At 45.1% G+C, this 72089-nt stretch overlaps 1 long non-coding RNA gene across 6 annotated transcripts; it reads right to left on the bottom strand.

The window, feature by feature from the left end:
• Positions 1–48712: 48712 nt before the first annotated feature.
• On the bottom strand, positions 48713–65735 carry LOC139361662 (uncharacterized). Of its 6 annotated transcripts, none has more exons than XR_011619243.1 (5): positions 63507–65735; positions 58470–59306; positions 54732–54826; positions 53722–53960; positions 48713–52735 (listed from the first exon to the last, which is right to left on the bottom strand). It is a non-coding gene; the product is annotated as an uncharacterized lncRNA (long non-coding RNA). The 6 variants fall into 6 exon arrangements; XR_011619246.1 differs by having other exon boundaries at positions 53722–54826; positions 58470–58826; positions 59087–59306; XR_011619241.1 differs by having other exon boundaries at positions 53722–54826.
• Between the last annotated feature and the right edge of the window lie 6354 nt (positions 65736–72089).

Below are 72089 nucleotides of genomic sequence, written 5' to 3'. Positions count from 1 at the left end.
CCCCATCATATTTGAGATGAACTGTGCTCTGTGAGTGGCCCTGCTCTGGGTCATGACCACACGCTGGACTTGAGCTGTGGGAGCCACATGGACAGTTGGAGGCCTCAGACCCCAGGGCTACACACACCGAGATTTCCCGGCTGCGTCTCCCCAGCACTCGTGCTGATCTCTCTTGCTGCTGCTGTCCCAACCCCTGACATGGCACAGCTTCCCTCTCAGAAGATGTCATGGAGCTTGTCTGCTGTTCGTAAATCTTACGCACATTTGGAGGCGTTAGCTTCATGCAGAAGTGCTGCAAGCAGGAGATAATGGAGTCTCGGTTCCAACTGGTGGTCTCCAGGAGTCTCTCTCCACCTGCAACCTAGCAAGTGAAGGTTACCTGAATGTGTTGTCCGAAGGTAACAAGCATGGGAAACATGTCAATGCCATGCAGTGCGAGGTGGTTCTGGGAATACCAGTACACTCTCGTGCTGCCAAATGTCATGTCGTGTGGATGTCACAGGATCCTTTTCTTTGTCACTTGTGTTGCTAATCCCCTGGATTTCTCAAATCTCTGGATTTCTCAGGTTCTTTACTTCTCCAGGAAAAAAACCTGCCCCATTGTCCTGTTACCTCTGAAAGGGGGATTTTACAGCAGGAGGTGATGCAGCAGCTGTCAGTATAGGCACATGCTGCAGGATCCTACTAGTCTCAGGTGCACCCAGAGGGAATATAGCTGGGCAGGTGGTCCCCATCTCCTGTGTCGTCAGGGGCACCCACAGGAAGCACAGCAGGGCAGATGGCTCCATCTCCACTGGTGCCAGGTGCACACAGGAATCACAGTTGGGCAGGTTGTTTATTGCCAGGAAGTACAGCTGGGGTTCAGCCCAGAGCCTCAGGCAGGGGGTTAATAGATTGGAAAGGTTGAGAACCTTGGCTTGATCACTGAGACACAAATTGTGGCAGTAGAAGGTGGACGTTCCCCCACCGTTCCTCAAAAGTTTTGCTTTCTCCTGTTACCCTGAACAGCGTCTTTTTAACTTCTAAGATAGCTCCTGCATATATATCTGTATATCCTTGTAGAGGGACTAGAGACACTGCTGGAAAGTTAGTAACTCTGTATTGATGAGGTGCCAGTTATCAGTCTGTTGCCTTAAAACATCAGCGGTTGAAATTGCTCCTCCGAACATGACTGGACGTGTTGCCGTTCTCTGTACAGTTTTCTTTTGGGGAGGTGTGCACGGTTCCGGGAAGGGTGCTGGGCTGCAGTAATGTGGGTGTGGACACAGGTCCCAGGAGAACAGTATCCCTCGGAGGGCAGGGTGGGAATCCCGGGGGTTCACGGCAGTTTTGCTAAATGAATGAATGAATGAATGAATGAACCTAGCACTGAGAGTCACATGAGCTCATACAGAAAAGGCTTTGAGTGTTGAGAAATGGAGATTGAAGAGCTCACCTGTTCTCTTTGAGTCCAATTTGGAGTCAGTGCCGCTTGGAGCTGAGGGTTTGACATGCAATAAAAGCTGTGATGTAGCCATAAAGTGTGATGTTCTAGTGATTTGGTTTATGCAGCTGTTGCCTTCTGTTGAGGCTGAAAAGAACCAGATTAGTGGTCACTTGTTACTCAGGCCTTGTGCTTTCTTAGGAAAAAGGAAGGGGCACTAAATTTTTAGTGATAAAGTGACACAACATGGGAACACAGGAAGCGTCTCATCTTTTTACTTGTGACTTGGTCACGGAGCCCGTGGGTACTTCTCAACATGGTCACCCTGCAGCTTCTGAGTCCCGTCCTCACTCTCCCAGGCTAATGTGGCCATGCCAGGGATCCTACTCACAGGTCTGATGGCAACATTGCATGCTGGCTTTGTCCCCCAGGACTTGCAGGTGGTTCGTGCCTGGAATAGTTCCGTGGTAGCCAGGGTATCAGCGGGTGGCCGGCCTCAGCTTCCAGCATGGCCTTTATTCTCCATGGGACATTGGAACTGATTTTTGCGCAATAGTGATTTGACAGTGATTGATATGCTGTGGGTCTCCGGCCCAAGGAGATGGGGATAAATATTCTTTGCTGCTCTTTCATGCTCTGGGTGGCAGGGAGTTGGATTGAAGACTGCAAGTGACACCTGCACGTGTCGTGAGATGAAAAGAGAGTATTTCCATGAAATCCTCTGTTTACAGAATTAGATCAGTTGTATTTCTAACCCAGAAGTTGAAAGCAGTTGATTTTAAGTGTGACGAGGAAGCTGGAATTTAATTTCTGAGTACAATAATTACTGTGGAAATGAGTCTTTGGACTTGGAATTGAAATGAACGGTTGTAAATTTAGGATAAATCACAGTAACGTGTTTAGACAAAACATCTGATGTAGGTGGCAGAGTTTTTCAGGTATGTATAGAAACGTGATGAAAACGGTAGGGGATAAAGGAGGATTGTCCTGTCCTGAAAGATTTAAAAAGTGGATTATAAATGCGGACCTCGGTGTTCGTATAGAGGCCATCAAACTTAACTCGGTAGTTCGCACAGCAGAATGGTAAAAGCCGAAGGAATGTTTTTGGATGTTCTTCAAATGACTCCTTCCTCTCAGTGTGGAAGCTGTGGTTAGTGTCCACCGGTTCTGGGTCTGCCAGCGATGTCTCCTGGGTGGTCAGGTGGCGCTCTCAGAGAAAGACGCAAGGAACGCCTCCATGGTTTTCTGCCAACTATAAGATAATCTTTGTAGCCCTTGGTTCCATTTGTTTCTCCCTTGCAGTTTTATTTTGTTTTTTAAATTTATGTATAGTAGCACTGCCACTCTTTTGTGGGCAATTCTGTTAGTTTCCTAGTGCTTACGTCCATCCACTTCGTTGAAGTGTCTGTCTGACCTTTGCCAATTTTTTTAATTGGAATGTTTATTGTCCTCTGTTTCTTTCCCTTTCATGTAACTTTTAGCTTGTCTTATCTACAGAAAGTCCTGGCGGGATTTATGTTGGAATTGTAAGTCTGCAGGTCAGTGTCCTGCTGGGATTTATGCAGGAATTATGTTAAGTCTATTGGTCAATGTGGAGAGAATTGGCGTCTTGACCCTGTTGCCAATTCTCCTTGGACTTGTGGCTCAGCTGATGTAGCTCTTTCCTTTCTTCAGCGTTTTGTAATTTTCTTCATACACATCCTCTGTGTGCTTTGTTAGATTTATACCTACGTGATTTTTATATAGCTACTGTGAGTGTGTGGTTTTTAAAATTTAGGTCCCAAATACTGATTTGCCCCTATGTAGAGTAAGATTTGATTGTGTGCTGTGACTTGGCTAAACTCAGTTATTGGATCTAGGACTGACTGTTGTAGATTCCTTGGGAATTTTTATATGTAGGCTTTTGGTGTGACTAGAGTTTTCTCCTTTCTGTTTTCAGTTTCTTTTATTTGTGCTTATTGTGATATGTTTTTACTGGCTTTGAGTTGAAGATGGCAGCTTAGATTATGGACCTGAGACCTTACTTTTTTCAAATATGAGCCTTTCGTGCCATAAGCTTAGTTCCCATCATGATTTTGGCTGCAATTCATAAATTTTAATTTTTGTTTCAGTTCAGTTGACAATTCTTTTCCTTTGAACACTCATTGTGGTTTTATTTAGTTCACTCAAATCTCATTTTAGCAAAAGATAAAAATTCATGCGGGTTTAGTTCCTGCGTGTGCCTCATAATATCTTCAAATTCTATGCCTCGACCAGTAAATAATTGAGCTTATCAGGGAGATGGTTGCATGGTATATTGGTGTTGTAAAAATTATGTGGGAATTTGAATGTTTCTGAGACAGGCTCTCTATCGCGCAGGCTGGAGTATAGTGGTAGAATCAGAGCTCAGTGCAACCTCGAACTCCCAGGCTCAAACAATCCTCCCACCTCAGCCTCCTGAGTCGCTGAGACTACAGGTGCATGCTGTCACACCCAGTTAATTAATTTTGTTTTTTGTAGAAATGGAGTTTCACTCTGTTCTCCAGGCTGGTCTTAAACTCCTGGCCTCAAGTGGTCCTCCCACCTCCACCTCCCAAAGTGCTGGGATTACAGGCGTGAGCCAGCGTACCTGGCTGGGAATTGAAGTGCCACAAGGGTACAGAGGTTTTATGTTTTGTGTTCTGATATTGCCACATACCTGACAGTGCCTGGCCCGCAGTCGGTGCGTAACGCATATTGCTGAGTGAAAGGATACTGCGGTGCCTATGTATTGAATTAAATTTAATTTCACTCACTCGTGTTTCTCTTTGTCAGTCCTTTTGCCTCTCTGGACTGCTTTGTTCTACAAGTTACCTTGTAATAGGATCACGTTCTTCAAGTAGTTTTGCACTTTGATTATTGACCTTTTTTTTTTCGTTTTAAATGAAAGAAGTCCCCCTCCCCCCATTCTCTCTAAGATATTCTCATCTTCCCTCGGTCATTGGGATGTATGGTACCAACACATGTCTCTTCATAAACATGTTATAATAAAAATCCTTGAATACGCACGTGCTTACATAGACAGGCGTTTCTTTTATTAAGAGTTGGTGTTGCAAAGCAGAGATCTTGACAAGTTCTACTTCTTGTAATGTATCAGTGAGTATAGGATTGCATACATTCTACTTTATTTGCCTTCTAAATAAAGAATATTCTTAATCATTGCCACTTAATAAACGTTGGGCAAGATCTTTTAGAAAAGATGTTTCCACAAATCAAAGTTTGTACTATCAGCATTGTTATTTAAATAGCTAGTGAAACCATCAAAATCTTATCACATTTACATGTTGCACTAGGAATCATCTCTGCTTTCCTCCCTGCAACTCGGTATTTTTGACGCGATCTGAGTTAGTGCACAGGAAGCCTCAGTGTTTCCTGGAGGGATGCCCGCAGCTCACTGGCCTCAGAGAAAGTCGTAACGTGTGCTCTAACTTCTCTGGAATAACTTAAGCTTATTACATACATCTTCTGGTAGGTCGTTTGTCCCCTCCACTCTCCAAAAGAAAACCTCAGACGTCTTAAATTAACCGCAAGTCTTTTCGGGACTGAGCCATTATTTCAGAAAGCAAGATTGTCAGAGAAAAAATATAGCTTTAAGGATGATAGAAAGATCTTAGCATCTTCTGAAGCCTGAAACCTGTGGCAGGAGACAGCGCAATCATTCCTGTCCTGAAGGTACCTGGCCTGTCCCGTTTTGTTTTCCTTTGCTTACCCAGATGTGGTGATTTAAGAAAATCACTGGAGTCATTGAATTAAGCATCCCTTTATTTGTAGCTTTTAAAAGATTTTAAGTTAAAATATAACTTTGTAAATCTTTTATGCAGCACACATTTGGCGATGTTATGTCCGTGTTCTGTGTGCGCTTTCTCTGTTTTGTGTAGGATTTCTGTTTTATGTACTCTGCGTTGCATGGCACACAGTAGGTATTAAATATTTGGGGGATGAATGAATGAACTGGGAAACAAAGTTCAGGATAATTTCTACGGCATTTGGAGATTCTCACGTACAGCCTAGGCACATACAGTGTTAGCAAACAAGGCCCAAGTGAAAGCTACAGTATTTATGTGATTAATTGCTAAGCAGCAGTCACTTTCTCTTCATGCATCCTGGATTTGTGGGGTCACAGGACCTGCTGAAGTAGTACCGTATAATGTCTGATGGAGCAGCCAAGGGCTGGTGGCCACAGGTCTCAGGATGAGAACACAGAAGCAGCCATGGGCCCTGCTCCTGAGACAGGCAGGGGCTGGCTGTGAGCCCACCTTTGCCGCAGATGTTCATGAGCAGGGAGGTGGTTGTCAGGGAAGCAGGTGCATGTTGCCTGCAGGGGACCCCGGCATGTACAGATGGAGGGAGTGCCTTTCTGAACCCACATCTCCTGTTAAGGCTAGCAGGAGTCTGCGCTTGCTTGAAGGGTCTCTAGTTTTATTCCCTGAGTTTGAGCTTGCTCTCAATGGCCCTGTCTGCCCTCGAAATCCACCTGAGTGAGAGCTGGGTGGCTTAGGGTTGGGGCTACTTCCCCGGTCCCAGTGTGGCAGGGCCAGGTTACTGGAGATAAGTCCTAGTCAGTACCTCGACTACTAACAGGTTCGAAGGGCTTAGTATATCCATGCTCGCTCTATGATAAAGTCAGCAATTTGGCAGATGATAACTGCACATTTAAGAGTTTCTTTAAAAGGTGTCAGTAAAGCCCATGATATGGTTTGGCTCTGTGTCCCCACCACAATCTCATCTCGAATTGTAATTTCCATAACCCCACATGCCAAGGGCAAACCCTTGGGAGGTGATTGAATCCTGGGAGCGGATTCCCCTTTGCCATCCTCGTGATTGTGAGGAGTTCTCACGAGATCTGGTTTTTCGTTAAGTGTAGGACTCCTCCCCCTTGCACGCTTCCCTCTCTCCTGCCACTGTGTAAGACGTGCCTTTGCTTCACCTTCACCTTCTGCCATGATCATAAGTTTCCTGAGGTCTCCCCAGCCATGTGGAACTGTGACTGAAACCTCTGCCTTTATAAATTACAGAGTCTTGGGCAGTTCTTTATATCAGCGTGAAAACACTGATGCAGCTCAGCAATCCACAGAGAGAGGAGGTGACAGTGTGAATGCTGCTGTCAGGCCTGCGATACCAACATGCGCCACATGTGGTGAACCTCAGCCATGCGGCCATCGAGGGGTCGTGCCTGCGATGCTGACAGGGAGTCAATCAGCATCGTGTGTGGTGAATCTCAGCCGTGTGGCCGTCGAGGGGTTTAGCCGTGCTGTTCTCATTAAGCAGCCCATTTTCAAAGTCTGAAAAAGGGTAAAAAATATTAACAGGGCTGAAGTTTTCAGAGTCAGTGCCTTGCATGAAAACTGGTGGTTGAGAATTCCTCAAGGAAAGCAGAAGTTGTTCTCAGAAGTCAGCAGTGCTCTGCGGCACAGAGGGACATCGGTGAGAAATGCCAGCATTGCAGATAAGTAACATTCACAGCCATCAAAAAGCGTGTTTTATCTGTAATTAGCTGGCAGGACTCAACAAACGCACGTTGCCTCCTTAATTTGCCCACACTGCAGATGCTTTTTTCAGGCCGGGAGTGTTACTGGGGAGCGGTGAGCGGGGTCCTGGCTCTTCCCAAGGTGCCCTGGAGGTGAGAGGAGATTTTGTACTCAGGGATGGAGGTCGGGACACGCTTGAGCCCAGAGTCTTGGGGTGAGCTGACTTCTTCATTGAAAAATTGTATTTGCTGAGAAGGAAAGGGCAGAAACTTCCTTTCAAACAAATGAAAGGGAAGTCAGTCATCCCTTGACAGAGGTGCATCTCTGACGCGCCCTCCGAGAGAGACCCTCGGGCAGCAGGGAGAAAGAAGAAAGCGTGACTCTCCACTGTTCTACACGTCCTGGTGTGGGGTCTCTGGGCTGGGATCCCCGAGGAGAGGCAAGCGTCTCTACTGCTTCTGTGGCACGAACTGCTGACTGTGAGTGAGATCGGTTCTCTCAGGTGTGGAGATTCGAGGGGCTCTGAGGACTTCATTTAGCTGAGGCATCTCCTGTTAGAGCCGAGTCGTTCCCTGGGTACGGTGTGTGCCTGTCATCTGCTGCCCCGCCCTTCATGAAGAGAGAACAGCAGTAGCAACACCCTCGCCACAGCCGGGGAAGCTGGCTGGATAGCAAGAGGTTGGAAAAAATTCAAGTACTGTGTTTATAACACTCATGACAGAGGCTGGATTTGGTGGCTCATGCCTGTAATCCCAGCACTTTGGGCAGCCCGGGAGGGAGGATCACTTGGGCCCAGGAGGTTGAGGCCAGCCTGGGAAACACAGCAAGACCCCATGTCTGCAAAAACTACATAGTCAGCCGGGTGCAGTAGTGCCTGCCTGTGTTCCCAGCTACCTAGAAGGCTGAGGTGGGAGGATCACTTGGCCCCGGGGAGGTCAAGGCTGCGGTGAGCCGTGATCACACCACTGCACTCCAGCACAGGTGACAGAGGCAGGCTTGTCTCAAGAAAAATTTGTTTTCAATCTCATGACAGATGTTTTCCCTGTCCCAACCTATTCCAAAATAGCTAATGTTTTTGGCGCTTGCGTTTCAACTCCAAACGTATGAATGTTGCCTCAAGAAATTCTTGCTCTGCGTCCCATCTTTATGGTGGAACCAGCCAGGTGCCGTAACGTTACCAGACGTTTCTCCACGTGGTCTCGTGTGCGTCAGAGGAGCCCTGGCCACTTGTTCAGCTTCTCTGCATCCAAGAGATTGCTGTGTGTGGCAGGACTGATCCTCACTACATATGGTTCGGATTCCTCGGGTGAGTGTCTGGAAGAAGACACCGTCTTGAGCTCATTGCCAGGGCAAACACAGTTTGCAAGTGAAGGATGTCTGCTTCTCCGTGTCCAGAGCTGCCCCGTTGCTGATGAAGATTGTGAAGTTGGTCAAAAGAGAAGCAGCTGACACAGCAGAATGACCAGGAAGTACTGAGGGATGTGGGAGGGGAGAGCCTGTATTCGTTCCCCCGCCTGCTGAATGTTAAAAATTTCCGAGACGCAGAGTTGGCCTTCCATGTTCATGGATTCTATAGCTCTGGATTCAGCCAAACTGAAAGTGAAAATATTCAGAAGGAAAAGAATGGCCTAACCTGTTCTGAACATACGTAGAGTTTGCCATTTTCATTATTTTCTAAACAAGATAGTACAACACAGCACTCACGTTGTTTGCGTTATTACGAGTAATGTAGAGATTGTAAGTACACGGGAGAGCACACGTGGGTTCTACGCAAACGATGCGCCATTTTCTATCACGGACTTGAGCATCGCAGACTTTGGGATTCTGACCCTTGGAACCCGCTCCCACAGACACTGAGGGTGACTGTACTTTAACATGCTTTATTTATTTATTTTTCTGTAAGAGACTCACTGGAAGAAAAACAGAATTTTTTCCACACAGATCAATGTTCAAAATCTACAAATAGCTTTTAGGAGGAAGGAAAGGGTTTCAGGGTTTTTTTTCATCTCCGAGTTCAAGCTATTGATAACACATTCCCTCACCTTGTAGTTAATTTGTGTGTGTGGTGAGAATACGGAAGATCCATTCTCTTACCCAGTTTCAGGCAGATGATACATTGTTAACTGAATTTCAGGCAGATGATACGTTGTTACTAATTGTAGTTACCACGCTGTACATTCGGTCTCCAGAATTGACCAGCATTTCCCCATTTCCCCAATCCCAGTCCCTGCTAATCCCTATTCCACTCTTTCTACAAATGTTACTTTTTAAAGAAAAAGTTTGGCACATATAAGTGGATCATGCAGTATTGTTTATTTCACTTAGCAAAATATCTTCCAGGTTGATCCATGTTTTTGCAAATGACAGAATTTCATTCTTTAAGGTGAATTGTACGCCTTGTGTCCATACACCACAATGTCTCTATCTGTTCATCCACTGACAGGTGTGTAGGTCAATTTCACATCTAAGTGACTGTCAATAGCGCTGTGGTGGACGTGAGCATACAGGCCTCTCTCCATTAATGGTTCAATATTCGTTTGGATATTTACCCAGACGTGGGATTGCTGGATCACAGAGTCCTGTTTCTAGTTTTGGAAGATGCTCCATACTATTTCACAGCTGTGCTGCTTTGCACTCCCACCAACGGCGTGCAAGGGTTTCTTTTGCTCCACATCTGCCAACACTGCAGAATTTACATTCCTATATCCCTTGGGTTTCCTGGCGTGGGCACAGGTGGCCTGACCGCTCACTGCCACCTCTGAGTTTTGCTTTCTCACGCTGCAGACAGACTGGCTGAGGAGCCTCTTGGATTGCTTTGGCTCTTGGGAGTTTTGACTTAAAAAGGCAACTGAGCAGAAAGCCATAGCTACTACGCAGCTGCTTAAATAATTCTGCAAAGACTTAAAGTCAGACTCTGGGTGAGGGAGTGTGTGCTTCTAAAACAGGAAGACAATGCTTGATGTGTTGTGGAAAGTCGAAGCTCTCTTGGCCCCCATTCACTGCACGCCTCTGGCTCTGGCATGAACACGCAGTGACCGTGAAGCTCTGATTACAGAGATGGGCTCCTCCTGGGGTTTAGGACTCTGGACTGCATGAGCTTTTGTGTTGACTGAGATTAGCCCACTTCTTTCTGCTGTCAAAGCGATTCCATCTTCAATGCCTTAGCAGTTTTGTTTCCTCAAAAGCACTTTCTGATGCCGAAGGGCATGTGGCTCATGGTACGTGGTTGTAACCACTCCCTGTGGCCTGGCATCCGAGATTGACCGTCCACTTCTCACCTGGGGGTGGTCCAGTGTGACTGTTCAGATCCTGGAAGTGATGTGGACGTTTGTTTCTTCTAGTTGTCATCCTCCCCCTTCAGCAGGGCTGTGACATTCTCTCTGCTGGGGCATCTGAAGCGTCTCCTGCAGTCAGGGGTGGGCTGGCGCCACTGGGCCAGGTGGTTATGCATTATGACTTTGTTGCCACCAGTCTGGCCCTTTGGCAGGCGTCTGGGACTTGCTGAGACTGTCATCTGTGAAACGAGGATGATAGTGCTTGTGGAATGCTTAAATGACATGGTTGTCTATAAAGTTTGCAGTAAGACCCCGACTTTGTAGGTGGATGATCGTCCTCCATCCTTTCCCCTGTCCCCCTGTCCTCATGCTCATGTTCCCTCCCAATCCGAAGAAAAATCTCCAAGGGGATCTCTCCCTCTGTCTGTCAGGGAGTAGGGGGTGGAGAGCGAGAGGCTTGCTCTCAAGCCATGAGGCCCACTGCGGCCATCTGAGAAGAGCCCACAGTAGGCGCCAGGCCATACCAGGTCCTCTTCTACATGTCAGTCTCAATGTCTAGCTGGGAATAACAGAAGCTGGGTTTCATTGTCCCTACCTTGCCCCTTCTCCCTCCCCACAACACCAAAAAATGTAAATACAGCATCCAGTAAAACCAACTTACTGCTGGGGCCTGAGATCTGCAACATTGAGAATGTCATGGGAAAGGGAAGTAGCTGTGTTTAATATGACATAGTCTTCTCAGAGCTGTCTTTTTACAGGGTGGGACTTCTTTCCTTTTTGTGTGAAGGAGGGATTTCTAGCTCCCAGGACATACTGGAGAAATTATGCTTGCCCAAAGAGATTTTAGCAAGTTATGACAGCAGTTTTGTGTGAAATGGGTGTGTTTAAATCCCAGGCGGCTGCAGGACATGTGTGCTCCATGGTCCTGCCGCTCTAGGAATCCGTGTCGTCCGCACCGGAGCAAGGTGGGAAGGAATCCACGTCATCCGCGCCGGAGGATGAGGTGGGATGTGTCAACAGTCTAATCCTTTCGGGCTTTTTAGGTTTGGAAATTGGCAACAAATCCGTTGCTTCAAGGTATTTATAAAAGCAGCCATCACTGCGTGTGGCCGTGTGCCCAGGACCTAGTAGTTTGCTTTGTATATTTCATCTTATGTGACTCTCACAGCAGCTCTCCAGTATTGCTCCCATTTTACGGATGATGCAAGGGAGGCTTCGAGCAATTTGAGAACTTACTCAGTGTGAGTAAGTGGCAGAGCTGGGATTCTGATGCCAAAGCCTGGACTCTTAATCCAGTTATTCTTCTGTTTCCCTGGAACGCAGGAACGTGGGGTGTTGCCAGTCCCTCGAAGCCTCCTGTCAGCGAGACGGAATCGCAGCTTGCTGAATTAAACGGAAAGAAAAACGAATGTTTCATTTTCATTATTTTAGGAAGGGGTGCTTGCAGAAGATGGAGACATACGGAATGGCTACGTAATGTGTGTACTGTGATGTTGAACTTTTAATAAACTCTTGCCAGAGAAGGTATTTTTTATTTCTCCAACATCATGTGACATACTACGTAGTTTATTGCCATTTTTAGTACTTTAAGAAATGTCGTTAAATAAATGTATTTTAGTTAACCAATTTACCTAATGCTATAAATGTAAGAAGTACCAACAAATTATTTACTCACAATAGTGATCTATTCAATGCTGCATGAAGCTGATCCTGAATAATCCCTTCTCTTAATAGATGGATGCTTTTGGGTTCTTAAAGGCCTAAAGGGAATGAACCATAAACAGCCTCAGCAGAGAGAAAAGATGAGAAAGATCTGCCTCTTTTGGGGTCACCAAATGCACCTCTATCAACTTATTGCCTCTCAGCTCCACATTCACCCTTTATTACCTTCTTCAGAAACCATGGATCTGACCCCTGCAAATTCTGTTCAGTTGTGTTGGTGAAGTTTGGCAGAGGCATATCGGGACAGTGGTTTCACTTCTTAGTCCCAGGGCCGTGCACACGGGGTCTAGCAGGTCCTGCTCCTGCTGGAGTTTCTGGCCCCTGTGTTGCATGGCAGCAGCAGCTCACCCCCAGCCCCGACAGCTTTGTAGGAGCTTCTCCAGCAAGAGCCCTCCCTGCCTGAGAGGGCTGCAGGCCACTGGTCTCCATGGAGCCCCTGTGCTGTGTCTGCCCCAACAGCCCCGAGTCCAGCAGTACCCATTTCATTCCCTCATCCCCTTCTCACTCAGTATTTATGCACCTGCTTTTTGTCTCTGTTGTGATAACACATTAATCCGGCTTTAGGATCCCAAGCTAAAATCATGATTTTTTTTTTTTTTTTTTTTTTTTTGAGGTGGAGTCTGGCTCTGTCGCCTAGGCTGGAGTGCAGTGGCCTGATCTCGGCTCACTGCAAGCTCTGCCTCCTGGGTTCATGCCATTCTCCTGCCTCAGCCTCCCAACTAGCTGAGACTACAGGCACCCACCACCACGCCTGACTAATTTTTTGCATTTTTAGTAGAGACCGGGTTTCACTATGTTAGCCAGGTTGGTCTCGATCTCCTGACCTTGTGATCCACCTCCCTCATCCTCCCAAAGTGCTGGGATTACAGGCTTGAGCCACCGCACCAGGGCTAAAATCATTTTCTCTTTACATGAAATTGCAAGCCTTTACTTCTCAGCCTCTCCGTAGGTAGAAACATCCTTGACCATTTTTGATGCTTATCCTCAAGGATACTTAGAAATACTAGAAAGTCACTGCTCTCTGTCTTAACTGCTGAGCTTCCAGATGATTTTCTCCTATCTTTTTAAGGATTTGCATTTCAGGCATTTGTTGGAGTCCGTGACACTCTGTGTGTCCAGCATGACCAGCGAATCTTGTCACTCTCGTGCCGTCCGCGCACACGTCTGTTGACTCCTCTGCAATCCTGCTTGGTACCTTTACCCAGGATGTTTCCGTTTCTCATGGTTTCCAGTCCATGACCTCTCATCTAATGTCTCGTAGACGTGGCTGGGTAAAACTGTATTTAGGGCATTTGTAATTAAGGCTTTGGAGGGCACTTGGTCAGATGTTTTCATGGATTTCTGATGCTGCACGGGTGCTGGATTTCATCTATCGGCTCATTTTGTGAAAAGGATGTTGTGTTTTCAAGGGAATATTTGTTTTGTAGCAACCTGTTTACCCATGTTATATTTTCCTAAAAGTTCTTCATCTTCTGAGCGCTTCTCAGAATGATCTGGATTTTATGCAGAGCTTTGTAAACGTCTTTGTTCTCAGCTCATGCCCTTTCCAGCACTGTGTGTTCATCCAACACTGCCCCCTTCCTCGCACCCAGGCCTCAGACTGGCCAGGACTCCCTGTGACCCGCTGGCATTGGCTCTCCTGGGAGATGGGTCCATCCTGCTCCCTGTGTCCGGTGTTCAGATCTCTCCCCTCACGTGTGGGATTTGGGCCACTGGCCAGTGGACATGCCGCCTTTTAAGCTGGATGACATAAGAGAAGCCTCCCCAGTAGCTGCATGGGGGTGTTTCCTCTGCAGCAGGGCACTAGCAAAGCATCTGGCTGTGCTGAGGATGCAGGAGGAGCAGCGAGTGGAACCGGGGGGCCATCGTGGCATGCGTTGCCTCCTTGTCCCCTCTAGGTGTCACGTTGGGAAAAGTCTGTCCACAAAGTGCTGTCCACTTAATTGCTATTTTAGGTGTTCATGGTTGGATGCTGCTTTCTGCCTTGGATATTTTGAGTTGGATGGGAATTATTAAACACAGCAACAACTTAGCACATGGAGGTAGATTCTGACTCAAACGTTTCACTCAGTGTCGCAGGAAATGCTTTCAGCCATAATTACACTGCATGCTTCAGAAGCTGATCTTCACGCCTGGACAGGTTGTCCTTTCTCCACGTGTTCGCTGTGTTTTGATGATGGGGTTAGCATGCTCTATAAGGGTCTGTGCTGAGAAGACTCCACCACACAATGTGGGGAGGCTATCCTGTTATTGTTCCTCGTCTTAACCTTGTTCAGTGTAGAGTCTGACAGAATCTTCAGGGGTGCTGTTTATAGATGTTTTGAAGTGTCACCGTGCCACCGATTTCAGGTTAAAATAGAATGTGGACATCTTTTCACAATAGTTTTTAATTACTCCGCTAGTTTGTGTTGCTGTCTTTTGCTGTACAGTCCACAGTCTGACGTCTTTGTGGTCCCCACGTTTCCCTCCTGCTCGTATTACCTGATCCTATGGGTCAGCTGTGAGGAAACCACTCTCCGTCCTCATCTGGAGTGGCTTCGAGCTGGGTGTGCTGGTCTCCTTGTGGGCTAAAGTGTTCTTCTGTTACTGTTTTCTCTGTTTTTTGACTGAATTTAGCAGACTTGTGTATGGTGCAAAGACTTTTAAAAATGTCTTTTGCCTTTATGAAAAAAACCACCTGCATTGCTTTAAAATGAACCTTTCCTGTGTCTCCATCCTTCCCCATAGATCGCTCTGTGTTAGAAACTCGGTGGTGTGTGTGCTTCATGGCCTCATTCCATCAAGCACTGTAATCTCTGCTTGCAAAAGTGACTACATTCAAGGCAAAAAACTTTGCAAATGTTGAAAAGAATGAATAAAAACAATATATTGTTCTCTTGTCACCCTGAAATGGCTACTCCTAATATTTTGATGTAGTTCTTTCAATTCTTTTTAAGTAAAGTTACTTCTAACACAAGCACTTTAATTGTATTGATCAAATTATATTCAGGAAATAAGGAGAAATTAAAAAGAATATCCAGTTTGGGGCAAAAAGGAAGACGACATAGAAAGAGGCTGTAAAACTCCCTGCAACTTGAAAAGCTGGGTTGTGGTGGATGTGGTTTTGTTTTTACTGTGAGAGACCACAGGATTCTTCTTGGCACTGAAGGGCAATAAGATAATACCCTGTGTGTGTGCTGGTGGCCGTATAAACCGAGCCACATGTCCTCTTTCGAAGCAGAGAAAGCATGAGGTTTGAGGTAGTGATTTGGTAACTTTTGGAAAGTCTGTTTGTAGGACTGCACTGCAGAGATTAGGTCAGTCTGAATTAGAATCGAATGATCTGTTCAGGCCTTGGGAGCTTTCTACACCGGGTGTACGCCTGTTCTGGATGTGGTGCAGAAGGAACAGGACTGGGAGGGTTTCTTGCTTCCCAGTCATAGAAATGCCTGCAATTATCACTGTTTGTTGTCGCTCAGGAAGCTATTTCGGGAAGGAAGTGTCCGTTCGAAGGATGCTGGTTGGCCTGTCGTCACCCTGGGGGTCTTTGTGTGGGTCACGGGAGCCGTGACTGCTCACGCGTGGAGCTCTCTCTCGCTGCTGCGCCGGTGGACAGCTGATCAGCAACAAAGTGTGTGTCCCAGTGGCCTTTGAGAAGAATTCTTTGCATTATTTTTATACAAGGTCCTTTTTCCTTTCAATGTCAACATCGTGTCTTCTAGCCAAGCGATATGTTCTTGCAGAAACAGGAAGTGTGGCCCAAGTGAGAAATGAGGGAATTCATCCATTACTGCTATCAGTTTTCCTATAGTTGAGCCATTGTAATTTATACATAAACATGTTAAATCTGTAGAAGTGAGTCACGGTGCCAGATCCCCACAAATGCCGAATGTCTGTGTGGGACCTTATACCAGTATAAGCTGGAGGCTCCTGACAGATGTAGACAGGGACAGAAGTGCCTGTGGATGGGTGTGGGTGCACATGCGTGTACATGCGTGTTGTGTGTTCTGCTTGCCGGCAATGCCCAGCGGCACCGGGTGCCCGGTCTTAGCTTCCAAACACCGTTCTTCACTAGAAGGAGCCCTGGTCCAAGGGCTGGGGAAGCAGGTATCAGATCTGGAACCAGTTGAGCAACAAAACAAACCATTGTAACTGTGAATCATAACCTACCAAGCCAGACTCCATGAGTACATATGAACATATATAAATGAATGCTGAAAGATGAAATAATTATTTTTCAGTGAATATGGAAGATCTAATGATTTAGAAGGAATGACAGGAAATCAGTGGATGATAAAACTAGTAGTGAAGAATTCATGGAAAACAGAATATGCACATAATGTCATGGTGCCTCCTCCCAAATCTTAATTTCAACATGAGAAGTAGCGTCTTTGCTTTGAAGGAACTTAAGCACCACCTTCACTGAGTTGCTGATGTTAACATTGTCACACAGGACAGACTTGCGGTGTCCCTGCTAAAATGCATACCCTTGAGTCTAGTCTGGAAGATACCAAAATAAAGGACAAGCTGTAAAATAACTGACCTGTATTCTTTCACGTTTCCAATTTCAAGAAACACAAAACCTGAGAAACTTGGATGCTGGACTGGTAAAAATCACATGACAAATCAATTCATGATCCTGGATTGGATCGTAAAAGAGGAAGACAAAGTAAGAAAATTATGGAGAGAGTTGACAGCATTTGAAAGTGAACTTTGTATATGACATTTAAATTTCCCGATCTTGAGGAAAATGAATGTGAGAGCATATCCTTGTGTTTAGGAAATACATCGTAACATTTAGGTATGGAGGGACATGGTATCTGAAATTTATTTTCATTTGACTTAGAAAATTCATGGGGGAGGGAGGAAAGCAGTGTGATGTAAGATAGGAACAGTTGGGCCTAAGTTGAGCCTGGTAAGTTATGTGGGAATTCACTACACTGGTCTTGCAGATTTTCTGTGTCTTTGAAATTACATTCAAAAAGTTTAAAACGGAGAATATGCAAAACAAAAAGCGATTTGTGCAAGTGAGTGGACTGTCACTTCATTGATCCCTTCAGTTTTTGGCCATGAGCCAAGTCAGTCACACAGTGGTTTATGACCTGGGAATTAGAAATAGTGGCCAGATGACCAGGCTCTTTATCTAGTTAGGGAGAGTAGTGTTGACAAAGGCTGACCAAGACCAAGCAGTGCGATGAGCTGCCTGTGGGTGTGATGTTGCGGGTCTGGGTCCTGTCTCAGGTGGCAGCTTGGGGGGTTTAAGCCAGAAAGCCACGTCCGATTCCCTTTCAGTGGGATCATTCTCACAGCTTCAGAGAAAACTGCCCCAACCCGTCTTCACTCACGCTGTCCATTTTTGGTGGTGATGGTGTTTTTATTCTGCTAACACCGTTCTCACTGACAGTTTAGGGCCTTTGAGCGGGCTTTTCCCTGTGTCTCAAAGATTCTCGCCTTGACAGCCAGTATGGTTCATTCCTGTTGTTCTGATTTTGTGTTAAGAAGGTTCTTCCCTAGCTTCACAGTTTGGAGTTGCCACTGCATCTGTCTCTGCTTTAATTCCCTACCCCATCTATCACCTGTCTCCTCCATTAAGAAGTGGCCAGCGTGAGATGCCATGAGACTGTCTGCCTTATCACCGCTGCGACCCCAGCCCATAGGGACTAACAGAGAAGGCATTCAGTGAATGTGTGGAATTAATGTAATGGGTTAATAGCCACAAAATGTGTTAATGGTTGTTTTAGTCCAATTCCATGCTGCTGATAAAGACATACCCGAAACTGGGAAGAAAAAGATTTAGTTGGCCTTGCAGTTCTGCATGGCTGGGGAGGCCTCAGAATCATGGTAGGAGGCGAAAGGCACTTCTTACATGTCAGCAGCAAGAGAAAATGAGGTAGAAGCAAAAGCGGAAACCCCTGATAAACCATGAGATCTCATGAGACTTATTCACTATCACGAGAAGAGCACAGGAAAGACGGGCCCCAATGATTCAGTTACCTCTCCCTAAGTCCCTCCCACAACACATAGGGATTCTGGGATGTAGAATTCAAGTTGAGATTTGGGTGGGGACACAGCCAAACCATATCCATAGCCAACACAGTCCTGGCCCATGGCCGGTGTTGAGCTGAGCTGCGACCGTGGCTGTGTGAGTTGGGGTGCGAGGCGTGCACACGCCTCTCAGCGGTACAGTGAAAGGATTTGGAGGCTCAAACGTGTGACCTAAAAGAATCTCCAAAGATCAAGGTCCATTCACCCTAAAAAGAAAAATCTCAGCGCAGTTTAGAGCCAGTGTTTGCTTTTGGATATGGATTCTACAGTCATAAAATGAATAAATAAAAGTCTGTAAATAAATTTTAATGTCTTTACTGGAATTGTAACCACTGATTTTCTTTCCTCACCCACCCATCTGTTGGTGAGTTTCAGAAGGTGGATGAACCGTACTGCGGGGACAGAGAGTAGGGTGCAGCTTGGCCTCTGGGACCTCAGCTGAGCACTGAGTGAGCTGTCTCCGTTTCAGACGTCCACACGGAAGTTGTCCAGGCGGCTCTGGCCAAACCCAAAGAGCAGAAGATGGCCGGTGCCTATGCCTTCCAAACGCAGGTCCCTGGTCGTGCAGACCTCCGTGGACGCCTACACCCCTCCAGGTAAGGGACACGCTCCCCGACGCTGCCTCCTGAACATGCTGGGTGCCTCAGAATTGACCACTAGCCCAGTATTCGGGTTTTTGCCATCAAAATCATGGTGCAGAAATGCAGATTTTGTGAACCAGAAGTCCGAAAACAGTGTATGAGTTAAACGTGGAAGGAAAAGTAACATTATGTATCTATATAAATACACATTTTTAACTTTTCATCAAGACTCATACATATGATACATACCAGTAAAATCTCACACAGTTTTATTCATTTAATTCTTTGTAGGGAAAAGGGAAGAGTTCGTAACCCTCTGGGTAGAATTAGACTTTTCTTCTGATTAGGCTGGTGCATGCGTGTTCTCAAATCTTCAGACAAGTGTGCTATATTGTTGGATTGTTTTAGAACAAGCGAATTGGACAGTTTAGGCAGTTACTTGAATCAGGTCATAAGCTTTGCCTGCAAGGTGCCAGCTACTAGTGTTTTAGTTCCTGCAGGCCATAAGGTCTCTCACAACCACTCATCTCTGCCCTCTGCCATGGGCGATAGCAAGTGTGTATGGCTGTGTACCAATAAAACTTTATTTACAAGAAAAACGGACCAGATTTGGTGCACAAACCTGCCAACCCCTGATCTAAATTACCGAAGGTAATAGCCAAGTTTTATTTCTGCTATATAATACTGCTTTTATTTAATCTTGAATTTTACATAACTACCCAAATTCTCTTTTCTCTGCCCAAATAATTGTAAACTACATTTCATGATGTTCACACCCAAGTAAAGCAGAAAGTTTAGTTATCCAGATACTTGTTAGAGACACGGATTGAACCTACGCTATTTGGTGTTTAGTTTCTGTGATTTTGATTCCAGCATTATTCATGCCGTTGTTGCAAGCTTGTCTTCTCAAAGGACCTGAATCACCTTACATCCCACGTTGAAGTTACGTATTACTTTAAATGACACCGTGTTTTTCCTCCAATACAAGAGAAACTTAAGGTACAATATGAATAGTTGAAAATGTACATTTTGGGGAATATTTTTACTTTTGAAGTTTAGCTTAGTCTTGGCAAGCAGTGAGACAGAAGGACGTGCTTCAGATTAGAGCTGAGGTCAAGCGTATGTCCACATTACTCCAAGCATCTCCTGAGTTTCACCTTTACGTACCTTTACAAATGAAGGCAGTGGAATTTATAGGACAGAACTTACAGTGCATCATTTTGGGTTTTCGTTGCTTTTTGTTTTGAGACAAGGTCTTGCTCTGTTACCAAGGTTGGAATTCAGCATCATGATGGCAGCTCTTGGCTCACTGCAGTTGTGACCACCTAGGCTCAAGCGGCCCTCCCATTTCAGCCTCAAGCAGCTGGGACCACAGGTGCTTGCCACCACCACACCCAGCTAAGTTTTAAGTTTTTGTAGAGACAGGGTGTTCCTATGTTGTTCTTGTTTTTCATTGACACATAACGTGTTCTTCTTCTAAAGAACGCAGTGCCAGCAGGCAAGGGAGTGAATGCCGTGCTAGCAAGGTTGTTGGCAAGGGAGCCCTTTCTGCCAATGTGCTCCCTTGGGCTCCTCCATTTCCTTATTTTAATATTAAGCCACAGCACATAATTAAGGGCTGGGCACGATAGCTCATGCCTATAACTCCAGTAATTTGGGAAGCCAGGGCAGGTGTATAGCTTGAGCCCAAGGGTTCAAGGCCAGCCTGGACAACATGGCAAAATGTACAGAAATGCCTTTTGTACATCTTGTCTTCACCAAAAGTACAAAAAAATCAGCTGAGCCTGGTGGTGTGCACCTGTAGTCCCAGCTACTTGGGAGGCTGAGGTGGGAGAATCACTTGAGCTCGGGAGGCAGAGGTTGCTGTCAGCTGAGATGGCACCACTGCACTCCAGCCGGGGCAACAGAACAAGACCCCAATCTCAATTAGAAAAAAAATAACGATAATACATAGAGACTCTTTAAAAATGATTAGGCCAGGCATGGTGGCTCATGTCTCTAACCTCAGCAGTTTGGGAAACCAAGGCAGGCAGATTGCTTGAGTCCTGGCATTTGAGACTAGCCTGGGCAACATTCCAAAGCCCATCCCTACAAAAAATACAGAAATCTGCTGGGCGTGGTGGTGTGTGCCTGTGGTCCCAGCTGCTCGGGAGGCTGGGGTGGGAGGATCACCTGGGCCGGGGGAGGTTGAGGCTGCAGTGAGCCATGATCATGCTACTGCATTCCAGCCTGGGCAACAGAGCTAGACCCTATCTCAAAAAATAATATGCTTAATCCTGTTTCTTTGGTTTATGGTTATAATTTGTAAAAACTTATGGTAAAAAAATTGCATTTGTATGTGTTCTTTGTGTAACTAACAACATGGACGTAAAAGGATAACCCACTTGAAATATTTTAAACCAAATTTTTGGCACTAACCAGTATGTAAGGCAACAGGCATTTTTCTTGACCACTTTTTATAAGAGAAATGACTTTGAAGTGGAAGAAGCATTGCGGTTATTTGCTTATTTCTCGTATTGAATCCAACCACTGAGAAATGTTACTGGGTCATGCATGATGAATAACTTCATTTTACAGATGTCTGCAAAATATAAAAGAATACTATTTGAAATGTTACTTTTGTGAAATATTTGGATTTATTTGACTAGCATTTTTATATAAACCATAAAGCATCCTTTGTACATTTTCATCAGGAGTCCTCTTGATATCACATGGGGCAGTTTTGTAAAATCATAAATGTCAATATCATAAAATTTTTTTACTCCCAGCCTATTGTGTGCTTAGCCATAGTTTGCATGTTTATTACCGTAGTTACTGGGTCCAAATCTTAGCTGCATTTTCTTACCTAGTTTTCTTGGTTGCTGGTAACTGGTTAGATCTTACTCAGTTTCATTGCCCTTCAGAGAATGTTCTTGAAGTTTATCTTCTATGAAATGACTGGCTGCTGACCTCGATCATAGTTTCTGGAGCAACACTCATTAGGATTGTGGCAACACTAATATTCTATGGCTGAAATTTTCCTTTAGTTTTCAAATATAAAGATATAAGAACAATTTGCCAAAACTTGTTCTAGCCATGATGAGGGAACAGGGACTGAAATCACACATCTGCCATAAACAACTGTAAAGCTGCACAAAACGAATGAGGTGGCTGTTTTTAGTCTGTGACCACAGCTGTGCCAGCCAGAACCTGAGGGCAAGGGCAGGAGAATGAATGAGACGCACCCACAGTACACTTGTCCTCTGGAGTACACCTGCAGATCGAGGCACCGAGAGCTCAGGTGTGGGCAGAGCACGGCCATCCTACCACGTCCAGAAGGCAGAGCTCGAAGAGAGCTCTGGTGTGAGCGGAGCATGGCCACTCTACCACCTCCAGGAGGCGGAGATGGGAGAGAGCTCAGGTGTGGGCAGACCATATCACTGTACCACGTCCGGGAGGGGGAGATCGGAGAGAGCTCAGGTGTGTTCGGAGCATGGCCACCCTACCACCTCCAGGAAGGGGAGATCAGAGAGATCTCAGGTGTGGGCGGAGCATGGCCATCCTACCACGTCCAGGAGGGGGAGATTGGAGTGGGTGCAGGATGGGAGCTCTCCACAGATCCACACCAGCAGCGAATCAATGCAAGCCTGCCCATGTCACGATGACCCAGCAGTGCCTGTGCTACTGTGCTACTTGCTAAAACAAGAGCTGGAAAGCTTCAGAGGAAGATTAGGGATCCTGAGTGTGCTCAACGTGTTACCTACAATGTGTAATACTCAGCAAATAATCACTGCATACACAGACAAACAGGAGGTAGAATCTGTGGTCAAGAAAAAGGCAGTAAAAAGTGCACACACATGCAGGGTGGTCTCTGTCACTCACCACATGAGGCGGCTGAGCACATGAAGTGCGCCCGGTCTGAAGTGGACTTGCTGCGTGAAAGACATGCCAGTTAATATAAAAAACAGAAAATATTGTATTTGTATTTGTATTTTTTTTTTTTTGAGCGGAGTCTCGTTCTGTTGCCCAGGCTAGAGTGCAGTGGCGCGATCTCGGCTCACTGCAATCTCCGCCTCCCAGGTTCATGCCGTCCTCCTGCCTCAGCCTCCCAAGTAGCTGCCCTCTGCCACGCCTGGCTAATTTTTTGTATTTTTAGTAGAGACGGGGTTTCACCGTGTTAGCCAGGATGGTCTCGATCTCCTGATCTCGTGATCCACCCGCCTCGGCCTCCCAAAGTGCTGGGATTACAGATGTGAGCCACCTCACCTGGCCTATTTGTATTTCTTATTGAAAGTATAGTATGAGCATTTCAAGTTAAAAATATACTAGTAAAATTAATTGTACCTGTTTATATGAGGCTACAAGGAAGGTTTCAAGTTCTATAACAGGACTCTCATAATTCTGTTGGAAAGTGCCCATCTAGATGTCTGATACAACAGAAGACCGAGTTTTTAAATCTACAATTATAAAGATTTAGGGAATCAAATTACAACGTGTCAAAGAATGAAAATATTTTAATTCTTGAGCCAGAGGAAAGGAAGACACTTTTTACTATAATGGAGTTGGGGAATTTCAGGTTCCGTACTTGATAATCTTGACAATTGTCACTCCCTCCTCACAGGTAAAAAGCTGAGCAAACTGAAAAATCAGCAGTTCTTCTTAAACCTACACGAGACCTGAGGTCACAGGCAAGCCACTGTCCGTAGATTGGCTGGACAGGTAAAGCAGATGAATCACCATACACTGGAGCACAATGCTCCAAGGAACCCACACTGGGATTGGAAAACCTGAACTGGAATTGACAAATTGCTACAGTGAGGTGCGACCACGTCTGAGAGTTAAAACCTCCAGGAGTCCTGTGCATATGGGTCTCATGCTTTTGTGAGTTGTATCATCAGAAGCTCAACCAGGTTTGCGAAGTAAACATCACAGAAAAATCCCTTCATACGTACTACAGGGGAAAGAGAATAGGAATCGTTTTTCAATATGCAGATGCACTCTTCAGTAGGTCTACCTTCCAGAGAAGCTAGTTAACTAGAGACTCACCTGGTGGGATTTTATCAGAGCCTTCTGACCTGGGGGAAAGGGAAATACCCAATTCCAACCTCTAGAACTGAAAAGCAAAAAAGAACAGAGTATCCAAGCACTATGGGACTTCCACAGAGGCAGAAAATATGCATAACGGTAATACAAGGGGGAAGAAAGAGGAACAGAAGAAATATTTGTTACAGTAATAGCTGAATTTCCTCAGATTAATGCCAGACACCAAACCATAGATCCAGGAAGCTCAAGAAACACCAAGAAGGATAAATGTACAAACGAGGACCACAAAAACAAAACAAAAATAAACTCTACTTGGGCATAAAATATTCAAACTATGGTGAATCAAAGATTAAAAAGCAAAGAAACTAGAGTAATCTCCTTCCCTATGGAGGATCAAAGATAAGAATTATATTCAACTTCCCCTCAAAAACCATGAAAGCAAGAAGTGGAGTGAAGTATTTAAACTATTGAGAGGAAAAAAATTCCATTAACCTAGAAGTCTATACTCTGTGAAATTATCTTTCAAAAGTGAAGAAAAAGTAAAGACCTTCTCCGGCAAAAATTGCAAAATTTGTTGCCGGTAGACCTGCCTTCAAAAAATGTTCAAAGTTCTTTAGAGAAAAGTAGTAGAGGTCAGTAACTCAGCTGTACCTAAAGAAAGGAAGAGCACAGTCTGTTTACAGGGGCTCACACCTGTCATCCTAACACTCTGGGAGGCAAAGATGGGAGAACAGCTGGAGGCCGCTTAGTTTAGACCAGCCTGGGCATCGTAGTGAGACTCTGTCTCATTAAAAAAAAGCCAAACGTAGTGGCCGACACCTATAGTGCCAGCTACTTTTGAGAGGCTGAGACGGGTCACTTCTTGAACCCAGGATCCCGTTCAAGGCTGCGGTGAGTTATAATGATGCTACTCCACTCCAGTCTGGGCAACAGAGCAAGACCTTGTCTGTTTAAAAAAATAAATAGAAAAACAAAAAGCATCAAAGAAGAAATAGTGAAGGTAGTAGAAAATCTTTCATTTTTCTTAATAGATCTAACATAACAGTTCATTCATAATAGCGACAGTATATTACATGCTTATGTATATGTCATATACACACACTTAAATATAAGTGAAATGAAGGAGAGCAGTGATGCCCAAGGGATGGAGGGATGGGAGAGAGCAATTAGGAATTAGGATTATTTTGTTATTATAGTGTGCTTGCATTATCAAGAAACCAGTGTAGTGTCGTTTGAAAGTGGACTTGGGTTACTTGTAAATGTATATTGCAAATTCCAAGGCAGCCACTTTAAAAAAAAAAAAAAAAAAGTAACTGATATGCTTAAAAAGGAAAGAAAATAAATCATAGAAAATGCCCAATTAAGACCACAAGGGGAAAAAAAAAAGAGTGAAAGACAAAAACAAAAAACAAGGGCAACAAATAGAAAATAGTAACAAATATGGTAGATGTTAATTCAAGTGTATATCATTACTTTCATTGTCAGTCGAAATGCACCGAACTATATATTGTCTATAAGAAATCCACTTTAGATATAAAGACATACATATAGATCAACAGTAAAGGGATGGAAAAAGATACAAATGTTAACGCTAATTTTTTTGTGTGCAATGGCCTGATCTCATCTCACTGCAACCTCTGCCTCCTAGGTTCAAGTGATTCTCCCTCAGCCTCCTGAGTAGCTGGGATTACAGGCATTTGTCATCATGCCTGGGTAATTGGTTTTTTTTTTTTTTTTTTTTTTTTTTTTGTATTTTTGTACAGGTGGGATTTCACCATGTTGGCCAGGCCGGTGTTGAACTCCTGACCTCAGGTGATCATCCCACCTTGGCCTCCTAAAGTGCTGAGATTACAGGCATGAGCCACCGCACCCGGCCAACACTCATTTTGGATAATGGAAGTGGTGATATTAATTTCAGACAGAGTCGGCTTTACATCAAGGAAAGTTACCAGAGATGACTATTATGAAATAAAGGGATCAATTCTCCAAGAAGATATAACAATCCTGAAATGTATTTTTGCTAACAAAGCATCAGAATGCCAAAACAAAAACTGATACACTTCCAGGAGAAGTAATTAACCCACTATTATAGTTGGAGACGTTAACACCCCTTTATCAGAAATGGACCAATTTGGTAGCCAGAAAATCAGTAAGGACAAAATTGAAATCGGCATCCTCAGTCAACTGTATATAACTGACGTTTATAGACTATTTCCTCCAACAACAACAGAATACACAACATTCACCAAGACAATACCATGTTGTGGTCCATAAAACACACCTTAACAAATTTAAAAGAATAGGAATCAAACAAGTATGTTCTCAACCACAGTAAAGTAGAAATCAATAATAGATGACGAGAAAATATATTAGGATATTAAAAAATACACTTATACATAATACATTGCTCAAGGAAGAAATCTGAAGATTTCTTCGAATTTTTGAAGTAAATGAAAATGAAAGCTTGTTAAAAAATTTGTGAGCTGCAATGACAGTAATGTTTATAGGGAAATTTATAGATTTTAAATGCATACGTTAAAAAAAAAACAAGATCTAAAATCAATCAGCTTCCACCTTCGAAAACTAGAAAAAGAACATCCAATTAAATTCTGAGCAGGAGACAAATAATGAAAGAGCAGAAATCAATACATTGAAAACAGAATATCAGTAGAGAAAAATCAATGAAACCAAAAGCTGGTTCTTTGAGACAAAATCTGTAAACCTCTAACAAGAAAAAAAAATACAGCAGATAAATTACCAATATCAGAAATGAAATGAGGGACATAACTACAGATCCCATGGACATGAAAAGGATAATAAAAATTATGGAACAACTCTATGGCCACAAATTTGATAACGTGGATGAAATGAACCAATTTCTTTAAAGACAGAATCTGCCAAAATTTGAACAGGAAGAAACGATCTGTATAGGCCTTTATCTGTTAAATTGAATCAGTGGTTAATAACCTTTCAAAACAGGAAGTGCCAGGCCCAGATGGGTTCACTGGTGAATTCTACCAAATATCTAAGAAGAAATTATACCAATTATCTACAATCTCTTTCAGAACATAGAAGCTGAGGAATACTTCTTAACTTATTCTATAGAGCCAGCATCATTTTAATATCAAATACCATTTTAATAACAAAATATTACAAGAAAACTACAGAACATCTCTCATGAACATAGATGCAGTAATCTTCAATAAAATATTAGCAAATTAAATCTAACAAAAATTGTGCACTAAAACCACATGGAATGTCCCATATCCAAAGCTCGTTTAACATTGAAAAGCCAATTAACGTAATTCTTCACATTAATGGGTCAAAGACTAACAGATGCCTCATCTAAGAAGATATAGAGATGGCAAATCGACGTATGAAATCATGCTTCACATCATGTGTCATAGAGAAATGCAGATGAAAGCAACAGTAAGATATCACTACGCCAGAATCCAGAACACTATCAACACGAAAGCCTGTGAAGATGTGGAGCTGTGGGAATTCTCTCTCATTCATGGCGGGTCTTAATGCAAAATAGAACAGCCTTTAGGAAGACAGATTGGTGGTTTCTTACAAAACTAAATATACTCTTACCATATGATAAAGCAATTAGATTCCTTGGCATTTGCTCAAAGCAGTTGAAAACTTATGTCTACACACAAAGCCTGCACGTAGATATTTAGAGCAGCCTTATTCATAGTTGCCAAAACTTGGAAGCAACAAAATGCCCCTCAGTAGGTGAATGTATAAGTGAGCCGTGGTACATCCAGACAATGGGATATTATTTGAGGCTGAAAATAAATGAGCTAGCCATAAAAAGACACGGAGGAAACTTAAAGGGGCATATTGCTAAGTGAAAGAAGCAATCTGAAAAGGTGGTTGTATGATTCCAGCTTTACAACATCCTGGAAAAGGCAAGACTATGGAGACTGTAAGAAGATCAGTGGTTGCCAGGGGGAGGCTGGGATGAATAGGCAGAGCAGGAGAATTTTTAGTATCATGTGATCTCTGTATGATACTGTAATGGTGGATACATGTTATGCATTTGTCCAGACCCATATATTGTACAACACGAAGAATGAACCCTGATGTGAATGATGGAGTTGGAGTGGTAATGATGTTTCGCTGTAGAAGTATCAGTTGTGACAAATGTACCAGTCTGGTAGGCAATGTCGATGATAGGAGATGGTGTACATATATAGGGTATACATGAGACATCACTGTAAAGCTGGAAAATATGACACTGAGATGAAATTGCGCTGATGGGCTTAACAGGTCGGAGAAGGAAGATGAAAAGGAATTAACCAAAGTGAAGGCCAGAGAAACAAAATGAAAGAAAAGCCAACAGAACCTCAAGTTCCTGTGATACGTCAATATACTTGTAATACAAGAAGGAAAAGAGAGAGAAGAGCAGGAACCTTTGAAAAAAGGAGTCCAAATTTTCTCAGATTGATGTCCAACCACCTGTGTCCGGCCCTGAGAAGTTCAGTGAATTCCAAGCAGAACAAGTATAACAAGAATCACATCCACGTTCATGATAGCCAAAGTACTGAAATCCCAAAATGAAGAGGAGATCCTGAAAGGACTCAGAAGAAAAAGACACGTGACACACCAGAGAAGCATTTGAACAACGCGTGACTTCTGTGAAGACACAGTGGAGACCAGAAGACCATGGAAAGACATTTTTTAAAGCACTAAAAGCAGGAGAAAGGCCCGTCAACTCATATCCAGGGAAAATCTCCTTTATAAATAGGGGTGAAACAACACATTCCCAAACATGAAAGCTGAGAGAATGTGTTATCAGCAGAACTACACTATAACCGTGCTAAAGAATGTACTTGGCTGATTGCAAAGGATATCAGATGAAAGGTTAGCTCTATAAAAAAGAACCCTAGAAATCATAACAGTGTGCTCTAAATTTTGTAGAATATAAAATCATAGAATATTTTACTCTATGATTTTATGGCTTTTGTTTTTTAATGATCTTACAATTTTATGATATAAAATCATAAATTGTACATGCTTCTCTATGCCTCCTTTACCTGTTTTGAAGTCCTTGCTGTACCATGCATCGGTAGTTTATTCCTTATTATTTATTCATATTCTATTTGATAGATATGATACATTCTGTTTATTCATTTACCAGTTGGTTATTCATTGTTTCCAGTATTCAGCTGCCATCGACATTTAGGTACATATCTTTGTGTATGCATATAATTTCCTTTATCTTAAGTGGATGCCAAGTAGCATGATTTAGTCTTATAGTAAGTTTAGGTTTAGCTTTTTAAAAACTGCCAAATTATTTACAAAATAACTGCACCATTTCACACTTCCACCAGCAGCATATGCGCATCCCAGTTTCTCCACATCATCACCACCAATAGTTATTGTTGATGTTTTGATTTTTGCCATTCTAATTGATGTGAAATGGTATATCATTGTGTATTTACTTTGCAACAATGAATGATGCTAAGCATTTTTAATGTGCTTATTAGCTTTTAATGTGCTAATTCCTATCCATAGCCATTTGTATATATTGGTAAAATGTTCAGGTTTTTTGCTCACGTTTTAAATGGGTTTGTTGTCGTCTTATGGGTTATAGGTGCCTTATATAATCTGAATATAAGACTTTTACAGATGTAACGTTTCTCAGTGAAAGAACAAACTATTATGTAGCAGACAGAACAAAGCTTTTCCCCCAAGATACCCAGGTCCTATTCCACAGAACTTATGAACCTGTTGCCTGAAGTGGCAAAAGGGATTTTGCAGCTGATTCATTTAAGATCTTGAGATGGGACCATTATCCTGGTTTAAGTAGGTAGACACACTGTAATCAAGAAGGTTCTCACAAGAGAAAAGAACTGGAGACTGGAGTGATGCCCTTTAAAGATGAAGAGGGGCCAGGAGTCAGGGACACAGGTGGCCTCTAGAAGTTGGGAAAGGTAAAGAAATGGATTTTCCTTTGACGCCTCCAGAAGGAACGTAGTTCTGCTGACACTTAGATTTTACACTTCTGACTTCTCCATCAGTAGGATAATAGATTCGTGTCTTGTTATAAGCCCCTAAGATCAAGGTAATTAGTTACATTAGCTATAGGGAGATAATCATCTTTTAAAACTTAATAGTTTTCTATTTTAATGAAGTCCATTTTACTAATTTTTATGGATTGTGTTATTGGAAGTTTTAGAAGTTTCATGGTCTTACTGTTCTTTCATTGAGGTCTGTGATCCATTTGGAGTTAATTTTTGTGTGTGCAGTAGGGATCTAAGTGGGATTTTTATTTGTTTTGGTTTGGTTTGGGGGATTTTTTTTCCCACGCTTTTTCTTTTTGGTGTGTGGGTACCCAGTTGCCCCTGCAACATTTGTTGAAAAAACAAACTACCTTTCTCTTACTGAATTGTCTTGAGACCTTTGTCAAAAATAAATTAACCATAAATATAAGGCTTTATTTCTGAGTTTAATTCTGTTCCTTTGATGTACGTGTCTATTTTTGTGCTAATACCACTGCCTTGATAACCATGACTTTATGTTAAGTTTTGCAATCAGATAGTGAAGTCCTCCAACTTTGTTTTCCTTTTTCAAAATGATTTTGGCTATTGTAGGTCCTTTGTATTTCCAGATAAAATTGAGAATAAGTTTTCCATTTCACACACAGCCTTCTGGGATTTTATTAGGCAGTGCCTTGAATTAATGGAACAGTTTGGGAAGAATTGTCTTGATAATGCTGAGTTTTCCAATTCACGATCATGAATCTGCCTCCATTTATTTAGTTTCCATTTATTTGGATCTTTAATTTCTCTCAGTAATGTTTTATAGTTGTCATTGTGCACCTTTTTGTTAGAAGTTCAGCTGAGTGTTTCATGCTTTTGATGCTATTGTGAATGGAACGATTTTCTTAATTTTATTTTCAGGTTGTTTATTGCTAGTGTATGTATATCTTTATCTTCTGTGACCTCATCAAACTTTGTTTTAGTAATGCAAACATTTTTGGTGTATTTCTTACCATTTTCTACATCTCAAGGTCTTGTCATCTATGAATAAAGACACTTTTATTCCTTTCTAATCGGAATGTCTTTACTACTAAATTTGTTAATTTATTTCTCCAGCTAGAACCTACCAGATAATGTTGAATAATAGTGGCAAGAGGGGACATCTTTGTCTTGTTCTCCATCTTAGGGAAAATGCATTCTATTGTTTACCATTGAATACAACGTTAGCTGTGGCTTTTCACGAATGTACTTTAACAGGTTGAGGAAATTGCCTTCTATTCCTGGTTTGTTGAGTTTCATTCTCTTGAATTTGTCAGTACTTTTCTATGTCTCTTAAGGCCAACTTGCGGTTCTACTCCGTAATTCTATATTGTGTATGACATTAATTCACTTTTGAATGTTAAATCAACTTGACTTCCTGTCCCCATGCTGTGTAATTCTAGTCATCACTGGTCATGCTGCTTGCATTTCATATGCTGCTTGCTTGGTTTGCTGCTATTCTGTCGAGTGTCTATATCACATTATTCTGCAGGTTTCTTGGAAAAGGTAGGTGGGAGTGAGGAATGAAAGATTGGAAAGGGTTGTGAGAAGACGTTCTGGGGAGATGGTTGTGCGCCATATGGACACCTGGTTGTGTACCTTTCTCAAAAGTCTCAAGGCTGTGTCAGTTTTACTTTTACTTTGATATAAATTGTGTAAGTTTTCTTAAAAGGCAGGGTGGGCCAGGCGCAGTGGCTCACGCCTGTAATCCCAGCGGTTTGGGAGGCTGAGGCAGGCGGGTCACGAGGTCAGGAGATTGAGACCAGCCTGGCCAACATGGTGAAACCCTGTTTCTGCTACAAATACAAAAATGAGCCAGGCATGGTGGCACGTGCCTGTAATCTCAGTTACTTGGGAGGCTGAGGCAGGAGAATCGCTTGAGCCTGGGAGTGAGAGGTTACTGTGAGCTGAGATCATGCCACTGCACTCCACCCTGGGCAACAGAGCAAGACTCTGTCTCAAAAGAAAAAAAAGCAAGGTGATAGAGAATTTTCAGGCTCCTAATATTATTGCTTGTCTAACAAGTAAACTTTGAAAAAAAATTCCCAGACAGCATAAGTCATGTGACAGTGGTAATAAGTGTGAATATTGTTTGCTATTAGTGTCTTTTAAGAAGCAAACCTGTGTTTTAAGCTTATTTGCTGTGACTCCTTCTCTCACCCAATGATCTGGAGCTGCTCACGTGAGCCAGCACCTCCCATCACTCACCTGTAAGTAGGATTCTGAGTGTCATTCTTAGGTTGAAGTTTAACAAATACACCAGCAATTTATTCCCAAAAACCTTGGTACTGCATGAAAAGTTATTAAATGAAAAATGTTCTCCTGAATTAGAGTGAAAAAATGGATGTATTTTATCATAATCCAATATACTCAATTTGTAGATAGAAAAATCAATAATGAGAATGTATAAGAGACGAATTCTGTAAAAGTGAGTAGATGAGAGTGTAAAATGTGACATGAGGGTTTGTCGTGTGCCTCGGAGGAAAACGGGGAGGTGGAGGGGCCGCTCCATGTGAGGCACATTCTGCTTTCTCTCCTGTTACCATCATCAGCGTCTTGATCCTTAGAGAGCTGCATTCGTATCGAACACACAGACGTAGAAAATCCATCACCCTCATGGGTATCGAACACAGTGATGCAGAAATCACTTGCATGGGTATCTAACACACTGATGTAGAAATAAATCAGCTGCATGGGCATCTAACACACCGATGTGGAAATAAATCAGCTGCATGGGCATCTAACACACGGACATACAAATAAATCAACTGTATGGGTAACTAACACACAGACGGAGAAATCGCCTGCATGAGTATGTAACACATACACCAATGTAGAAATAAATCAGAGCCCAGAAGAGCATCTCAGGACTAACAAGGGGTAAACATAGTCACACTGAGACTCCTGAGAGCCACACAGGCCCTCCGCCTCCCCTTGCCCTCTCACTTTCTGACTGACACAAGAAAACACTTGGTTTCTTCCCAAACTACTGTGTAGAGGAAATGTGTCAATGCACCTTTGAGATGACAGTATCAATCATCTTATAGCATGTTTGTTTAAGGTGTTTTGGAAGCAAAATTCATCATGCTAAAGTTAAATGGTTCATTGTCTGAAAAGTGGTTTAAATTCTCAACAGTGTCTACAGCAAAAAGTCATTGAACAACTGTTCAGACTTGCGTGAAGTAAATCTGTGTTTGAGGGACTGAGATTGTGGTGCATGTTTCTGCTGCAATACATAGCAAATCGTTTTTCTTCTTACACAGATACCTCTCCTGGCTCAGAAGACGAACACTCAGTGCAGGGGGACTCCCAAGGCACCCCGACCTCCAGCCAGGGTTGCATCAACATGGAGCACTGGATCAGTCAGGCCATCCATGGCTCCACCACGTCCACCACCTCCTCCACCTCCTCCACCTCCTCCACCTCCTCGTCCTCCATGCAGAGCGGGGGCAGCAGGGCTGCCCACAGGCTGGTGGAGGTCATGGCCCAGACCCACATAAGTGAGCACGCTTCACAGTGTCTTTCTGTGCCTGTTGTCTAAATGCCTTTGTGGGTGCAGGTTTTCCTCTGTTTGTATCATGGCTGTGGAATCCCTTGGTGGAAAGAGCGCAGAGCCCCTCTGGCCCCTGGGGTGCTTTGGTTGGATTGTTTCTGGAAGCTCCTTTACTGCTTCTCATGCCCAGGTCCCTCCCACAGCTGGAATTCCAGGGGCCTTTCTACTGGGGAATCCTGCAGCCATATCCACTCCCATCTTTTCTTCTCACTTATGCTCCTTTGTGAAACCTTAACAGTCCCAGTCAACAGGACAGGGTTTTAAAGTGTGCTCCTCCTGACCACGGGAGTCATTTATGGAAACGAGGGCTTTAACCACGGCTGCTTTACGCTGCTGTCTGCCACAGGTGTTCAGATTTCTTGGGCGTGGCGCACTGTTTTGTGTAGGTTCTATGACAAGGGAGATCCTCTGTGTTAGAAAAAGAACGAAGTTAGGATCACTGCCCTACAACGTTTGAAGATGCCGTGGAAAAGGAGTGAAGTGAGAATTACTAGAGGTAGAGCCCACGTGTAGGGGAGCCATGATGAGCCTTGCGTCGCTCTGCCTTTGAATGGTTCAGGAGAAAATGTTTTCCATCAAGTATGGGACTTGGGTTGAATAGGATTTGGTGTGCGTCTCTATTAAAGCAGTAACCGGAGACGACTGTGTACCAAGTCGCCGATAACAGAGCACGAGCCACAGGCTCAGACCCTCCCGGCACCAGCTACCACAGGAAAGCCTGATCTCTGCAAAACCGTCAGTGGGAAGCAGGTGGATGTCACGTGTGATCAGACAGCCGACAGACACCCCAGAACCCCAGAATGTTCACTTCTAGATCACTGACTCCTTGACACCCAGAGGCGTTTGGGATTGACTTGGGTCCCAGCCCCTTCGGTGCTCACTGACACTGAAAGTGCCAGCTGTTTTCTGTCTGGAACAGGAGTTTGCTGTCAGGAGAGCTGGGTCTGTCTCACTTTTCCCAATAACTGCTGCTGGGATCTTGAAGTCCCTTGTCCTGCTTTAGGCTTTGAGTGAGGGAAAAAAATTGAAAAAAATAATTTTTCTCTCTCAACTGTTGTGAGTATAAAGGAGAAAACAAATACTCTCTAAAAGTTTGCAAAGTAGTACTCAAATGCACAGCAGTATTAAACTTCAGTTTGACAGTTTCAGGAACATATACACTCGTTCATGTGAATTAATAACCCTACCTGAAATCACAGTAGGCTAAACATTGAACAGAAATGTGTGACTGCTACATATTTTTCCATAATAAAGTTCCATGTGTATATTGGATCGTAGGATAGTGGCTCTGCCAGACGTGAACGGGGAGGCCAGACACCACCTCTGCCTCTTGGTGGAAGCATTTGTATCCTCGGATTTCATTCAATTTTAAGAAAATACACAGAATCTTACCAAGGAAAACACATACTTTGGAATAAATGAATCACTGCACTTGGGCCTCCCTTTGTGGGTTTACCCTTTCAATACTGGGGAAGTTTTAGTACAAAGAATTAATTTATCCAAACTATGAGGGGCTCCTAACTCATGTACGTCAGGGCTCAGTGTGACCCAAATGTAACTCTCGGGTGATCGCGTTCCGGTAATTTCTAATTGGGCACGAAGATAATCCTCCTAGACTATCTGGAAATTTTCTATAAGTTTGGGAGTCTTTTGGAAAAGCCATGACAAAATAATGAAACTTGAACAGGAGAAATATTTTGTGTGGCAAAACAAGAGAATTAAGTCAGATATGCATTTGACCTTCTGAGATAATCAGAAGCCTGTGAACGAGAACTTAGCATCTGTGATCGTGTGCGCGCGTGTGTTCTAAGGAGTCCACTCACAACATAGTCACACTGGCCACCCCCTCCCCCGGACCCTACATGGTCATAGCCATTACTGTTCCCATTTGATGAAGAAACTGAGGCACGGAGAGCTTAAGGGACATCCCCAAATCCCCAGAAGGTTCCAGAGCTGGGTTTCCAATTCCAGGCCCTGGGCTCCAAAGCGCGAGTAAAGCCCTGGGCTGTGTGGACGGTGGCCGACAGGAAACGGGACCCTTCCATGAACACACACACGGTTCCCTGTGCCCGGCCATCGCCAGTCTAACGTTATTCTAGTTAAAACACCGCTGATGTGGCTCCTCTTAGGAAATTGAGGTTTCACCGAACTCTACTCCATTTTCGGCAACATGAGTTATGCTGGGGTCCCCATTTGTGCCGGATGCGTGTGGCAGACGTGGCTGAGATCGGCTTTGGCTTCTCACGGCACCCCCAGACCGCGCTCCGGTCTCTTCCTGAGCTATGGCTTGCTCAACCTGCAGAACAAACGCCACAACCACCAGAAACACTCATGATGTGCTTCTTTACAGAAAATCATTCTGCACCTCCTGACGTAACCACGTACACCTCAGAGCACTCTATACAGATGGAGCGACCACAGGGTTCCACGGGGTCCCGGACAGCGCCCAAGTACCGCAACGCCGAGCTCATGGAGACCGGGAGTGGTACGTCCCAAAGCAGAGATGCGTTTTTTTCTGGGAAACGGTTTGTGCTGATGTCCCGTTCTGCGCCCGTGACTGGGTGTGTTTCTTCCTGGGGTACAATCTGCTGCCATTTTATCTGCTGAATAACGAACAGTGGTTCAGCAACTGAGAAATTCTTGTACAGGTGTTAAGACCGTGAACAGTCACTTAGAAGAGCAAGATGAAGTTAAATGTACAACAGAATTACTGTCAGATGGGGGGATATGTTGCTTTCGACTTCAGAGGAAAGAGGGTCTTTTTATCCATGTTGGACAGAGATGTCAGCGACTTGGTAACAGGCTGTGGCCGAGGGCTGCTTCTTCCTTCCTGTGGCCTGGTCTTGGTATGTGCTGATTACAGCGGCGGTTTGTATCACCTAGCCCCTGTTCTATTTAAGTCTTAGTCCTTCCCTGGGGTCATAAAAGTCAGTGTAGAACCTAGCAGTGAATGAAATACAATGCCCCCGTGTGAAGCCTCATCAAGCAGCCTTGGAATGGTGTAATCTTGCAGTGCACGGGCCTCGCAGGCGGACAAGGAGGCCTATCCGAGCCCCAACAGGTAGACAGGACTATCGGAGCCGCGACAGGCACAGTGGACAGGGAGGTCCGTGTGGACACAGTGGACAGGCACAGTGGCCAGGGAGGACAGCGCTGTTGTGTGGATCCACAGGACACCGTGGCGTCTAAGCACATTCTCCCGGAGGAGAGGACTCTGCGGGCACTGATAGTGGGAGCTGGCTGAGAGTCCAGCGAGTGAGACTCCCTGTGACGTGCACAGCTGCCATCTGCACAGCAGCTCCTGACGCCAAGATGGTCATGCGATAAATGCACAAAGCGCATCTCCAGCAAAAAGCCGCCGAGTGTCCACATCCAGGATATCCATCAAGGTGGCTTTTTGGTGTTAATACGATGAATGTGAGCAGCAGGTGGTCTGCGTTCTGGGTGAGTGTGTGACTGTGCCACTGCAGTTTTGTTCTCATGTCTTGATGAGCATGAACGGTTCCTGACGAGGGTAGGTAAGGATGCTGTGACCTGAGACTCTGCAGTATTGTAGCTTGAGGAACCAAGGAGTTTTTCTCTCTTGCAAACCTGTCAGGGAGGATGTTCCAGGCTGGTGACTGCTCCATGAGGTATTCAGGGATCCAGGTTTCTTCCCGACCCCTGCTCTGTGTTCCCACGGACACGGCTGTCCTTGCTGTGGTTGGGACTGAGTGATTGCCACGCTGGCGGGGGTAGGATTAAGGCGAGAGTGGCCAGGATTTACCTAATCTACATAATGACAGGGAGCCTGGGAGTAAAGTGTAGCCATGGCCTGGAGGATGGATGATGGATGTTGGTGAACGACTGGCTGCACTCACCGCAGCTGGCCCAGGGATGGGAAGGACGACTGATGATGCCGTTCAATGGTACCTGGTTCTTTCAGATTTGACTTCCTTATGGATTTTCTGCTGTAAAGAGGAGAGAGCCTGTGGTTTTAGGCCAAACATTTCACTCATCTCATAGCATCTTGTATCCCTTAGCCAACATTTTTGTCAAGTTTCAGAAGTCCTATCAAACTGGCAAGCATTTCTCAGTTTGGTTTAACCATTGGATTTGATATCTGTGCCTGCATGTCTATTTTACATCTATGTGGTTATTTGACACTCTGTAGTACATTTGTAATAGGTTCTATTTGGTGGAAGTTACTTTCAACAAACCTTGCTGCTACTTGAATTTTCAAGGTTGCAAGTAGAAAGGAGAGAATAGAAACCACATCTTCTCTAATTTTAAAATGTGTTGTTCCTCAAATCACACCAGAAGTACAAATATTACAAATTATAGAAAGCAGTCAGAATCGAGGTTAAGAGATTTCTGGGTGATTGTGGCTAATCAGCAGTATTTGCTGAGGTGTGTGCAGCAGAGCAACATGCCAAGAAGCCCGGGACGGGGGAGAGTTGGGAGGCCAGACTGTGACTTCAGAGGTGCTGTTGCCTCAGGAAGAGGAGCTAGATGCAGAGAGGATAAATGGCCACAGGCGTGACTACCGCCATCCTTGCCGCGGTACGGGGGCCTTTGTATGGGGCCCTTTGTGAGCTGAGTTATGAACCAGATGAAGGCTGTGCAGGCGTGTGAGAATCCAGGCCAGACTCGATGGGTGGAGGCTTGGCAGAGGTGAGGGGCTAGACAGCCTCGCTAAATGTGCAGTGGCTCACTGCCGACAGTGCCCATCAGTCGCCAGACAGACGGGCTTGATCTTCAGCCCCCATGGCAGCTGCCTTTACCTGTCTGCCTCCACCTTCTGAGGCTTATAGGCATCACAAATGTGTGGTTTTTAAACAGATTTGGATGAGTTGTTTTCTGCACAACACACTTTGACAGACGGAGACTGGTTCTCCACAATGGCACCAGGGACTTGGCAGGCACTGGTGGGACAGAGCCTCAGAGCACAGCACCAGCTCCCTGGGAGAAGACGGTGCCTGTGGGACGGAAGAAAGAGGAGGCACACAGTGCTGAGGCGTGAACTCTAGTTTGCTCTTAGACATGACACACATGCCTTCTGGAAGTTTGCATGAAGCACTGCTAAAGCCACCAGTGCGGATAGGTCCTTAGATCAGGAGACCCAGAACATAGTTGTATTTGAAATCCTTCACATGCTGCAATCTCTTCAAAGACGACCCCAAGTCATCTCTAATAATGTTGTAAAACTAGTTTTTTATTAAGTGCCATGGCTTTTTTTTTCTTTTTTTTCGTTGGGTAGGGCCAGTGTGTGACAGTAAAACAACAGATGCAGTGACACAGCTGGTGAGTGTTGGTTCTGGGCCCCAGCTGGGCAGGTGTATGAAAAGAAACCGAAAAGTCTCTACAGTGGTATGAACCGAAACACCTGGATTATGTGTTTTCATGTATTTGACATAAATGTACACATTTGTACACTAAACACACATTTTTCTATATGTAATAAAATTCACACCTTTAAATAGTTAACATGTATTTTATTTTAGGACCGCCCCCACGATGTGAGGACTAACAGCCACCCCCTCTCCCCCCCTGGATATTAAGAGCCACATCGCAGGGCAGTGAGGCACCCCCCGCGAGATGGGGACTAATCACCACCCCCTCTCCCCCTCTGGCTATTAGGAGTCACCTTGCAGGGGGGTGAGGCACACCCCACAAGGTGGGGACTAATAGCCACCCCTTCTCCTCCCGCTGGCTATTAGGGGCCATGGTGGACTCACAGCCTGTTTATGATATTGTGAGTAATATCATCTCCCCCTCTGGAAATTATGAACTCTTTCACAGATGGGTGTATACCCTCAGTGTGTACACCGTCAGAGGGTGTACTGGGGGCGTGTACACTTTCCGTAATATTTAAAGTAATATCATCCCCTTCCCTCCAGGATCATGGGAACAATATCCCTGGGGAGTGTACGCTTTCTGCCATATATGTCATAATATCATCCCTCCCGCCTTGAAACATGAAGGACCATCTCACACGGGGTGTATAACCCTTGGTGCGATATTGAGAATGCAATTATCCTCTTCCCCCCCCCGCATATTTGGAAAAATATCAGAGTGAGTGTATCCCTCCTGCCATATGAGGATTACTATCCTCTTCTTCCTTTCTGGATATTAGAAAGAATATCATACGTGGGTTTGCACTTTCTTCGATATCTGGGATATCTCTCTTGTTTTGAATGGCAAGAACAATGCCTTGGGGGGGATGTACACACCCTGCCATATTGGGAGTAATATTACACTCTCCCATCCTTGATAATTAGGAACAACATCCCATGCTCTCTGTCCCTGGATATTAGGAACAACATCACAGGTAGGTGTACACCCCCTGCGGTATTAGGAGTAATATGATTAATTATTAAACATCTATGATCGATATTAACATTATCAATGATACTATTAATAGGATACCATTATTATGGATAATTATTTTAAAATATGATTATGCATGCTTAAAATAATTGTTAATGTTAATTCTTATTACCAGCATCACTTAGTATTGATTTAAGTAACATTAATTGCTGATATCATTATTTTATTAATAGTGATATTACTATTGATTAATGCTAATGATTAACATTTTTAACTAGTATTTTACTGTCTTTACTGTGATGATTAATGTCGATGATTCTTAATTTTTCTTATATTTATTAATATTAATAATTAATACACTTGTTCCTGATATCGGGCGGGGAGAGGATGATATCACTCCCAATATCGAAGAAAGTGTACACCCCACTATGATGTTATTCCTAACAGCCAGGGGGTAGAGGATGACATTATTGAAACCATGGCAGTGGGTGTACATCCCTTCGGTCGTCTTGTTCCTTATATCCTGGGTGAGAGAGGACAATACGACTCCCAATATCACAGGGGGCATAGACCTCCCCTGTGATATTGTCCCTAACATCCAAAGGTGGAGAGAATGACATTTCTTCTGATTTCACAGGGGGTGTACACCACCCCTATGATATGGTTCCTAATATCCAGGGGGCGAGAGGATGATATTAGTCTCCATATTGCAGGAGGTGTACACTCCCTAGTGATATTGTTCCTAATATCCAGGGAGGGAGAGGACAATATCACTCCCAATATCGCAGGGGGTGTACACCTCCTTGTGATATGGTTCCCTATATCCTGGGAGGGAGACGATGATACTAGTGGCAAAATTGCAGAGGGTGTACACACCCACTGTGATATTGTTCCGAATATCCAGAGGGAGAGAAAATAATATGACTCCCAATATCACAGAGGGTGTACATCCTCCTGTGATATTGTTTCTTATATTCAGGGGGAGAGGATGATATTACTCTCAATATCGCAGGGGTTGTACACACCTCCTGCGATATTGTTCCTAATACCCCGAAGGGGAGAGCATAATACTCTCAATATGGCCGTGGGTGTACACCTCCATTGTAATATTGTTCTTAATATCCATGATGGGAGAGGATGATATGACTCCCAATATCGCAAGAAATGTACGGCCGCCGGTGATAGAGTTCCTAACATCTAGGTGGGGAGAGGATGATATTACTGCCCATATCGCACGAGTTGTAAAACTCCTTCGATATTTTGCATACAGTCCTGAGGGGAGAGGATATTATTCCCAATAGTGAAGAAGGTATACACCCCCTGTGACACTATGCTTAATATCCGCATTGGGAGACGATGACATTACGCCCAATATCACAGGGGATGTACCCCTACCCTGGGATATTGTTCCTTATATTGAGAGGGGGAGAAGATGCTATTGCTCCCAGTAACGCAGGGGCTGTGGCTGTACACCCCTCCTGTGATATTGTTCTTAATATTCTAGGGAAGAGAGGATGATACTACACCCAATATCTCATGGGCTGTACGGTGTCCGCTCAGAGATGTGTGGGGCTCTCTTACACAGGTAACTCCTTCTCTAACTTTAGCCACATGCTGGTCATCCAGGGGCCTCCTAAAATCCAGGAGTATAAAAACCAGTGGAATTTCTGAGAACCAAAGATGGCGCATGGCTCTGGTTGGGCTGCCACAGGCAGTTTTGTGAAAAGACAGAGATGTATTTCTCATAGTCCTGGAGTCTGGAGGTCCAAGGTCAAGGTGAGTTCAGGACTGGCTCCTCCTAAGGCATCTCTCCTTGACTGTCAGATGGCATCTTCTCTTGTGTCCTCGTGCGGTTGTCCCTCTATAGATGTCTGTGTCCTGATCTCTTCTTACAAGGGCATCAGTTCTAATGACTTCGTTACCTTAATCACCTCTTTAAAAGGCCTATCTCCACATATAGACACATTCTGAGGTCCTTGGTTAGGACTACAACCTGGGAATCTTGGGGTATGCAATTAAACCTGAAGCAGATGGGGTCTTATAACCTGTGTCACCCAAGCTCATGCCAGAGCCCCATGAGGGCCCCCCCCCCTTTGATATGGTTTAGCTGTGTCCCCACCAAAATCCTGTCTTAAATTCTCATGTGTTGTGGGAGGATGGAAGTGATAATTTGACAGCAGAGAAGACAATTGCTGCCAGGGAGGGGAGAGGGGACTCCAGACCTCTGAAGGTTGGAGGGTCCCGAGCCCTGGGCAGAGCAGGCAGCCCCACCCCTGTGACATCCCTGCAGATGGCTCAGGAGTTGGAAAAGGTGGAATCATATGTAGAGGCTGGTTGGGGAGATAGGAAGTTGTCGAATGAGTTTTTAAATATTTCCATCAAAATTCTTACTGCATCCTTGGTGTTGGTGGGGACCAGTGGCTTCTCTATGTGCCTGGCTTCTTCCTGGCTCTGACTCTGGGAGCCTGGCCTGGCCTAGGGCTGCTGGTTGGATTCATTGCTGGCAGCAGGTAGAAGGTGGAGGAGGGAGAGGAACTGTCCTCAGTCCTCTCTTACTCATGCCTGTCCACGTTAGCAGCCCCTCCCCAGGCATCCCTTGCCCATGATCTGGGGAGTGCTATTCTCACTTCCCTTGGGCCCTGCCCACCGATCTCCAAAGAATCCCGTCAGTGACTCCTTTTAATCACCTCTTTGCCTGTGACAAAGTCTTCTGGGACCTCCTGACTGATACAAGGGGAAGCCTGGCTATCTGTGCAACTTGTAAAAGTGAAGTGAGTCATTCGCACTGGCATGTATCTACAAGTCACACAGCTTTGCAACTGGAGTGACTTTAAGCTCATCTAACCAAACCTTCCATGACAGATGAGGACACCCAGAATCATAGGATAGAAGTGAGTTGCTCCCATCTGGGTCGGCCAAGCTGAGACTCAAGTGTAGAGTCTAGCAAAGCACACTTCATCCTCCCTTAGAAGGAAGATCCTACCCGCACGGCTCACCTCCACCTACCCTAGGTCTCCCCCACCCTTCCTTAGAGGGAAGCTCCTGCCAGCATGGCTCACCTCCACCTACCCTAGGTCTCCCCCACCTTCCCGTAGCGGGAAGGTCTTGCTGGCATGGCTCACCTCCACGTACCCTAGGTCTTCCCACCCTCCCTTGGAAGGTCCTGCCAGCATGGCTCACCTCCACCTATTCTGGGTTTCCCCCACCCTCCCTTACAAGGAAGGTCTTAGAAGGCAGCATGGTTCACCTTCCCCTAACCTAGGTCTCCCCCACCCTCAGAGGGGAGTCTTTGGGTCAGTCACAAGACTACTCCAGACATCTGTAAGAACAAATGGTTTCCAGCACAGTCCTTACCTGGGGTCTGCATTTTCCCTCTGGGATGCTTGGAAGTTGAAGGGGTCAGGCAATTCAAGTTCTCCCCGGTATCTCAGGGGCCACTGACACACAGGAAAATGTGCTGCTCTGCTGGCTGTTTGACTTTGATGGATGCAAATTTGTTCTAAATGAGCCTGACAATCATTAGCATGTAAACATATGTTACTGGTGGCGGCTCGCAGGGCCACATGCTGATGGATCTTGTGGGCTGTCCCCACCGGACATCACCAGGCTGCCTGGGTCTGTGCTGCTTCTGGCTAAGGCTCCAGATGTTTTCGTGCACTGTGAAGTAGACATTTTAGCTACAGGGTTATGGTTTTTTCCACAAAAGAAACACAGACAAATCTGTGAAAAGAACTTGAGTTTCTGTGCCGATCTACTGGAAGGAGACTCTTAGAATGTCAGCTGCTCAGTGTCTGCTTTGACTCCCGGGCAGTTCACTCTGTCCTGTGGCTCAGAGACTCTGTGGGGCTGAATTACACATTTGATTCCAGTTCTGCTCAATATTTCCCCACAAGTAGTGCTGTGGATGCGACTGATGCCTTTAGAGATATGTGCAGCCGGAACAGTGCAGAGAATACAACACGCCATGCTAAAATATTTTGAGCTGAAGGCAATTAAGAAGCACTCTGGCCTTCCCTCTATTTTCTGAAAAGCATACAACATAATCATATTATACAAAGACAAAGGTGCCCTTTCTCCCCTCTCTGCCAGAAAGGACGCAGGTCAATCTCTGTACATAACTTCAGACTCTTATCATTCAGGAAACAGCACCAGAGGAGTTTACACAAAAATCTATCATTTATTGGCCTTCCCACAATTTGTTGCCCCCAATGACCCAAAGTCCTTTTACTTTGTCTTGGCACTTCTATAAGCATTTATTATCCTTGTTGAAGATGTTATATAAAAGAAAGGTCTGAGCTGTCTCTTTGAGATTCCCTCATTCCCTGTGTATCTCCCATGTATATATGAAATATACATGCTAATAAGCCTCCGTTTGCTTTTTTGGGGGTTCATCTGTCTTTTATTATAGGAACCCCAGCCAATGAAGCTAAGATGGGTGGAAGAAAAGATTACATTTTTCTCCCCTGTAGTAGCATTATTCTAGCAATAGCATTCTTTTTTTTTTTTTTTTTGTAGATTTCTGTTGAACACACACACACACACACACACAAACACACACACACACAGAGCAATGTAAAAAGAAAGAAGTGTGGGGAGTCCTGATGAAATTTTAGGTCCCAGAGATACCTAAATATGTTGAGAAGTTGTCTTTCAACATTGATTTTTTTTCCCACATTTATTCTCATATTTTTGATATTTTTTTCTTCTGAGATATCATTTCTAGATTGTTTTCTCTACATTTTCTTGCAAGTCCGAGAGAGTACGCTGGTTAGTAGTGTGTCCAATGCACCACCTCTGTCCTTGTCAGTAAAGAAATGTAGAAATTGAGAGGGATGTGACAGTCACGCTACACAGAGATGGAAACACAGATAGGAGGTAAATAGAAACACGTGAAAACCCAGCATTTCTGGAACTCTCACCTACTCCTGTGCCGATATTCATCCTTCAGCTCTGCCTCCATTCTTCCCTTCTTCCCTTCTTTTCTCATGCTATGGGGTCTGCTTTGGAGATGTTATCTACTTTCATTCTTCCAAAGTCAAGCTTCTAGCTTTGGTTGGAGCTGCAGACCCATTTACTCATTCAGCAAATACTTTCTAAGCACATGGATAGTCACTGAGAATACCGTGGTTCACCAACATGACCGTGGCCCCTGCTCTCACGAACCTGTGGCCTGATGGGGAGAATGGGCAGTAATATGACAATCACTCCAATGGGTTTCTGATGAAGAATTGAGAAAAGCGCACCAAAGAAAGGGAAGCGGGATTCTCTAAATTTATGCTGTAAAAGAATCTGGCGTATCTTGGGATGAGAGGTAGAACACCGATGCATTCTGGAAAGTATGATCCCCTTGCAGTCTGGAGAGAAGTAGAGGTTGATTGTTGAGGGGGGTGGAGTGTAGGGACAGCACGGTCTAAACAGAGATGGGGGTGCGTGCAGAATGCCTCTTGCAGCAGGAAACAGGCACGTTCAAGGAAATAAACACCGGAGAAAGTGGCACAAGACAAGAATGAAGGCAGGCAGGCAGGGGCTGGGAGATGATGGTAGATGCTTTATTCTCTTAATAACAGCAATAGGATGCTGTTGAAAGCACTTGAGGGAGGTGGGGAAGTGGGTATGACATGTTTTATGTTTGTAAAATTATCACATTGTCTTACCAAACTATACTCCCTATTTTTTATTTTTAAATTTTACTTTAAGTTCTTGGATACATGTGCAGGTCTGTTACATAGGTATACATGTGCCATGGTGGTTTGCTGTACCTGTCAACCCATCATCTAGGTTTTAAGCCCTGCATGCATGAAGTATTTGTCCTAATGCTCTCCCTCCTCTTGTCCCCACCCCCCAACAGGCCCCCGTGTGTGTCGTTCCCCTCCCCGTGTCCATGTGATCTCATTGTTCAACTGCCACTTATGAGTGAGAGCATGTGGTGTTTGGTTTTCTGTTCCTTTTAGTTTGCTGAGAATGATGGCTTCCAGCTTCATCCATGTCCCTGTAAAGGACAGGAACCCATTCTTTTTTATGGTTGCATAGTATTCCGTGGTATATACATGCCACATTTTGTGTATCCAGTGTATCATTGATGGGCACGAGATATCCTCTTAGTATGTGATATAGCAATTGCACTCTTCGGTATTTATCCAAAGGAGTTGAAAACTTGGGTTCACAGAAAAACCTGCACATGGACATTTATAGAAGCTTTAATCATAATTGCTCATTTTATTCCAGCTTTATTCATAATTGCTCAAACTTGGAGGCAACGAAGAAACCAAAATGTTCTTCACTAGGTGAGTGGATAAATAACCTGTGATATATCCAAACAATGTAATATTCTTTAGCACTGAAAGGAAGTGAGCTGTCAAGCCATGAAAAGACACGTAGGAACTTTAAACATGCACGGCTACACAAAAGAGGCCCATCGGAAAAGACTAAATACTGTAAGCTTCCAACTAAAGGACATTCTGAAATACTGTAAGCTTCCAACTAAAGGACATTCCGAAAAAGGCCAGACTAGGAGTGAAAATATCCGTGGTTCCCAGGTGTTGGGAAGAGGGAGAGATGATGAGGTGAAACACGGAGATTTTTAGGATTTTAGTGCAACTGCTCTGTACGATGCTATCACGGTGGATACATGCCATGACATATTTGTTCAAACCCATAGAATCAGCACCAAGACGGAGCCCTCATGTAACCTGTGGACTCTGGGTGACAATATGTCAATGTAGGTCCTTCCATTATTACAAATACTCCTTCTGGGCAGGAGTGTTGTTAGTGGGGGAGGCTGTGCACGTGGGGGAAGGGAAGGCATATAGAAGGACTCTGCACCTTTCCCTCAATTTTTCTGTGAACCTGAAACTGCCTAAAAGATAAAGTGTATTTTTAAAAAATAAAGTAAAAAAAGGAAACAAAAAGTCCTCACAAAAATCAAATGAGAAAATGCTCACACTGGGTGCTTCAGGTCAAAATGGAAGAACAAGGGCTGTATTTACCATCCCACCTGATGACTTTTTTCTCACTGCTTTTCAGCATTTTTTTGGAGTCTAATCAGTGCAATAAGGCAAGTTGCAATATATAAAATGCACCCTTATTAGAAAATAAGATTTAAAACTATCTGTATCTGCAGGTGACGTGATCACCTGTGTGGAAAAATCTCCTGAAATCACAAAAAGCCACTAAAACTAATAATAATAAATTACTAATAAGTGAGTTTGGAAAGTTTGCAAGATACAAGCTAAACACATAAGCAATATTTATTTCTTCATACACTGGCAAAGAAATAATTGGCAATGGAAATTTACAAAGCAATCTTATTTATAGCACATCAAAACATGAAATTCTTCAGACTAAATCTGACAAGCGATGTATAAGATCTATACACTGAAAAGCAGGCAGTGATGCTGAGATAAATTAAAGAACTAAATAAATGAAGTGATACACTGTGTTCATGGATCAGCAGGCTCAATATTGTTGTCAGTTCTGCCCTTGTGGATCAGAGGTTTAATGCAATTCCAATCAAAATCCCAGCATGATTTTTATTTTTTTTTTTTTTCAGTAGAAATGAACTAGCGGATTCCAAAATGTGTCCGGAAATTTAAAGAACCCAAAAGAGCTAAGACAACTTGGAAAAAAACGGTGGAGGACTTACCTGAACTATCAAGATAGTGTGGTATTGCCATAATAAGAGAAAACCGGGTTAATGAAACCTCCCAGAGGGTCTAGTAATAATCTCACAAACATGTTACACATACATAGTGGATTTTTGAATAAAGGTTCAGAGACATTAAATTAGAGAAAGGACGATAATGATGATAGAAGGATTAAATACCATAGGCCAAAAAGAGAAAAAAGAGCTCCTGCTAAATATCTTCACATCGTTGGTGTCACTCATGCAATTCAATTCACATTTTGTATATCTAAAAGTTGAGCAGACTTCTTCATTCTCTTTCCCCAATTCACTCCACCGAGATGCTGATGTCTTTCAGTGGAACTTGGAAGTTTGCTATTCTTTTTAAAATGACTCTCTTAGATCCTGTTTATGCAAGAAGTTGTGGGACTGTAACTTACAAATACTGTTCTAAACCTTGGAATCACACGTTCCCCTTTTTCTCTACTTATCGTTTCTAATCAGTTTCCCATTTCCTCTTCTTCATATTTACACTGCATTCCTTTTAGTTCAGGCTCTTGTTACCCCACTCGATCTCTTGATGTGGTCACCTGAATGTCCTTCGTGTTCCAGCCTCCTGGAATCCTTCCTTCATGACCCTGCAGAACTGCCCTCCAGACCCGCAGGTGTGACCCGGAATCAAGGATCTCAAAGCCGAGTGGGATCCGAGAGGCTATCTAGACCGATCCTCCATTACAGACGTAAACCTTTTGATGACTTCACTTCAGAGCCCAAAATATTTGCACTGCAGGCAGAATCACCTAAATCACTTAATGTGATGTTCAGTCTTCCCGTGGTATTTTCCTCTCTGCATCTCCCTACTTTCGGTCAGCCATTTCTCACTCATGACACCGAACCCTTCATTCACATCACATTATTGTTCTTCTCCACACACACTTATTTGTTTTCTGCCTGAGTTTTTTGTTACATTATTCCCTCTACTGGAAATATCATTTTCCAAGATCTGACTACAGAATTTTAACGTATTCCTCAGAATGACTCACATATCACATATTCGACCAAATGGCTGCAGATTCTGTCACCTCCTCTCTTATCCTACGGCAACCTGGAGAACGTTCTTCTCTTAGCCAATAGGATTTATCATGGTTCTTCTTTATCTCAACAATAGTTTAGCAGGACTGAGAACTGGGAGGTAGATTTTTCTCCCAGGGGTGAGAACTGTCTTAGTTTATCAGCTCTCCATTCTGGTTGTAGAAAAGCAGCCCATAGGGCACGGTGGGGAGGAGAAGAAGGGGAACTAAGCTGTGTTGCATGAAGATGGACAGTTGTGACCCTTACTCCGGGGTTGGGAGTTGAGGCCCCTAGGAAGGAGAAGCTGTAAGGATGAAGACGAGGCATAAAAAGTGATGCAGGCCGGGTGCGGTGACTCACGCCTGTAATCCTAGCACTTTGGGAAGCCAACGTGGATGGATCACGAGGTCAAGAGTTCAAGACCAGTCTGACCAATATTGTGAAACCCTGTCTCTACCAAAAATACAAAAATTAGCTGGGTGTGGTGGCACATACTTGTAGTTCAGCTACTCGGGAGGCTGAGGCAGGAGAATCACTTGAACCTGGGAGATGGAGGTTGCAGTGAGCCAAGATCATGACACTGCACTCCAGCCTGAGTGACAGAGCGAGACTTCATCTCCAAAAAAAAAAAAAAAAAAAAAAAGTGATGCATAGTAACAAGACTGCCTGAAGAGAAGAGACAATCAGCAACCTTCTCCAGGGTGGGATGGCTGAAGACCCTTTAAGAACAAAGGTGTCTACTTTCCTTCTTTAGGATGCTCTATCGTGATTTAATGAACCCTCCCAATCTACTGTATTCAGTATTTGGCATGAGTCAATCTAGGGGAATTCTAGAAAACATAGCTGGTTGTTACCATTAGGTTAATGTAGATTGGGAGGTAGGGAAAAACCCCAGGAGACACGTAGGAAGGACAACACGTGAAAACAGAAGAAACTTGGAGTCAGTTCCCCCTTCAAACAAAATCCAGTTTCCAGAAGACATTGTGAGGGCTGCTGGGTCTTCCTCACCTGAAGATGGGGGATTCCAGATAATTATTATACTTGAATCTCACAGGATGGGGGCGATCACCACCAGCTCTCAAATGGAATGAGTTACAATATCTTCTATCGGGAGGTGGTAAATAAGAGGTTAGGTACATGTCTGTAGTCATCACAATTTTGTCAAGATTGCTCTTTTTACTTCCATGTCATAGATGGAGTGCCTGATGCTTGTGGAAGTGATTGGCTCAGGGTCTCACCATCAAAAGTGGCAGAGGAAAGATTCCAACATGTTTTAAAAGCTGCAAACTGAGCTGACTCCCATCCGTGCTGTCATACCGACTTTGAGATTTCAATCCTCCTGAAGGCAGGAAACTTATTCCATTTGCTTTTATACCCTCCATAACACTAGTGAGCAAGTTTTGCTCAAAGTAACATGGAATATTTTGCTGACTCAAGGGGAAAAAGAGACTTAAATGACACCATCAGAAGTCAACATTCAAGGAACAGAGACATATGTAGCATTAGCTGTCTCAGTCAAATCAACATAAACATGCACGTTTATCCTTTACATGGGGGTAAGACAGCAAACACAATTGAAAAAATGAGCCAAGTGTAAAAAATTTGTCACAAAGGGATGGATTTAGACAGGAGAGCAGTGAAGTAGGTTATAAAATGGTCAGCATAATCCATTTTAATGAATTATTAGCTGAAACATGCAAAGCATTTAGGATTTCTGGGAGAAGTGTACAAACACACCAAATGTTTGTCCGACATTTTCTTCACTGCTTCTGTCTTTCCACAGGGCTGGAAATGATGTTGACCAACGGCCTTGGGAGGAGAGGTTGCAGCTGAGCCCACACCCTCTCAAACTCCTTCAGACTGTTTCTGTTTTTGTAGACTACTTTACCATTAACAACAAATCCTAAGATTTACTCAATCAGTACAGCAGTCGTTGGCCAGAGTTCAAATTTCTGATTCGAAGGAATCTGCACTCTGCCTGCCAGGATCGACTATTAATGGCTTCGTCCGTAGAGGAGCTGTGTCTTTGCTCACTACGGAAGAGTATTGAGGCTTCGAAGGGGGTATTTTGCTGGTCACCTCCTGGTCATCCTTCTGCTCACCAAGAACAGATACTCTTGTCAGCCCCTTACATTTACAAGGTCGTTTAATTCTCACATAGCCCTTTCAGATAGATGCGACTATTACCCCCATTTTCCAGAGGAGGAAATCGAGAGGCGGAGGACATAAGTGAATTGTCCCAGATCACAGAGCTGGCCATGGAGCTGGGACTTGCACCCAGCCAGCCTGGCTCCAGAGTTCACTGCCCTCCTCCTGTACAGCACGTGTGACCTGCAGTAATCACCACCCAAACAGGCAGGCACTGCGGATAGCCAAGTACACCTCTTCCGACTTCACCACGGAGGAAGGTTCGTTTTCATTCTGGTGTTCAGCTCAGGACAGTGTTTATCACCACAAGGACGCACAACCCACAACCCAGAAAGCTCAGTCACGTGCCGTTGCCTTCTACGGTCATGGTTTTCTACTTTTTGGCCCCATTTTCCTGCACACTTGGCCTGCTGGGACGTGAATGATGCGTTACTACTTCTACAGAATGCAGGTGAGCAGGTAGCATGGCAAGGTGGGTGATTGGACAAGATTTCCCGACAGCTGGAAGCTTGGGGGAGACCCGCGGTGGCCCCTTGTTATTCTTCCTGGACGAGCCTCCTCTGGGGTCGAGCGTGAGTCCCTCATCGCTGGTGCCAGGCGGTGTCACAGTTTTCAGCACCCAAGCGCCAGGGCAGCTTCTCTCTGTCCAGCTCGCCCCGCCCCGCCCCTCTCCTCTCCTTTAGTGAGAGAAGCTCTCTGACTCTTGGGATTTTGCAGTGAGAAGAGTGATCATTACAATTTTCATTCTGAATATTGTGGCCCTGCTGGACTGCGGTGCAACAGGCTCTTTCATGAAGATTGGCAGAGATGCTGACGGCTAGGGCATCGGGACCGAGGGGAGCGAGCAGGACTCATGGGATACAGCTCATAGAGGGAGCCATAGAAATGTGAGGCTGCTCTTCACATGGCTGCACTCTCTCCTGAGTCCTCCGTGGAACCTGTGGAGAGGGCGTTAGGCGCTGGCGCTCTCCGGGGTGTGAGCTCAGTCAGCAAGAGAACATCTGCCTTCCCACCCCCATCTCTGCAGCTGGTTCCTCTTGCAGTTTTGATTTTTAGAATGAACGCAGCAACCTGCCCCATTCTGCTGATGCTGCAAAAAGGAGCTGGAAAAGAATGTGCACAGCTTCTCCAGTCTTAGCATTTGTTACCTTGTAGTTTGGGAAACTTTGCTGCCCCAGTACAAGAGTGTGCTGAGGATTCTATTATCCTGCTAGATTCTCCCAGGAGATCAAGTTGAAAACGAGCTAGGTGCTCTCTCTGCCTGTCTGTCTGTTTCTCTTTCTCTCGTCTGTCTCGTCTGCCTGTTTCTCTGTTCCCCTTTTCCTCTCTTCCTCTCCCTCCCTTCCTCCCTGGCTATTGCTGCAAAGAATATTCTTGAATTTGTTTCTCCATATCTTCTGCCTTTCCTTGGAATACATTCCTAAGGGTCTAGTCATTGTGAAAAGCAAACGGCCTTTAGATGTTTTCCAAATCTAACAGATGGGGGTCCTTTCAGACAGAGCTTCATTTTACACTTTTATCAAGAAGCCCGGGGCTCCCTGCTCGCCACGCTGCAGTCGCCCTCAGGAGGTTCATGGAGAGCAGAGGACTTGGGGCTACATCAAGGGCTGTCTTTTTTCCAATGTCCGGAAGGTATACTTTGTGGGGGGGGGGGGCAGTTGAAGTACGAAAGTGACATCAGCACTTCATGTATGGGATGGGTCGATCAAGTACAGTGTGCACCAGACCCCCAGACTGGCGCTGGGTGGGGACAAAGGACTCCAGTTATTACAGGGTGGGTTGGGCAGGCAGCTGCCCAGCTGTGGGGACAGATGCTTCGGCTCTCAAAGCCCAGGTATCACCTGTCTGAGGCTGCACAGCCCTCCTCACCCCTTCAGTTCCTGAAGGGAAAGGCCCCAGGAGACTTTGAGGTGAAGAATGCTCTTCCATTTTCAACTCACCCACCGTTAGGGTTCTGCCCCCTCTACCCCTCCAGCCCCCCAACTGTGAAGTTCCTGGGGTCCCTGGGCAGTGACTTGCTGAAGCCTCTCTCTCCAGGACCTCTGTAGAGAGGCACCCTACTCGAATGCATGCTTCTCCAGGAATATTTGCTCTGGTAACAGCTGAGAAGAAAAGCCCATCTCTAACAGTTTGATTGCAGGTGGGTGGCCCCGGGGCAAGTGATTTTGGGAAGGTGGGGCTGGCTGGCGCCCTGTGTCCTGACTTTTCTTCTGAGCCTTTGCAAAACCACTTTTGAGAAAAGTAATCGGGGCGGGTACTCTGGGAGGCATTTTCTTCTAAGTGAAAATCTGTAGAATTCCTGCAGTTGCGGGAGCTGTGGTTTTCTGTCAAGACCCTGTGGGGACAGAGGCTGCCCTTCTGTGTCCTGGCAGTGTGGGGCCTGTTTCTTATCCAGACTCTTCTTATCCAGAAGAGTCAGGTGCCTGGCAAGTGAACTGGCCAACTCCAATTTGTATGTCACTCGTATCGACCTAAAATGAAATACAAATAAAACGTCTCATTTCTGGCATGAAAGAGACCTAGGAAGGGAAGGCTTAGGGCCGGCTTCTTCACAATCCAACTGGAAGTAGGGTAGCCGGATCCTGGCATCCATATCCCCTGCTGGGTGAGGGTCACAGGATCTCAGCGCCCAGGTGAGGCAACGATGTTGAAAGAGGCTTCAGAAGAACTGGGCCAGAACAGTGGAATCAAACGGAAAAGACTGTAAATTCAGCCAGCTTGGGGAATGACCAGAAAGCGTCTGTTGCCCCAGCAAGGATTGAAAACAAAGATTCCCAGCAACAGGGCCACAGCAAAGCTGTCTCAGCACACCTGTCCCGGACAATCAGCTGATGAGAGCTTGTGATTGTGCCATCCAAGGAGACGTAGCTATTTGGTCTTCAGCTGGTTCTGGGCACAGAGGGTCTAAGACCCTCGGAATCTTTAGAGTGTTAGAGTGCCTTTGTGTGCTCAGGACAGGCCTGGGAGCTGGGGACCCTTAGGCAGCCTCAGGGTAGGTCTGGGGTTCAGAAAGACCAAGGCGGGACTAGAGGGCTGGAGCTGTCAGTCTCCAACCCAATCTCCCACCTGGAGGGAGAGGGCTGGAGCCGAGTCAATCCCCAATAGCCAAAGATGTCTTCAACCATGTCTATAGTGACCCCTCTAGAAAACCCTAAATGGTGGGGGTTGGAGAGCTTGCAGGTTGGGGAAAACCTTGACGTTCTGGGAGGGCAGTATTCCCACTCCCCAGGGACAGAAGCACTTGCACTTGCAACCCGCCCCCGCCCACCAGGCCTGGAGCAATGCACCTCTTCATCTGGCTGTCGACAAGTCCTTCATAGTGAACTGGTGACAGTAGGTAAAGATGTTGCCCTGGGTGCCATGAGCCCGTCTGGCAAGTTATTGACCTTAAGTAGGAGGACATGGCAAGCCTGATTTTCAGGTGGTCGGTCAGAAGCAAGGGAGACCCGAAACTTACCATTGGTGAAGCGGGGGCCGTCTCATGGGTCTGAGACCTTGACCTGTGCGGTCTGCCCTAATTTCAGACCTCAATTCAGTTGTAGAATACACAGTTGGTGTCCAGAGAGGGTGAGAGAAACCGCACACTTGGTGTTAGAGGTGGAACAGGTCATAGGGCCTTCCGTGTCACAGAGGGCGGCCTCATTTGTTTCGCCTGCTGTAGTTTATTAATGTGTGAGTACTTTATTCTTTGAAAGGCTTAGAATTAAGAATAGAGAGAATAAAAGAAATCAGCTTCATGGAATCCACACTTCTTGGTTTTTAGAAACAATTTGTTTCTAGTTTGCATTTTAAGTAATTGTAATATTTAATATCACAAATGTACTATTGTAATAACTATTTTAAATATTACATATTACAATTACAATATTAATATTTAAGAGAATCTAGGTGTTTGAGCTTCCTGGATCTATGGTTTGGTGTCTGGCATTAATCTGAGGAAATTCAGCTATTACTGTTACAAATATTTCTTCTGTTCCTCTTTCTTCCCCCTTGTATTACCGTTATGCATATTTTCTGCCTCTGTGGAAGTCCCATAGTGCTTGGATACTCTGTTCTTTTTTGCTTTTCAGTTCTGGAGGTTGGAGTTGGGTATTTCCCTTTCCTCCAGGTCAGAAGGCTCTGATAAAATCCCACCAGGTGAGTCTCTCGTTAACTAGCTTCTCTGGAAGGTAGACCTAGTGAAGAGTGCACCCACATATTGAAAAATGATTCCTATTCTCTTTTCCCTGTAGTAAGTATGAGGGTATTTTTCTCTGATATTTACACTTCGAGAACCTGGTTGAGCTTCTGATGATACAACTCACAAAAGCATGAGACCCATATGCACAGGCCTCCTGGAGGTTTTAACTCTCAGACGTGGCCACACCTCACTGCAGCAATTTGTCAATTCCAGTTCAGGCTTTCCAATCCCAGTGTGGGTTCCTTGGAGCATTGTGCTCCAGTGTATTGGTGATTCATCTGCTTTACCTGTCCAGCCAATCTGGGGACAGTGGCTTGCCGGTGACCTCACGTCTCTTGCAGGTTTAAGAACTGCTGATTTTTCAGTTTGCTCAGATTTTTACCTGTGAGGAAGGAGTGACAATTCTCAAGATTATCATGTACGGAACCTGAAATTCCCCAACTCCATTATAGTGAAAAGTGTTTGCCCTTCCTCTGGCTCAAGAATTAAAACGTTTTCATTCTCTGACACGTTGTACTTTGATTCCCTAAATATTTATAGATTTAAAAACTCAGTTTTCTGCTGTATCAGACATCTAGACTGGCACTTTCCAACAGAATTGAGAGTCCTGTTATAGAATTTGAAACCTACCTTGTAGCCTCATATAAATATATAAACTAGTATATTTTAACTCAAAATGCTCATAACTATACTTTCGATAAGAAATACAAATAGGCCGGATGCGGTGGCTCAAGTCTGTAATCCCAGCACTTTGGGAGGCCGAGGCGGGTGGATCACGAGATCAGGAGATCGAGACCATCCTGGCTAACACGGTGAAACCCCGTCTCTACTAAAAATACAAAAAGTTAGCCAGGCGTTGTGGCGGGTGCCTGTAGTCCCAGCTACTTGGGAAGCTGAGGCAGGAGAATGACATGAACGCGGGAGGCGGAGCTTGCAGTGAGCCAAGATCACGCCACTGCACTCCAGCCTGGGTGACAGAGCAAGACTCCGTCTCAAAAAAAAAAAAAAAATATATATATATATATATATAAATATACATATATACACAAATACAGTATTTTCTACTTTTTATAGTAACTGGCATGTCTTTCACACAGCAAATCCACTTCAGACCGGGCGCACTTCATGTGCTCAGCCGCCGCATGTGGTGAGTGACAGAGACCACCTTGCATGTGTGTGCGCTATTTTACTGCCTTTTTCTTGACCACAGATTCTACCTCCTGTTTCTCTGTGTATGCAGTGATGATTTGCTGAATATTACACATTGTGGGTAACTTGTTGAGCACACTCAGGATCCCTAACCTTCCTCTGAAGCTTTGCAGCTCCTGTTTTAGCAGCTAGCACAGGCACTGCTGGGTCATCGTGACATGGGCAGGCTTGGTTGGATTCGCTGTTGGTGTGAATCTGTGGAGAGCTCCAATCCTGCACCCACTCCAATCTCCCCCCCTCCTGGACCTGGTAGGATGGCCATGCTCCACCCACACCTGAGCTCTCGGTGCCTCGATCTGCAGGTGTACTCCAGAGGACAAGTGTACTGTGGGTGCGTCTCATTCATTCTCCTGCCCTTGCCCTCAGGTTCTGGCTGGCACAGCTGTGGTCACAGACTAAAAATAGCCACCTCATTCGTTTTGTGCAGCTTTACAGTTGTTTATGGCAGATGTGTGACTTCGGACCCTGTTCCCTCATCATGGCTAGAACAAGTTTTGGCAAATTATTCCTATATCTTTACATTTGAAAACTAAAGGAAAGTTTCACCCATAGAATATTAGTGTTGCCACAATCCTAATGAGTGTTTCTCCAGAAACTATGATCGAGGTCAGCAGCCAGTCATTTCATAGAAGATAAACTTCAAGAACAGTATCTGAAGGGCAATGAAACTGAGTAAGATCTAACCACTGTTACCAGCAACCAAGAAAACTAGGTAAGAAAATGCAGCTAAGATTTGGACCCAGTAACTACGGTAATAAACATGCAAACTATGGCTAAGCACACAATAGGCTGGGAGTAAAAAACTTTTATGATATTGACATTTATGATTTTACAAAACTGCCCCATGTGATATCAAGAGGACTCCTGATGAAAATGTACAAAGGATGCTTTATGGTTTATATAAAAATGTTAGTCAAATAAATCCAAACATTTCACAAAAATAACATTTCAAATATTCTTTTATATTTTGCAGACAATTAAGTTATTCATCATGCATGACCCAGTAACATTTCTCAGCGGTTGGCTTCAATACGAGAAATAAGCAAATAACCGCAATGCTTCTTTCATTTCAAAGTCATTTCTCTTATAAAAAGTGGTCAAGAAAAATGCCTGTTGCCTTACATACTGGTTAGTGCCAAAAATTTGGTTTAAAATATTTCAAGTGGGTTATCCTTTTACGTCCATGTTGTTAGTTACACAAAGAACACATACAAATGCAATTTTTTTCCATAAGTTTTTGCAAATTATACACTAAAGAAACAGGATTAAGCTTTTTATTTTTTGAGATAGGGTCTAGCTCTGTTGCCCAGGCTGGAGTGCAATGGCACGATCATGGCTCCCTGCAGCCTCAACCTCCCCCAGCCCAGGTGATTCTCCCATCCCAGCCTCCCGAGCAGCTGGGACCACAGGCACACACCACCATGCCTGGCTGATTTCTGTATGTTTTGTAGGGATGGGCTTTGGAATGTTGCCCAGGCTAGTCTCAAATGCCGGGACACAAGCAATCTGCCTGCCTTGGCTTCCCAAACTGCTGAGGTTAGAGGCATGAGCCACCATGCCTGGCCTAATCATTTCTAAAGAGTCTGTATTTATTATCGTTATTTTTTTCTAATCGAGATGGGGGTCTTGCTCTGTTGCCCCGGCTGGAGTGCAGTGGTGCCATCTCAGCTGACAGCAACCTCTGCCTCCCGAGCTCAAGTGATTCTCCCACCTCAGCCTCCCAAGTAGCTGGGACTACAGGTGCACACCACCAGGCTCAGCTGATTTTTTGTACTTTTGGTGAAGACAAGATGTACAAAAGGCATTTCTGTACATTTTGCCATGTTGTCCAGGCTGGCCTTGAACCCTTGGGCTCAAGCCATACACCTGCCCTGGACTCCCAAATTACTGGAGCTATAGGCATGAGCTATCGTGCCCAGCCCTTAATTATGTGCTGTGGCTTAATATTAAAATAAGGAAATGGAGGAGCCCAAGGGAGCACGTTGGCAGAAAGGGCTCCCTTGTCAACAACTTGCTAGCACGGCACTCACTCCCTTGCCTGGCTGGCACTGCGTTCTTTAGAAGAAGAACACGTTATGTGTCAATGAAAAACAAAAACAACATAGGAACACCCTGTCTCTACAAACACTTAAAAATTAGCTGGGTGTGGGTGGCGAGCACCTGTGGTCCCAGCTGCCTGAGGTTGAAGTGGAAGGACCGCATGAGCCCAGGTGGCCGCAGCTGCAGTGAGCCAAGAACTGCCATCATGATGCTGAATTCCAACCTTGGTGACAGAGAAAGACCTTGTCTCAAAACAAAAAGCAACGATAAACCCAAAGTGATGCACTCTAAGTTATGTCCTTTAAATTCCAGTACCTTCATTTGTAAAGGTATGTAAAGGTGAAACTCAGGAGCTGCTTGCAGTCATGTGGACATACACTTGACCTCAGCTCTGATCTGAAGCACGTCCTTCTGTCTCACTGCTTGCCAAGACTAAGCTAAACTTCAGAAGTAAAAATACTCCCCCAAATGTTGTATATGTAGCTTCAACGTGAGATGTAAGGTGATTCAGGTCCTTTGAAAGACAAGCTTGCAACAACGGCATGAATAATGTTGGAATCAAAATCACAGAAACTAAACACCAAATAGCGTAGGTTCAATCCGTGTCTCTAACAAGTATCTGGATAACTAAACTTTCTGCTTTACTTGGGTGTGAAGATCATGAAATGTAGTTTACAATTATTTGGGCAGAGAAAAGAGAGAATTGGGGTAGTTATGTAAAATTCAAGATTAAAGAAAAGCAGTATTATATAGCAGAAATATAAATTGGCTATTACCTTCAGTAATTTAGATCAGGGGTTGGCAGGTCCGTGCACCAAATCTGGTCCGTTGTTCTTGTAAATAAAGTTCTCTGGGTACACAGCCATACGCATTTGCTATCACCCATGGCTGAGGGCACAGTTGAGTGGTTGTGAGAGACCTTATGGCCTGCAGGAACTAAAATACTAGCTGGCACCTTGCAGGCAAAGTTTATGACCTGATTCGGGTAGCTGCCTAAACTGTCCAATTCACTTGTTCTAAAACAATCCAACAATATAGCACACTTATCTGAAGATATGAGAACACGCATGCACCAGCCTAATCAGAAGAAAAGTCCAATTCCACCCAGAGGGTTACGAACTCTTCCCTTTTCCCTACAAGGAATTAAATGAATAAAACTGTGTGAGATTTTACTGGTATGTATCGTATGTATGAAACTTGATGAAAACTTAAAAATGTGTATTTATACAGATACATAAAGTTACTTTTCATACACTGTTTTCGGACTTCTGGTTCACAAAATCTGCATTTCTGCACCATGACTTTGAAGGCAGAAACCCGACTACTGGGCTAGTGGTCAATTCTGAGGCACCCAGCATGTTCAGGAGGCAGCGTCGGGGAGCGTGTCCCTTACCTGGAGGGGTGTAGGCGTCCATGGAGGTCTGCACGACCAGGGACCTGCGTTTGGAAGGCATAGGCACCGCCATCTTCTGCTCTTTGTGTCTGGCCAGAGCCACCTGGACAGCTTCCGTGTGGACGTCTGAAACGGAGAGAGCTCACTCAGTGCTCAGCTGAGGTCCCAGAGGCCAAGCTGCACCCTCCTCTCTGTCCCCGCAGTACGGTTCATCCACCTTCTGAAACTCACCAACAGATGGGTGGGTGAGGGAAAAAAATCAGTGTTTACAGTTCCAGTAAAGACATTAAAATTTATTCACAGACTTTTTTCATTTTAGTACTTTAGAATCCATATCTGCAAGCAAACACTGGGTGTAAACTGCACTGAGATTTTTCTTTTTAGGGTGAATGCACCTTGATCTTTGGAGATTCTTTGTAGGTCACACGTTTGAGCCTCCAAATCCTTTCACTGTACCGCTGAGAGGCGTGTGCACGCCTCACACCCCAACTCACACAGCCACGGTTGCAGCTCAGCTCAACACCGGCCATGGGCCAGGACTGTGTTGGCTATGGATATGGTTTGGCTGTGTCCCCACCCAAATCTCAACTTGAATTCTACATCCCAGAATCCCCATGTGTTGTGGGAGGGACTTAGGGACAGGTAACTGAATCATTGGGTCCCGTCTTTCCTGTGCTATTCTCCTGATAGTGAATAAGTCTTATGAGATCTGATGGCTTATCGGGGTTTCTGCTTTTGCTTCTACCTCGTTTTCTCTTGCTGCTGACATGTAAGAAGTGCCTTTTGCCTCCCACCATGATTCTGAGGCCTCCCCAGCCATGCGGAACTGCAAGGCCAACTAAATCTTTTTCTTCCCAGTTTCGGGTATGTCTTTATCAGCAGCATGGAAATGGATTAAAACAACCATTAAGACATTTTGTGGCTATTAACCCATTACATTAATTCCACACATTCACTGAATGCCTTCTCTGTTAGTCCCTATGGGCTGGGGTCGCAGCAGTGATAAGGCAGACAGTCTCATGGCATCTCACGCAGGCCACTTCTTAAGGGATGAGACAAGTGATAGATGGGCTAGAGCATTAAAGCAGAGACAGATGCAGCAGCAACTCCAAACTGTGAAGCCAGGGAAGAACCCTCTTAACACAGAATCAGAACAACAGGAATGAAGCATACCGGCTGTCAAGACGAGAATCTTCGAGACACAGGCAAAAATCCGCTCAAAGGCCCTAAACTGTCAGTGAGAACGGTGTTAGCAGAATAAAACCACCACCACCAAAAATGGCCAGCGTGAGTGAAGACGGGTTGGGGCAGTTTTCTCTGAAGCTGCGAGAATGATCCCACTGAAAGGGAATCGGACGTGGCTTTCTGGCTTAAACCCCCCAAGCTGCCACCTGAGACAGGACCCAGACCCTCAGCATCACGCCCACAAGCAGCTCATCACACTGCTTTGTCTTGGTCAGCCTTTGTGCACACTGCTCTCCCTAACTAGATAAAGAGCCTGGTCATCTGGCCACTATTTCTAATTCCCAGGTCAAAAACCACTATGTGACTGACTTGGCTCATGGCCGAAAACTGAAGGGATCAATGAGGTGACAGTCCACTCACTTCCACAAATCGCTTTTTGTTTTGCATATTCTCCGTTTTAAACTTTTTGGATGTAATTTCAAAGACACAGAAAATCTGCAAGACCAGCGTAGTGAATTCCCACATAACTTACCAGGCTCAACTTAGGCCCAACTGCTCCTATCTTACATCACGGCTTTCCCCCCTCCCCCATGAATTTTCTAAGTCAAATGAAAATAAATTTCAGATACTATGTCATTCCATACCTAAATGTTTCAATGTATTTCCTAAACACAAGGATATGCTCTCACATTCATTTTCCTCAAGATCGGGAAATTTAACTGTCATATACGAAGTTCACTTTCAAATGCTGTCAACTGTCTCCATAATTTTCTTACTTTGTCTCCCTCTTTTACGATCCAATCCAGGATCATGATTTGTCATGTGATTTTTACCAGTCCAGCATCCAAGTTTCTCAGGTTTTGTGTTTCTTGACATTGGAAATGTGAAAGAATACAGGTCAGTTATTTTACAGTTTGTCCTTTATTTTGGTATCTTCCGGACTAGACTCAAGAGTATGCATTTTAGCAGGGACACCGCAGAAGTCTGTCCTGTGTGACAATGTTAACATCGGCAACTCAGTGAAGGTGGTGCTTAAGTGCCTCCAAAGCAAAGATGCTACTTCTCGCGTTGAAACTAAGATTTGGGAGGAGACACCCTGACACTATGTGCATATTCTGTTGTCCATGAATTCTTCACTACTAGTTTTAGCAGCCACTGATTTCCTGTCATTCCTTCTAAATCATTATATCTTCCATATTCACTGAAAAATAATTTTATCTTTCAGCATTCATTTACATATGTCCATATGTACTCACGGAGTCTGGCTTGGTGGGTTATGATTCATAGTTACAATGGTTTGTTCTGTTGCTCAACTGGTCCCAGATTTGACACCAGATTCCCCAGCCCTTAGGCCAGGGCTCCTTCTAGTGAAGAACGGTGTTTGGAAGCTAAGAGTGGGCACCGGGTGCTGCTGGACATTGCCAGAAAGTAGAACACACACACGCATGTACACGCATGTGCACCCACACCCATCCACAGGCACTTCTATCCCTGTCTACATCTGTCGGGAGCCACCAGCTTATACTTGTACCTCCTGCTGCAACCGAATCCCACGTGATCCATTCCAGGCTTTGGCCTTTTCTTATTTCTACCTCTCTGGCACCTGTAGCACTCAATATATTCACTGATTTATTAAGCTTATTTGCTTAAGCCTGGAGATAAAGAAATGCTTTCAGAATTGCTATCTAATACGACTGTGAAAAATCTATCGACTTCAGTGCTCATTTGTAATTATTTTTTTCATTTTTTTTTGGAAGGTAGGGAGTACAAAGTATACACAGTGAAATGTTCAGATCTTGAGTACACTTGGCACATTTCGATAAATGGAAATCTATTACCCTAATCAAATCTTTTGCATCAAAGTTCCCACAAGTCCCCTCCCAGTCAATCCCAGCCCTCAAGAGACAGCCACTGTTCATTCTCGAGGAGTGTTCTTGGCGCTCTTCCGTCACCCGAGACTCGCATAGATTCTCCATCGTCACATGGACTCCACGGCGTGGTGTTCACTCTCTGCTCAATTCAAGGCTCCTGGAACTCATCCCCGTTGTCTGTTTTGGTTTCAGTATTTTGTACGTTTTTCCTGCTGAGAACTAGGACAATGTATGAACATATCAGAATTTGCTCATGTTTCTCCAGATGAGAGAGATTTATGTTGTTTCCAGTTCTTGGCTATGACAATTTACTCTGGAGATAATGTGCATTCTTTTACAGGGACACACATTTTCAGCTCGCCTTGGTGAACGTCTACAGCATACCTGCTGAGCCATATGGTAAGTGTACACATTTTAAAGAAACTGCCACAGTTTGCTGAAGTGGCTGTGCCATTTTAAGTCTCCCTCAATCTGAGATCCAGTCTGTCATATCTTCACCAGCACCTGCTACTGTCCTCCCTTCTCCACTCTTGTGAAGGGGAACCTCATGGGTTTAAGTTGTACTTACCCAATGACTCCCTGGTGAGCACCTCTCATGGGCCACTGGGCATCTGTATACATCTGTTGCGAAGAGTCCATCTTGCATGCTTGCAAAATTCACACCATTTCTGGTTGTTTGTACATTTCCTAAAATGTTCTAAATAAGGCCCTGTGTCTTCTGTACATCAAGCATCTCCCTGCTTCCAAGTCTTTATGCCTCTTAGTTCTCCTGACTCACTTCACAGACGAGGGCCCCAGTGCACACCATGCGAACCTGAAGCACGGAGAATGGCCATGCTCCCGACACCCCTGACTGTGGGCAGAGCTCCCCGGCTGCCACCACCGAGGAGGGGGGTCAGCTCTTGTTTCTCAGGAGTGGCCTTTATCAAACCGAGAAAGTTCCCTTCTCTTCCTGATGTGATAGGAAATTCGTATAAGGACTATTAAATTTCAACAGATGTTTTCCAGTGTCTACCGAGAGGATAAAATGGGTTTTCTGCTTTATTTTTTGTTAATGTGGTGAATTACATTGATTTTTGAATGATGAGCCAAATGTGCAATGCAAAACTACAGATCATGAGAACAAACTCTAAGTGTTCATGGTATTCTTATCCCTTTTACATATTTCTGGGTTTGATTTAGTAAGAATTTGTTCAAAGCTTTGGCATCTGTATGTCAACAAGAGTGAAAGGCGTGAGATTTTGCCTCGCATGCAAACTAACAAAGGGAGCCAGCACCAGCCCAATGCACTGAAAGAGCCGGGACATTTCCGGGCCAGAAACAAAGGGCTTGTCACACACAGTGGGGCAGCAGGACCCACTCACCCCTGTCGATATTCAGGATCACACAGTGGGGCAGCAGGACCCACTCGCCCCCGTCAATACTCAGCAACGTCCTGTATCCCTGTACAAAGACAAGATGTTATTTAGGCAAAACAAAATTAACATGTAAAGAACTGCTCACACTTTTCTCTTCTGAGAAAATTTGTTTTTAGCAACCATGGCTCTCAAGGCACTCACTTGCACATTATACATAATACTGCTTGTGGCCAAAGTCATGGTACCTTCCTATTCTTATTTACCAAGAGTTCTGAAAGGTGAGTATTTTAAAGAGAAAAGAGGTATGTGGCTTACCCCAGGCTAAGGAGTGAGTTAGCTGGACTATTCTTGTGAAATATGTGCTTTTTCTAATTAGAAAATCTGAGAACAAGGTATCAGTGTGAGTCTGTTGTTTCCATGAAGGAATGAAATGGATGCTGGGAAATTGAAGGAGCTTCAGAACGGGAATCTCACAACCTCAAATGGGGAGACCGGCAATTGGGAAAGCAGTCGTTCTGATTCATGGAGTTTTCGGAGATTCACGTCCACTCCGTGCTGCATTTGAGCGACTTTTCTTCTTGTGATGTGGACCCGATAGAAGAGAGGTCCCACATAGACATTCGGCATTTGTGAGGGTCTGGCACGGTGACTCACTTCTACAGATTTAACATGTTTACGTATAAATTACAATGGCTCAACTCTATAAAAACTGATAGCAGTTATGGATGAATTCCCTCATTTCTCACTTGGGCCACACTTCCTGTTTCTGCAAGAACATATCGCTTGGCTAGAAGACACGATGTTGACATTGACAGGAAAAAGGACCTTGTATAAAAATGATGCAGAGAATTCTTCTCAAAGGCAACTGGGACACACACTTTGTTAGTGACCAGTTGTCTACCGGCGCGGCAGCGAGACAGACAGAGCTCCACGCGTGAGCAGTCACAGCTCCCGTGATCCACACCAAGACCCCCAGGGTGATGACAGGCCAACCAGCAGCCTTGGAACGTACACTTCCTTCCTGAAATAGCTTCCTGAGAGACAACAAACAGTGATAATTGCAGGCATTTCTATGACTGGGAAGCAAGAAACCCTCCCAGTCCTGTTCCTTCTGCACCACATCCAGAACAGGCGTACACCCGGTGTAGAAAGCTCCCAAGGCCTGAACAGATCATTCGATTCTAATTCAGACTGACCTAATCTCTGCAGTGCAGTCCTACAAACAGACTTTCCAAAAGTTACCAAACCACTACCTCAAACCTCATGCTTTCTCTGCTTCGAAAGAGGACATGCGGCTCGGTTTATACAGCCACCAGCACACACACAGGGAATTATCTTATTGCCCTTGAGTGCCAAGAAGAATCCTGTGGTCTCTCATGGTAAAAACAAAACCACAACCACCACAACCCAGCTTTTCAAGTTGCAGGGAGTTTTACAGCCTCTTTCTATGTCGTCTTCCTTTTTGCCCCAAACTGGATATTCTTTTTACTTTCTCCTTATTTCCTGAATATAATTTGATTAATATAATCAAAGTGCTTGTGTTAGAAGCAACTTTACTTAAGAAGAATTGAAAGAACTACATCAAAATATTAAGAGTAGCCATTTCAGGATGACAAGAGAACAATGTATTGTTTTTGTTCATTCTTTTCAACATTTGCGAAGTTTTTTGCCTTGAGTGTAGTCACTTTTGCAATCAGAGGTTACAGTGCTTGATGGAATGAGGCCATGAAGCGCACACACCACCGAGTTTCTAACACAGAGCGATCTATGGGGAAGGATGGAGACACAGGAAAGGTTCATTTTAAAGCAATGCAGCTGTTTTTTCCATAAAGGCAAAAGACATTCTTAAAAGTGTTTGCACCATACCCAAGTCTGCTAAATTTCATCAAAAAACAGAGAAAACAGTAACAGAAGAACACTTTAGCCCACAAGGAGACCAGCACACCCAGCTCGAGGCCACTCCAGATGAGGAGTGGAGAGTGGTTTCCTCACAGCTGACCCACAGGATCGGGTAACACGAGCAGGAGGGAAACATGGGGACCACAGAGACATCAGACTGTGGACTGCACAGCAAGAGACAGCAACACAAACTAGCGGAGTAATTAAAAACTATGGTAAAAAGAGGTCCACATTCTATTTTAACCTGAAATCAGTGGCACGGTGACCACACCACCCTGCAGTTGCCTCCTCCCTCCCCCACACACAGCAGCCTCCTGGGACAACATCCTACTTCCAACTTGCAGCTGCCTCCTGTCCCACCCCCCACCACAGTGCCCCCCTACAACTTCATCCTACTTCCACCCTGCAGCTGCCTCCCATCCCCAACACACAGCATCCTCCTGGGACAACCTCCTACTTGCCGGCCACAGCCTGGAGCCCCCAAAGCATGGAGGGGCTTAGCGAGCCACACAGCATTCCCCCTTCACACCTGGGAAGTCAGCCCCTCACTGAAGTGGGTCCTGCGCCCGCCAGCTGTGCATGATCAGAGGTGTGAGGTTATGAACCTGGTCACCCACTGTGCAGAGACGCGTGAGGTCATGGACCTGGTCACCCGTTGTGCACGATCAGAGGTGTGCAAGGTTCCAGACCTGGTCACCTGCTATGCACAATCAGAGGTGTGAGGTGATGGACCAGGTCACCCACTGTGTACGAATAGAGGTGTGTGTGGTTAGTGACCTGGTCACCAGCTCTGCACAATCAGAGCCATGCGAGGTTACAGACCTAGTCACCAGCTGCACCCAATCAAAAGCTTTTGAGATTGGAGACCTGTTCACCTGCTGTGCACAGAAATGTGAGGTTATGGACCTGGTCACCCCGCTGTGCATGATCAGAGGTGTGCGAGGTTAGGGACCAGGTTACCTGCTGTTGTCCAATCAGAGCCAAGAAAGATTACAGACCTAGTCACCAGCTGCGCCTCATCAGAAGCTTTTGAGGTTACGGACCTGGTCACCCACTGTGTGGGATCAGAGGTGTGCCAGGTTAGGGACCAAGTGCGTGGTGATGGACCTGATCAGCAGCCAAGACACCTGACGTTTCCAGTGTCATCCCGGCTTCTTTCAAAACTGGAAAAGTCTTCAGCTATTTCCCAAAGGCTCGTCCATCTTTGAAAACGATATGCGTGTGCACAGGTGATACCGATGACTGAAGATTGAAGGTTAGAGCATTCCAGCCCCATGCCCATGTCCCATCCCAACTGCGAAAACTTGAGCACAAACATCTCCCTCTCTGAAGCTCCCTGAACCCGGTGGCGGGCCTGGGACTCAGGTCCAGTGTCCTGTCAGTTACACTGAACAAAATGTCATTCAACACTGGCCATGGGCCCTATGCTTTAAACGTCAAAAAACCACATAGAAACCTCCCAAAGAACTACAATCTATAAAAGCTTTCATGACTAGTATTTTAGGAAGACTGACCAATCTTGACCTAAATCAAAGCCGACACTGCCCAAATTAACTCTGACCCCAGCTTCGTGCAAAGGCAGCCATCGCCTGGCCGTCGGTGTGACCAACAGCCTGGGCACAGACAGGACCAGCGCCGGTCCATCCCTGCACCTTAAGCGGGCTTCTGAGCTGCTGTCCATGATCAGTGATGGTGACGCCCAGAGCAGCTTTCCAGGAAAGCAGTAAACCTTTCAGGTCCTCACCTCCCGAGGATGGCCATGTATAAATCAACTACCTTTGTTACTGCCCTGCCATTCCCAAAGAGGGGATGGGTTAAACTTCTTCCTCCTCCACATGCCCAACACAAGGCACAAGGAGACGGCAAGACCAGATTGGCTGGAGCTGGGAAGTTGTGCACTACAGATCAGTGCTGTGTGACCCAGGGAAGGCATCACTCGAAACACGTCCTGGAGGGCGACCAATCCGACCCGACCGTCCACCTCCAGGGTCAGCCAAGGGGCTCCTCTTGATGTGTCATCCTGATCACCCCTCACAGAGCAAATGAGCCTTTGACTTCAGCCTGTCCTAGGTACAACACCGACTCCCACCTGCCACATCCTGAACCAGCCTGTTCCGGGGATTGCTGTGGAGGTAGAGGAGCAGGCCCAAGACATCTAGTGGCATTTCCTGGCAAGGACACTCACCATGCTCGACCATAAAACTCGGGTCAACTGGTTTTCGGAGGGACTGTAATTTACTTGTGGCACGCATGGATACTGATTGACCCAGGGAGGGGCACGGAGGAGGCTGAAGGAAAACCCATGGTGACTGCGCCAGGCATTCCCGCACACACCGACATCTTCAGACTAGGGCGGCGTCCTAGTCTTACAATCAAACCGAAAGCCCAGAGAAACTAGGGAGCTTGTCCAAGACCAGCAACAAGTATGTGGGCAGCTGGGATTCAACTAAGTCCTTCCCTGGATCCATCTGCGCTGCTCCCTGCCCCCACTCCCACCACCCCGCCATGGCCCCCGATAGACACAGCAGGTCTGAACATCAGGCACCCCGCACGCAGAGTACGGAGCAGAGCCGGCTTCCGCAGTGGGATCTCACACACATCCCACTCCCCTTCTTGCCGAATGCCTCGGGACTCTGTGCGGTCAAGTCTGCAGATGTGGCCTCACTCTGCGCTAGGAGATCTGGGTGGCCGGCAGCGTTTTGCAGAGTGCTCCTCCAGACGGGGCTCGTCGGCTGATCCATGAGACACAGGACACCTGAGAGAAGGGCCGACAAACCCCACAAAGTCGCTCCCAACCTGTAAAGGACAGGGCCAAGGCGGGGCTCCTGGCAGTCCACGCTTCGGACAGGTCTTGCTGCAAACTGTGGTGCTTGTCAGGTGCGAGGAAGTTTCCCAGGGCAGGAGCTCTCCTTGCACAGCAAAAGCGGCACAGGCAATGCAGCAGGGCGTACTTTAGCTCAGGGCTCAGGAACCACGGGGTGCAGCGCGGCCTGCAGCAAACCAGACACATCAGAAGCCAAGCTCCCACCTTTTACATTCAGTGACATTGAAGGGAGGGAGTTGTCTGTAGCAATGGTCCTCCTGGGGGACCCGTACAGCACGCATGACCACCGACACTGACCACGAGTCCTTCCTAGGTCCTGGGGGCTACCCCACTTTACACGCACGGTTCCATGCACAAATCTATGCAGGGCAGTTGTTAGCCCCAGCTCAGAGATGAGGAAAACGCTGCTGGAAAAGCTAAGTGAGAAAATCAGACTTCAGCACACCTGCCATCTCCAAGACCACTATTACTCTATGTGCTAGGGTCTCAAGGGTTGGGTGTGTGGCATTTTAAGTGACTAATCATAGGTGGTTTTCTTCTCTCCACCTGTTTAGCCTGAACGTGCACGTACACGCTCTGCTGCAGGTGCACTGCCGTATGGGGACCAGCAACGCTCTTTCCTGCCTCGGGGTCTAGTCACTGCCTTCCGGAAAGCTCTCGCCTGCTTTACAGCCAAGCCAGGTAGGCCTGGTCAGCTGCACAGTGAAATTCCTGCAGTGTCAGAGCTAAGTGCCGGCTGAGACTTTAACAGCGAAGACAGCGGAGTAATGGGGATAAACTGAGCAAAACTGTATTGTAACGCAGATGAACGTCTAGAAGCAAAAGAAGCTGACACCCCTAAGAGAGCAGGCGATTGCCTCTCACTATGATGTTAATAGCAGCTTGCTGTTTCCAGTGCCTCCGTGTGCCAGGGTTTCCAGTCAGCGTTTGTGTTTAACTGCTCCTGGGCTACCTTATCAAACCTCTGCAGAGATCAGGGATATCTAAATTGACCCAGTATCTGCAGGCTGGCTGCTCAGAGGTCATGGTGTGGAACGGCCAGGACATCGCTTAGTCATACAGGGCACAAGCACGTCACTTGCCACTCCTGTCTATTTCATCAAACCTTCTTTTCTCCTGAATATTGACCATAGCAAAGTCATTAGCCTTCGAGATGCATTTGAAACATCAACTTGCGTTCTTCAAGAGGTTTAAGACACACTTAAGTCTTTCTTGCCATGCTCAACACACACAGCCGGCCCTTTCTGAAGTCAGTGTTTCTGGAACAAAAGCCTTGGCCTGCCCCAGTGAACATTCACAATGAGCACACTGTCGCGAGGCTGCTTGGCCAACCAGCAGGGGGCAGGAGAGAGCTGCAGGGGCCACGTGGGGTCCCTGCAAACCCGCCTCACTCCCTCAATCAAGGGCGGTGCCTCCTGCCAATCCAGCGGCTTCCTCCATGGGGAAGAGGCTTCTTCAGCTGCCATGGCACTGATTTCAGGCGGCTCAGCCAATGGGGCAACAGATTCAACAGAGTCCCATGTTGTTAAAGGAAAACTTCTGTTACCAGGCAACCTTAAGGTCAGATTCAACGGAAAATAACCAACAATATTGCTTCCAAACCAACAGGCTACTAGTGCCTTATCCTTCAATGCTGCTTAAACACGGAAAAGTATGAGGAAAAAAGAGCATGGCACTTACTTCTTAAAAAATAACCCCTCTTCCAGGTTCATTTTACCCATATCATAAAGACTTAGAACTGTGGATTCCCTACAGGAACGTGGAGTGGGGGTGGATCCCCACGCTGACCCAGCCTCACCCCAGGTCAGTCATCCCCCCCACCACGGGGTTCACACCTCTCCAGGCCCTGTCACCTCATCAAGGAAAGGCGGCGTCTCTGAGCTCTCTTCGCAGGAAGTACCCGAACGGGAGCTAGAGACACAGACACACCCACAACTGCTTTGAAATCCTGAACATATTTAAGGACTTCATTATTAGCTTTTTAAAACTGTAAGAACAAAGTGAGCCTGGTTTTAACCTCTCTGCCACAATAACACCGTGTACATCTGTCTTTTACTGTTTGTTCCTTCTCCAGCAGCTGCTGCCTGGCTGGCCGACTGCAGAAGAACAGCCTCTGGTACTCCCGGGAAGCCCTCGGTAAAAGCGTGAACACCACGATCACGTCTCAGGACGCCGCACATGTTAGGGTCGCCCACAGACCGCCATTCCCACTGCCTAGAAGGCACTGAAGCGGCCTCCTGCTCTTTGTCAATGTCAACTTTCCTAAGTTGTGTTGAAAATTTTTAACTGCAGTCCACACGTACTTCTTTGTGTCTTGTTTTTATCCTAGAGGAATATTTTTACGGAAAATTAAGCTTGCAAGGTTGAAGGATTTTCTGAAAGTCGACTCCAAATCCAGGAAGAAAAAAAAAATGGGCCAAATGTGGTGCTCACGCCTGTAATCCCAGCAGTTTCGGAGGTTGAGGCCAGCAGATTGCTTCAGCCCAGGAGCTCCAGACCAGCCTGGAAAACATGGCAAAACCCTGTCTCTACTAAAAATACCAATAATAATAATAATAATAATAATAATAATAATAATAATAATAAAGCTGGGCGTGGTGACGTGCGTCTAGTCCCAGCTACTCAGGAAGCTGAGGTGGGAGGATCACCTGAGCCCAGGAGGTGAAGGCTGCAGTCAGCCAAGATTTGCATCACTGCACTCCAGCTTGGGCGACAGAGTGAGACACCGTCTCAAAAAAACAAAGCAAAAACAACTGTATAAATCATTATAGAAGGGAGCTGGCCAGGCGCAGTGGCTCACGCCTGTAATGCCAGCACTTTGGGAGGTCAAGGTGGCCAGGTCACCTGAGGTCATGAGTTTGAGACAAGCCTGGACACTGTGGTAAAACCCCATCTCTAATAAAAATACAAAAATTAGCGGGGCATGGTGGTGGGTGCCTGTAATCTCAACTACCGGGGAGGCTGAGGCAGGAGAATCACTTCAACCCGGGAGGCGGAAGTTGCAGTGGGCCGAGATTGCGTCACTGTACTCCAGCCTGGGCAACAAGAGCGAGAGTCCACTTCAAGAAATACAAATAAAAATGAAGGGAGCTAATGTTTTTCATTTAAGGGAAGGGAGAAGAACATTCAGTATTTATACCTCTCAAGCACACATCTGCAGTGGTACCCTAAAGTATTCAAGATACACATTCCTACAAATATAGCTCAAAACTACTCACCAAGTTACCTGCTAAAAGCACATGCATTGTAAGAATGCTACATTATATTTTTTGAGCATCTGTATCCAATATTTTAGCATACTGGCAGTTTTCCCTTCAGGTGCTGTATGCCTAAATTATTACATGTTTAGTCATTCATTTCAGAATTTATGACTTGCTTTAGGCAATAAACATAAGCTACTAAATTAATGACTTAGGGGAAAAGTTACTAAGTTAACTTGGAAGTTAAACTTTGCAAACTGAATTTGTTGGACCTCATGCAAGCTAGACGATCAGTTTTTTAAATTGTTTCTTGTGTGTTTCCCTCGAGGATGGAAATAGCTTCTCTCATCCACTGTGCACACTGCAGCCCGCGCCTCTCGTCCACCGCGCCACACTGCAGCCTGCAATTCACCCTGTACCAGGCTTTCCACACCTTACCTGAAAGACACTAAGTATAACCAAGAAGGAAATGAAAAGCAGATAAATGACCTCCACCCCCACATCCAGCATGCAAATGTTAAACATTCATCAAAGTAAAACCAAAAACCCATGTTAGCTCACGATTGTAACTGGTAGAGTTATGTGCATGGCAACTTTAAAAGTCTAGTTAAGTAAAAACCTAATGGAGACTCTCAAGAAAGACATGTGCAAAGATTGACAGTGAGG

The sequence above is a fragment of the Macaca nemestrina genome, unplaced genomic scaffold, assembly GCF_043159975.1.
Source record: "Macaca nemestrina isolate mMacNem1 unplaced genomic scaffold, mMacNem.hap1 Scaffold_91, whole genome shotgun sequence".
Lineage (NCBI taxonomy): Eukaryota > Metazoa > Chordata > Mammalia > Primates > Cercopithecidae > Macaca > Macaca nemestrina.
The sequence above is the reverse complement of the archived record's forward strand: the minus strand, read 5'-3'. Positions and strand labels throughout refer to the sequence as shown.